Source organism: Centroberyx affinis, unplaced genomic scaffold, assembly GCF_046629955.1.
Source record: "Centroberyx affinis isolate AG114_WGS23_722 - 3 ecotype Tasmania unplaced genomic scaffold, CSIRO-AGI_Caff_v1 ptg002853l_1, whole genome shotgun sequence".
Classification (NCBI taxonomy): Eukaryota; Metazoa; Chordata; class Actinopteri; order Beryciformes; family Berycidae; genus Centroberyx; species Centroberyx affinis.
The window spans coordinates 457063-526018 of record NW_027280989.1 but is presented as its reverse complement, the minus strand read 5'-3'; the positions used below and the strand labels follow the sequence as shown (position 1 = coordinate 526018).

General features: G+C 44.1%; 1 protein-coding gene across 1 annotated transcript; it reads right to left on the bottom strand.

The window, feature by feature from the left end:
- Nucleotides 1–12561: 12561 nt before the first annotated feature.
- Nucleotides 12562–33534, bottom strand: smad6b (SMAD family member 6b). The gene is made up of 4 exons (XM_071536310.1): nt 32082–33534; nt 28728–28784; nt 27811–27888; nt 12562–13452 (listed from the first exon to the last, which is right to left on the bottom strand). The coding sequence occupies exons 1-4, from the start codon at nt 32878–32880 to the stop codon at nt 12911–12913; spliced, it is 1476 nt and encodes a 491-aa protein (XP_071392411.1). The 5' UTR covers nt 32881–33534; the 3' UTR covers nt 12562–12910.
- Between the last annotated feature and the right edge of the window lie 35422 nt (nt 33535–68956).

Sequence of the window (68956 nt, the reverse complement as noted above, 5' to 3'; positions counted from 1 at the left end):
TTCCACTTTTATTCAATCTACGTGTATCCATTTACATACTGCTTATGCATATGTCACTGTGTAATCACTCTGTGTGGCTAGCACATATTCATAGAGTTAATTGAGTGTATACTCAATGTATGTGTACTCAATAGTGGATACATTTGATATGGGACTGTGTGTAATAGCAGTTATTGCAATATGATTGCAACTCACTGTTAACTGACACAATTTTGCTACACTACTGACACAATGTTTACATTATACATATAAAAGTGTACAAGGAATAAGTTAGGTTCTAATTAAACTGCAACAACATGCAAAGAGTGTTGATTATGGCATACTGAGCAGGGTCAAACAAGTCAAATGTTGGCCTCTTCTCTGAGTAAGAGAAGGAGAATGAGGTCAGTGACTGCAAGGAAGAATGACAATGCAAACAGACACAGACAACACAAACAAGAGATTGACATGGTTGCCTAAGGTACGAAATAAAGTAAGGTATCTGAGTGTGTTCAAATGTGCATGTGTGTGTGAGGATGGGAGAGTGCGTGTGCACATGGCTGTGTTTAGGGCCTAGAGGCTTGTTTAGCTGACCTCAGTGAAAGCAAACCTCATGACAGAAGGTCTGGCATTGTCTTGTGTGCCCGGGCTGCGCTGAGCCCAGACGGTCTGCCGGCCGCCAGCTTTGCTTGCTTATAACGGCTGAGAACATCCGATCCCCTTGGGGAGGACAGGAGGGGGGCGGGGGGGTGGGGGGGTCTACTGCACCACTCGCCACTTTCCTCTCTGTCTTTATCTCTGCTCTTTAGACAAGGAACAAGCATTAGCCAGGTCATCAGCCAGCATGTTTATTATGTATTTGTGTGTGTGTGTGTGTGTGTGTGTGTGTGTGTGAAAGAAAACAACAGTGGGGTAGAACAAGAAGAGGACACGCTTGAAATACAAGAAGTTGAAATACAAATGGAAGATTCTCTCTCCATGACAACACAGAACACACACAAGGAAATAAAACTAATGGAAGTAATTTCTCTTGTATTTAATCTGGCCCATTTTAGAGCAGCATTCCAATGCAGGTAATCACAGGGAGTCTAAGTATTTCATTGATGAGTGCGAGTCCCTTTTATCCCGTCCAGTTCACTTCCACTAATTCATCTATCACGCAGAGAGGGGGGCTGAAGCTTTGTGGTCTGACAGAAACAAATGGTCTCTAATCACCACCAGACGCCCATGTTCAACCATGACAGAAGACTTCCACTCCCTCCCAGAGTTGTGTGTGTGTATGCTGTCTGTTCACTGTGCCCATCCAACACACTCTTCACAGACTCCACACATGGCCCTCTAGGAGCATTGGCCATTCTTGAAAAGCCCAGAAAGAAATATGGAACATTTTTTTATGTTTATACATTGCATAACTTTTGGGTGGAGTATTTTCCCCCCGGTGTTTCAAAATAGTAATGGTTCATTCTCTGTGCATAGTGTAAGGTGGAAAGCAAACAAGTGGCGGGAAGGTGGACGAGCGTTACCTCGGCCGGTCAGCTCACTGTTCAGAAGCCAGTGTGGGAACAGACAGCCATCTCCATGACTGCATGGAAAAAGGTAAAGCCAAGGCAAGAGCGAACACCGAGCCTCCCAGAGCACAGATTCATGCGCTGGGAGACAGAAAAGGAAGGACTGACGGAGGTGAAGGACGAGGTAGAGAAACAGAACAAGAGGATTCTGGTTCATTGTAGTGGTCAACATATTACAACGATACATTTCACAATTAAGATGAAAGCCGGGGACAAGAAAGGAATGATGGAAAATGAGAAATTGCTGCCTTTGTTGCTGTCAAAGTGAACTTGGTGGAATGCCAGAGTTAAGCACAGCTGGGGAGGTGATGAATGATCTTGATTTACCATGGGACTGCTCAGAGCCAGAACTAACTATAATCTGACAATCATATGTTACTGATGGGAATGGCCATCTTTAACATGAAATCACCCCCCTGCATGAATATAGACCTACTGTAGAAACTGTTGAGGAATACTGCATTCCCCTTGAAGGATTTCTTTCATTTACAAATAATCGATGACTGCAACTGTCAATCAAAATGAGAGCAGTTAATGATTCTATTTTAATACTCAATTGTATATTTCTTTTACACTGCCCATCTTCCTTTCGCACTGAACAAGAATTTCTTTTCTTGACCTTTTTTTTTTTACAATGTAAATCCTTAATAGCCGACAGTTTATCTTACGTGCTGGGAACAGTGAGCAGTCATCTGCTGCCCAGATTCCTGAGCCTGTGTCCGGTAGCCGGCTCCTCAGTACACACTTACAACACAGGACAAGGCCCAAACAATGCTGCACATCTGGGGCCTCAGCTGGCCAACAGCCACAAGCACTCCCCTCTCCTTCTCCCCTGGTGTACATTACAGCTCACTGTAAATGTACAGTTTCATACCTACAGCCTGAACCACAACTCACAGGGACTTTCTATGTGGGCAGAGGTCAAATCAAGTTTACACATAGCATGGGAAGAAAATCTTGCCTCAGTGCAAATCCTGGTTTGCTTGAAGATGTATCACAAGTATAAAATACCACTGATTTCCAGCACATCCTGACTGTCACATGCACCATGTAGCCAACGTGAAGATTGTAAATCCTCAAGATGAAATGTTCAGACTCTCAGCCTCGACTTCATCCGTGCCTCCTTGATCTGTGGGAACGAGCAAATATCAGTCTCCAAATCAGCATGACGATCTTTGTTAACGGGCACATCAAAGCTATCTGGTTGTTCACATCGCAGACAGAAACATAAAAGGGCTGTGGTATGTCACAAGAGTTGGAGGTATTTCATTTGCCATTGTAAGAGGAAGGAAGTGTTTGGAAGAGGTTTGTAATATTAATTCATAATGTCTATGTTTTATCTATATTTGTTGACAGAACATATTTAAAGTAATAAGATCAAAACATTCCACAATATATGGATATGTGTAATAATCTCATCTGACACTCGCATCTGATGACAAGACTCGTGAAATATTGGTGCAAATTGCTAGGAAACATACAGTATTATATTTCCCTGGGTAAGGTTGTCATTAAGGTCTACAAAGGTGAAAATCTGTTCTCTGGCATATAGTCACGACAGTCTTCTCCCTCGCCCAGAGATGTAGAGAGAAAGAGATGGTGTCTCTATTATAGGTGATGATATTAAATATATGGAGGATCTAGAAAAATGAATAGCTTTTTCATATCTACAATATGCCTGTGCCTTGATAAGCTGAAATTAAGTTATCCAATTTCATACCCATTGCCAGACACCTAAATAATCTCTTTTGTATGTGTAGAAGAGTCAATTCTATCCTGACCTTTTTTTTTTCTCTTCATCTTCCTTTCTCACTGAACAAGGGTTGACAAGTTCTTGTCGTTCCTGGCCGGTTGGAGAGAGACCCAACAAAAGAGCCCTTGTTTGAGACTTACCCCTGTCAGACAGCGCACTTTGATATTAAAAACTCTGGCGAGGGGGGAGGAGAGTTAGAGGAGGGAGGGAGGAGGGGAGCAGTGGGGGAAAGATGAAAAGGATGAAAACAAACTCCTACTGTCTCCTAAGCCCATGTCTGTAGGTGTAACCTCATAATGGACGCACAAATATTTGTCCAGTCAAAACAAAATAAAACAGCTCTTTGACTCTGTATGTAGTAAGTCTGATCAGTCTCCACCAATGTGTCTCTAGCTTGTCCTGCTGTAACAACCACCTGCCTATTCTCTCGTATTCTCAAACAGTGATCACATTGACACACGGGGCCTCTCTTCAGACATGAGTGCTGAACAGGCCTCTTAGGCTGGACTGGAGCCATTGCCAGAGGGAAGAAATCCCCTGATACTGTACCTCACTGACTGAGGCTGTGCCAGCGACCTGAAATACTAGCAGATGCCTGGTTGTGCCCAAAAACGTGTGTGTGCCAGCAAAAATAAACCAACATTGAGGACCAAATTTACCTTGCCCTCAGTTTAAACCTATACCCAAGAGTGAGAGCTGGCATGAGAGTTCAAGACTGCAGTGTGGATTCCTGGAGGAAAATTGAACTTTCACACTGGTGGACCATGGGACATAAAACACATTACAAAAATATGAATTTCATTACATCTCTCACAAACACATAATTCAACCAGAATCAGCAGAGCCCAGTAAAGGCCTCTTTTCAATTTGCAGCTTGCTCTGGGGCAACGGAGGAACGAACAGCAGCAACACACACAGATAAGTCTGTACACTTTCCAAGCAGGAGTGACAAGCTACAGCATGTCAGCCATTCAGGAAGAATGCAGAAGCAAGTGTAATGAGGATTTTCTCTTTTTTTTTCTTGCAAGGCGCCTGCTATCCTGCTTATCCTGATTTTGAGGAGCCCTGAGGGCAGTTATTACAGCATTTATATTAATTCCCCTGAATTGCTTCATTTTGTTCATACAGGCCAGAGAAAAATCTCAAGCAATTAGAGGAATGCTAGCGGAGAGAGATGTACTCTGCAAAAACATTTGCTCAGTGATGGCGTATGCATACAGACCACATTGATCTGCGTGCTACTGGAAGGGTTTTATATTGTACATGGGCAGGGCATTGTTGTCCTAATGATGATGAGATCCCAGGTTGTCTGCTGTATGGAGGCCCAGTGTGCTGCTACTCTCGTGGAGGCTGACCTGGCTCCAGTAGCTGGGGGCTCATTCCTATTAGGGATTGTTGGCCATGTTAATGGCTGTAAGAACATCATCAGACCCGTCAGCTCTGACAGGCTGCCGCCACTCGTACCTGCTGCCACAGGCGAGGCGATGGGCGCTCACATAAATCTGCCCAGGAATCCGTGAGAACCAAACCATCGCGCGCAGCTAACTGACAAGAGCAGCACAGACAACAAAGCAAGTGTACCTGGCTCACCTCCTGCCACTCTTCACCTCAACAAGCATAAGCTGGTGTAGAATGAAAACCTATCTGAAACTGAACACATGTAACACATCCAGGTATTCTGTATTGATCTACATGATGGATTACAGCAGCGGGAACATCCATCCATGCAGTGGTGGTGGAGGGCCAGTCAAATGAAGCTTTGACAGAAGAGGCAGCTTAAGACCTGCTGCATTAGTTTTAATATCGGGAATCCCCCCTTCTTTTCTGAAATTCTCTGCTCTCTACCTTTTTTGCCTGTTTAAGCTCTTCTCTGCCCTTCAGTTTCTCTCCCACCTGCATTTTCTGTAATTTTCTACAGAAAATGTGCTCTCCCTCCACCCTATCTGCTTCTCTCGATCTTCCATCCCCTGTCTTTCTCCCGTCTGCTCCTCTCCCTCTCTCCGCCTCTCCCCTGCTCTCTTACAGCGAGGTGCTGACAGAAGTTAGCATTCACAATCTTTCTGTTAAGGCTTTAACAGGAGCCAGATGAAAGACAGCAGCAGATTAAGATGTTAAACAGCCTCATATGGGATGGCACGGGACAAGTGAGGCAGTTGGGCCTGGAGTGCTATGGAAATGGAGACAAACAAAGGCCCAGGAATGTCAGATGGAGATCATGTTGCACGGCCCTCAAGGAATAAGACGTGTTATTAACACTGGCTGCTCTCGTTGGCTGGGAAGCCCTCAGGGGACGCTTATGTTCTCAAGGGACCCCCTGGCCCCACAAAAGCACTGAGCTTAGGGACAGCACATCACACCATTCCCCTGTTCTGGACACTCATAGACATTCACTACCTAACCGCTATCGAGCCGCCTGCAGAATGGACTAGGTCCCGAGCTTCTGTAGTTTGGTGAAGTTTGATGCAGTGTAGTTTGCTGTTTGATAAACTTTTATGGGTTTTTTTTAGATGCTTTTTTGGGCTTTTCGCCTTTATTGTATAGTTCAAGGTAGAGAAAGACAGGGAAGATTAGGAGATAGAGGGGGATGACATGCGACAAAGCTCTTTGGACCCCAACCTAAGCAAATGCAAAGATGCTAAAACCATTTAGCTGCGTTACCAAATTGTCAATTGATTGTTACTTATATGAAACAAGTGATAAATCACTGCTGGAAGGTATTGTGTTGCTGATCCATAGTATTGAGCAGAGGAGCCAACAATTCCTGGTCATAGGCCACTCCTCTGCTGCAACACTGTTGGCAAAGAGGTGAGTATTGGATGTACAGTTACACTGGGCTGGGCTGCCAAGTCTGACGTATACTTGCATTGCCTAATACTCTGTTGTTCCATAAACCTTATAAAGTAACTGTCGGGAGATAACATCCTGAATATGGATTTTAACATCCAAGCTAATCTCATAGCCCATAAAATATCCTATGTAGGGTTGTAGGGTTGTAAATGTGTTGCACATTATTAGTATTTTCACATTGTTCACAAAAGTGTCCCTAAGACTAAAGTGTGATGAAGCAGAAACAATACATCCACAGTACTGAACTTAGAGACATAATTCAAGTTAATAAATTTGTACTGCAACCAGTGTTTGAAACAAAGGAAGCATCACTTAAATCTAATTAGTGATTTACTTTCGCCTCATTTTACTTGTACAGCCAAGTTCAAACACAGTGAAATAAACACTATTGTTAAAATAATGAAAACCACTGTGTGGCTGGACTGGTATCCATATCCCTCTTCCCATTAAAATCACAACAGAATAACTGAACAATTACACAGACAAGTCAGTTTTGTTTAGTAAGGCTTTAACATTGAAATAAAATGCCCCGGCACAACAGTCCTGCAGGCACCAGGAGCAGTTAAAAGCTGCAGTGGTTTCCCTCACTGGATTCCATAGCATTTCAAGGGCACCAGCTCTCCTCCAGTGAGACAAGAAGGAGCCCTGCTTTTTGCTCTTTTGGACTCCCACCCACCCTCTGAGCTGATTGTGAACGGCATGCACAGAGTAATGAGCACTCGGTTTGATTTGGAGAGCCAACTGCTTTCTACATCTGTGTGTGTTTTTCCCTGCATCTCGGGCGTGAATATGAAACATTAACTGTTTTTACTGTTCACTCCTGTGTTTAGTTTGATCGGTGGCTGTATGACACGTTAGATGTGTGATGGAATGTAATGTGTTCATTTTGACACGTCGTTTTGAGCTGCTCAGGTTGAATGAAACAAACACGCACTCAGAGGCTCACACACAAACACATGCACGTGTACACGCATGCGCATACACATACAAACATGCACACATGCATATGCACACTTATGCACGTGTACAAACACACACACATACACACACACACACACGCACACACACATTCCAGGCCCCCACTGGCACTCATACGCTCAGCAGGTATGTCAGTGTGGAGACAGGCTGTGGTGTGTGCCCCTGGAATGCGAAACCTGACCTCTGGGCTGGAATTTGAGCCTCCTCACTCATCTCCACTCTTCTTAGAGATACGCTCCAAAAGCCCTCTCATAACTGGGCCTTGCACTGCCCAGCAGAGTACTTAAACAGCTAAATAAAGTCATCTTCAACAACTGATGATTCCATTTATCTCTTGCATCTGCTAAATGGCTAAATGAAGATAAGAAATCTTAGAGCGCACTCAAAACAAAACAACCATGAAGAGGACCGCATTTCTGATTCAAACCATCTACCGGGAAAAGGAAAGATGAATTCTATGAGGAAGCAGGAAGAATGAAGCAGCTTTTAAGTAAACTGCAGCCAGCAAAGAGAGTGTGAGCGGACCTGAGCAGGGAGTCATCAGACCTTCAAACATGCCGTCTGAAAGAGACGGGGCTCCAGCGCAGGCAGAGACAACAGAACAGAACCAGCGACGTGGACATCTCAGCTCCTGAGGAGAGGAGGAAGAAAGCCCACATGGTTGAGCCTAACCGCCCCAGCAGCTCCAGCCGCCCCATCAGCCCCAGTCCACAGAACCACCAGCATCGCAGGCCAAACCTCAGACTGGAAGCTTGGAAGGCAAAGCAGTGTGACTGCATTTCCTGAGTCCACCCCATTTAAACTCACAATATGGAACATATTAGGAGCCCTGCAGAAAAAAAGGGGGGCCGCGTTCCTAGATCTTCTCTTTTACAGCCCTTTTGGAAAAAAAAAAAAAAACTCAGTCAGACTTCTAAAAGAACAAACTGGGCCTATGGAAAAAAAGTTGTTGAGTTCTTGGCTAGATCAATGAGCATGACATACTTTAATACATAGGATTACTTTTCAAAACATATGTGAGACTCAGTGTTAAGTGGATGTATTTGGTATTACTTAGTAGAAAGTATAAAACTGATCGTAAAGTATGAAACTGATCCATAATAGGTTCTCTCAAAGGGTCAAAAGTGCCAAATATCTACAAGCAGACACAACCATGTAGGTATACAAGCATCTGTCATCACCAGTGCAAAACTACATTCATGTGCTATTGCCTCACAATTTAGCTAGATATGTCTGATGGGATTTGATTATAGCACATAAGGCAACTCTATTAAAGGCTGGTATAATTTATAGGGATCTTTGACACAATATCACACAGAACACTACAAACACAGCTTTCCTTCTTATCAATAAAGCTCCCCGTACAGAGAGAAAAGGAGAATACTCTAGAATGTCCAGGAATGTAATTCTAGCTGTGTCTGCAGTGAATGGAGTCTTGTCCCCTGGTAGGGGTTAATTGAAAGAGGAATGCCTTTCCGATTTTAAGTGAGAAAGCCGTCCTTGGTTAGATTTCGGGCAGAGAAACGCAGAGCAGCGTTCTGCCTGTTTGCAGTTAAAAGAGAAGCCTGTGTTGAGTCAGGTTGAGTGTGTCATAGTAAAGTTAGAGTGTGACTTCACTCTGCCAGCCTCGGCCTCTGCCTTGTAACAACAGCCTGCAAACAAATGACACTCCACAGCACAGGGTTTACAGAAAACCTTTTGCAGCGACATACATCGGTTGGGAAAAGGAATGTAAAACACGCTTATTCTTTTCTAAATGGATTAAACATTTGACAAAACACCTTCGATATACCTGAACGCCATAACAAGGACCATTGTGCTCCCTTCACCCAAAGAGACATAGGAGTTGGACAAGGGGAGGTGGAGATAGGCTGTTGATAAATGCTGTCAGAATTGAGCCTAAGGTTGTATGCGTGTGTGTGTGTGTGTGTGTGTGTGTGTGTGTGTGTGTGTGTGTCCATGTGCGTGTGCTCACACTGTGGCATTCTTTTAACCTCTGTGGAAACTCACTAAAATAAATCCTTTTCGTACGTCAGAGAGGCCCCTGTGCACCCTGTAATTACTGAAGGGAGGGTGGGATCTGTAGAGGAGCATCAGGACTGGGCTGCTTTTGGCTTCTGAAAAACCACCTAAATGCTTACTCAATGGTCTGTTACAGGCTCAGTTAGAGGCTTGCAGTACAGTAGCAGAATCATGGTAGGTCATTGAAAACATACAAAACAAAAATGCAGCGCTGCTTTGCGGACTGTAACACACAAGATGGCCTGCCTGATAATGAAAGAAATCACTAATAAACAAAGCCGCAGGAGAAGCATTTTGAAAAAAGAAAAAATCATCTTTCTTCTCAGCCTTACCTCCCCCTGTGATCTCTGCAAAATGTACTAGAGGAATAACAAAGCTGTCAATCAGTCATTATCCAAACACCTTGCGCATACACACAAACACACACCTACGCAGACAAAGACACGCACAAGCCACACCAAAGCACATCAATAGGCACATCAATCACACCACTTCTGATTCACAGCGCTAAATTCAGCCTATTAGGTGGAAAAACACCCAAAAGGAAAAAGACTCCCTTCCCAGCCTGCCCTGCGTGCTGGCCCATAATCCCCCCTGAGAGCGTGGATCCCCTGTGCGCTGGCATGTGTCAGCACGCCCAGTAAGTGGCGAGCATGGCGGCTGCGAGGAGCCGTAATTAACACCCTCAGCCAAGGTGAGAAGACTTCCGTGGGCCTACGCTCATGAGAGAGAGAGAGCAGGAAGTGTTTCAGGCGCTCTGTGTAATCTCTCTACGTTCAAAGGTGCTATTACTTCACTGTGTTTTTACTGGGGCCAGATGTGCGGGATGGGGTCATCAAATGGAGTGAGTAGTAGCAAGCTGCAGTAGTCCCACAGCTGCCTGTTTGAAACCACCTAATAGCTCTTCAATACTGATTCTGTCTCTCTCTCTTGCCTCATCCCTCATTAGCATAGTCTTGTGAACAACCAAGTTGAAATGGGTTTTGTTTGTGATTATTTTCTGTCAGTCTTATGGTTACTAGGAGCGGTTTATTTGCAAGGTGTCAAAGGAACCCAAAATTAAAGAGGGCACGCCTCCTTGTATGTTTTGCCTGTGCACACCTTCCGTCGAGGAGAAAGAGATGAATTTAGTGACTTGATGTTGATCATTAGAGAGACCAAAAATCTGCTGTTGCCAATTGTGAACACGGAGAACTAGGCCTTAGGAGAGAGAGGCTTACAGACAAGAATCTACAGTCTATGGAATGTACTGAGGCTTTGGCAGGACAGAAGCCATAATAACAGGGTTTCGAAACTCTGAGCTTTAAAAAGCAGTTGTCCACATACAGACTCACAGAGAGACTCGACACACAGAAATGCTCACAAATGCAGATATACCCACATGCAACATTTCTGTATCACACACACACAGCGCTTCATGTTTGTCTTGTGAAAAGTAGCTACTGCGTTGTTTTCTCTCTTCCATCCGTTTCCAATCACTGCAGCTCTGCAACTACAGCACAGTATGTCATAAACAGTGGAACAAAATGGCGGCTTGGTTTTTTGGGCACAGAGCGACAGACTTTTTCAGAAATGATTGAGGGCTGCAGCCTGCTAATCAATACCATTCCTGTGCTCATGGAGCACACAAAGCTGCTTACATGGCTTTTCCCTTCTCTCCTCCATCTTGCCCAGAGTTACAGTACCGCTGCCACAACTATTCCAACTGTGGAGCAGAGCAGAGCAGGCGCCTTCCCAGAGATGCAGCTAGATGTGTAGTGTCGCTTGGTCTCTACCCAGCCCCGTCTAATTAGGCCCCCTCTCATACCCTCTGTGGTGGCTTGTGTAATCTGCCCACTATGTGTCTTAGCTCCTCACCACCCCATATAATTGTCTGCCAGTTCCTCTCCAGTGGTGATGTGGGCCCTTTTCCCATAACAGAGACACAAAGGAGAGGGATAATGGCCCCCAGTTGCAGGGAAGAGAGCAGAGGCAGAGACAGAGGCGGAGTGGAGCCACTCCTCTCTGCTGTTTGAACTCCACACAGTCTTGGCTCCAGACAGACAGCAGGCCTGGAGGAGGCTGTCTGAGCCTTTATGGAGGAGGGGAAGGACAGAGACGCTGCACTCAGCAGCCAGACCTCCTCTAAGATGATGCACTCCCAATAGGAAAATAGTCTTTTCTACAGAAAATATGACTACTTATCATAAAAGAGGCCTCTATTCATTGTGCCTTTCAGCTCAAAGCACATTGCTAACATACATCTTTAAAAGCTCATCCAACAGTTTTATTACTTCTAATAAAAAGCTTGATGATCTCTTAGAGAAGAACTCCTTTTAAAACACATCATATCCTTGTAACTGTACAGTTCAGCACTCATTAGACTAGAATCAGAGTGTTACTGAATGACTCTATTGCTGAATGTTGGCAGAGACCTATATGCCCCCCCCTCACTACCACCACCACCAATCTGACAACCCAACACCAGCAATTATGAAGGAAGCCAGCTAAACCACATCCACCTTGGCTGTAGTTTTTAAGATTCCAGTAGGCTTGTAAAACTTCTTGGTTTCTGTGCATACATTCCAATATCACTGTGGCGGCTTCAGGCTGCCGCATCCCTGGTCAATTATAACAACGTCCATTGTGAGAGGAGCCGGCAGTGGAGACGAGACCTGCGACCACTGGCCAAGGATGTTGTGCTGGAGTAGGACCTCCTGACTGCTGAGCCAGTTCCCTAAAGACCCTGGAAAGTAGTTTCATCAATTCCTCCTACACTGTCCTCCACTGTGTCCTCTCAACCCTTACCACCGGGGCTCCTTAGGACCTCAAGGACATCTGGTTCAGTTGAGCTAGCTTGTCTGATAACAGCTTTCATAAAGGAGATTTGGTAATGACCTGTGCCTGACATTGAAGATGTCAATAAAGTATCAATATCATCCTTGTTATAATGGCCAGTAGTATCTGCTGAGCATGTTCTTTAGCTCTTAAATGGCTGCCACTACTGCAGAGCTTATTCTACTCTTTAATGACACGTTGTTAACATCCAGCCATTCCTGGCCAACAACAGTGAAGTGGTCCCTCGTGCCATTTCCTGCTTGGAAGAAGTGAGTAGGACAAGTTCATCTCTGATCTTTCTGTCGTCTGTGCCCCAGATTGTTGACTGGGAGAACACCTGGAGCATCTCCACCCTTGGCATGAACACCAAATGCAACACAAGGACATATACTGTTACTATAATGTACTGCGATGTGCTGTGACTTGTGCCAGTTTGAAATTGCACATTATCCTTTCAGAATAATAAAAACAGGTAGGGCAAGGAATATTGGTGTCTGGTTGGTACAGGCAAAGGTGTCAAGCTGTGATAGTGAATGTGTTGCAATGGTAAACAAAGAGCTAATGATACAGACCAAGCAAAGAGAAATATTATGCGAATACTTTATTATCAATGTGTGAATGGTGTTAGCTTTTTGTCTGGATATTAATAGTATATGAAAACTATACACCAAATCCAGGCTCATCCTAATTTTGCTGTATAATTTCTCAAATTGGTATTGAAAGATTCTTTATCTTTATATATATTTATATATATAATATATATAAGCCAAAGTGCATTTTCCGTTTTTTTCCTCTTGTCCATATACACATTGCACCATACATAAATAATTACATTGTAAAAATGACTCCGTATTTACAAGTATAATATATATTTCATATAATATATAAAACTTTATATTAAATCTAGGTAGATGATATTTGGGATAGTTTGTGGGGTCCATCTGTGTTATCTATGGTTGTTGAGGAGGATCTCCAGCCAGCAGGGGCAGGAGGTGATGAACTGTCTTGAGTAGCAGGGGCCCCAGCCCTTAGCGAAGCTGATGCGCACACTGTTGGGGTCATAGGGTCCGTCCAGGAGGTCAGCCTCTGTGGTGTGCCTCAGGAGGCACGAACGCTCATAGTCAAACACCTTGATGGAGTAGCCTGGCATCACCTTGCGCACCACCAGCGTCCTGCTGCTGGGCACGTCTAGGGTGGGGGAGTTGACGAAGATGGGATGCTCACTGCGGTTATAAGCCCAAACGCCGTCGGGCTCTTTGCTCAGGAGGATGCCGTAGCCGATTTTGCCTCGCGTGCGCTGAACGGTGCTGCTGCGGTGTTCCAGGTTGAGCTGGCCCAGGCAGAAGCCCGTGCCCTGAGGTAGATCATAGAAGATGCTGACGGAGTGCTCGTACACTGTGTAGAGGCGGCCCACACGCGTGCGGTGCTCCCAGTACGCCACGTTACACCAGTGGCTCTGCTTAGGGGCATCAGGCGACATACTGGCATCTGGGAGAGACACAGAAAGAGAGAGGGGGATGCTCATTAAACAAAACATAAACAAAAGCAAACAGGCCTAGTAAAAAGGAAGGCTTAAGTTTAAAGGGATTAGCTATCTCTTTTTATTGTTCGGAGCAGATGGCCACACTATAAATACTGAAGGAGGCATTGTATTGAAATCTAAGCCTTGTATAAATACCACTGCGCGCACATCCATCCAACACACACACAGACACACTGGCTACTATAGATATCCTGGGGGTGGAGGGTGTTGTGAGGCCAAACTGAAGACCTGCACTTCCTCCCTCTGCCTCAGGAGGGCACCACAGTGATCAAACAACACTGACCACCCTGTAGAGAACTAGTCACTGCTGCTCACACACACACTTTCAAAACAGATCCTGTTTACTAAAATTAATTTAGGATTACATTCAGTGATTCCATTGAAAATAGGCAAGTATGTCCTTGATGCAGTAGGTCAGGGCTAGATTGAGAATATACAGGCAGTTCTAACAACTTTCTGAAACGATCAGGCTTTAGTTTACTTACATTTTACACAAGTGACAGTGAGCAGTGCTTAAGCGGAAAAACTTTTTCACAGTGAAACAAAGTTGCCATCTCATTCCCAACCATCTCTCTCCAGTAAATCAGCTTGTTAATTCAGTTTTCATGGCTGCAGTCTGTGAACTCTTTTCAGTGACAGCCCTCAGCACTCCAAAGTGAGTTACTGCTCCCTAGGTAGACTTCTATCTTCACCATACTAAACAGACACGCAGCTCTGCCGACTACTTTTAGAGGCTGCTCCAGTCCACACTGCTCACAGCCCTCGCACATTTATATTTCTCATAAAAACTGCGGTGAGGATGAGGAGAGCAGAGTGGCACAGAGAATTCCATGAGCTCACATCCTTCTCTTCACCCCTCACTCCTGGAGAATGGGGGTGCCTCTTTCCCCTCTTCCCTCGTCTTCCTCGCATTCCAGAAGAGTGGGGGTGCAGGGAGAGGGCCAGGCAGGGGGTCCCCCTCCCCCCTCCTCCCCCTGCTGTGGGCCCAGGGACGGCATTCAGCTCCCTGACAACTTAGCACAAGCCCGTGACCCGCTGACCCCCCAGCCTTCATGCTATCAGCTCCCATTAACTCACACACAGAGTGATGCCATTATTTTGCTTCAGAGAGTCTATTGGCACAGAGGATTTAAAGCCTGGGCCTGTGGCCCCATTCCTTTCAGTCTCTCTGCTCTCAGGGCTTAATGACCGCCCGCCCCATTAACAAACGCCTTTAAGGTGGAGCATCGCAGATCCACACAGCAACAAAATGCCTCACTCACCTCCCATGCAACTAAACCTTTCTGCTGAGTGACCCATACTAGTAAAGTTTATACAAAGATTAGCAAAAACGTTGACCAGACTTGCACAGACAAAACGCCTGCTGGTTCAAGGCTCTCTGTGTTGTGGAGATAGAGGGAGGGGGAGAGAGAGGCGGGAGTGAGAGAGTGAGTGAGTGGGGGGTGGGGGGGAGCTGCAGACAGGCTCTCTGTGTGTTTGCGCACACACTGATGGCTGAAATGACCCCCTCTCTTCAGGGGCCCCAACATGCATGTGCCATTAGTGAATTCCACACTCCAGCTCCTCCACTCTGAGCTCAGCTTTTACTGCAGCGCGGCTCGGCCACACAAAGAACTCAGCCCCAACTTGTTTATGGCCCTCTATTGTCTCAAATCAAATGGAGCCCACACATCAAGGTAAACTCACTTTGAAACTGTGCACACAAACACAAAAGACCAAATGGCTACCATCCCCTCCTTTTTAGATGGGAAGAATAAAGCAAAAACAATTTGGTCAATGGTATCTAGTTTTCACACGTAGCCTGGAAAGAAGGGAGCCAGTAAGACTGCCAGGACCAGGAAGAGGAATGAGCAGGACAAAGGTTAGAAATGTATCTAATGTTAAGCCTGAGCCTGAGGGAAGACAATGTGCGCACCATGAGCCAGGCCTTTTCCTGTCGCTCTGTTGTGTTAAGAGTCTACGTGTGCCTGTGCGCACATGTGTCTGTTTGGACTGGGAAGAATATCAGCCAGTGTGTTTGTGTTTCTGTACTGAACTTGTGTGTTTTGGCTAGGGAGGGGGGGCACTGAGGCAAGGGCTCTGAGAGAAGAACTCATTAGGATCTCTTTAACAAAACAGAGCTATCACCAATCGGCAGACTGTTTGGACACAATCACCACAGCAACTATGGCCCTCCACTCCCTCCTTCTTTCTCTCTTTTATGAGAGCCATGTTTCCTCAGCCAAGTTTGTATTTTCTGCTAATGCTGACCTTTTTAAAAAATTAGATAAAAGAAAGTTAAGTCAAATTTAATCAATAGATTGGAGGCAGACCCAGGTAGGGGCCTTGAGCCAGGCTGAGGCTCAGACCAGAACCCAGAGTCAGATTGAGGTGGTGAAGGGAGGGCGTATAAGACCCTCCCTTCTGACCACAGCACAGACACCCGTCTCTCTCCTACTCCATGTTGGGCTTTCAGAGGGTCTGCTGAGGGCGGAGCCGTGAGGGGCTGGGAGCAATTACTGTGCTCTGCATCCATTTAACCCTGCCACCTTTTAACAGCTCCGTTTACCCATTAGAAAAGTAGCGCATGTTATTATTGTTATTTTATTCTCAAAAGCCTCTCCTCTTAGTGTCAGTCTCAGACCGGATGGACGCAGCCACAATATGGCCTCTACACTTCCTATTCTATGGCCAGAGACACTGATCTAAATAACACATGAAGGAGTTAATCAACTCTACATCCTTACATAACCAGGCTCAAAGTACTAGTATCAAACAGTTGGAGATAACTGTACCTTAGTTACCTTAGGTTATCTAGTCTAGAGCGTTCCATGGCCAACAGGAAATATGTGGAATAAAGCAGCTACCAGCGATCTAACTATGTGATAAGGCTAATCTCTATTTGGCTTTCCCTAAGCTTCAAGAAACAGGTAAACAGAGTTCCACACTAAAAACATAAAAACCCACTCGCACACATTTCAGTTAAATAGAAGTAGCCTTACACATCTGTAGCTGCACGTACTGCATGTCGAAGTACAATCACACGGTAAACAAAAGATATTTAACAAGGCTTTCTCCAACAGGGAGCATTTGGTGTGCAAAGTTTGATTTCCACAACAAGGCGTGCGCTCCATGGAAACCATGTGAAAATGCTGATTTTTCTATTTCCCGGTGGGCTGTCTGATTGGAGGAATTCAAAGTACCAAAAGCAGGACATCAGATCTGACAACAAACACAGACTTGTATCAGTTTGTTGGAACTCAGAGAGCAAACAATGACACACGCTCAAGTATCTGAGCAAAGGATTAAAATGTCAGCCACAAACTTTGCTGCTTAACACAAATGATTGTTTTGCATGAAAAGGTGAATGCATAGAGGGTTGGAGGTGTCGACAGAAACAAGTCACATAGGCTACTGTGACTGTCACAGTCATTGTCACAGACAAAACATACAACAAATACTGACCACGATTCTATTACAGCTATAAAATTATGTTTCCACAAACATGGCTGTAGAACAAAATGCCATTAACACAGCCCTTCAATAGGCCCAAGCCTTTTCCGTGGGTTTACCTATGGAAAAATGCAGATCCCTCTGCTATGAGTTCCTTGCACTCGAGGGCGAGTTGGGATAATTACTACTAAGTACACAAAAATGGGGGCTTGAAAGTTTCAATGGCAATCCTTGATGATCATCCAGTAATGCTTTTAAAGGCAGCATGAAAAGGAGAAAAAAAAAAGGGCAGAGGGAGCAGCAGAAAAGAGCTGCCCCGGGGTAAACACGGCTCCACAGCCTTGGAGTGAGATGAATGGGAGGCCGAGTGTCAGGGACAGGCAGACAAACAACAGCTTCCCCTCAGTGCTAACATCTCCCCACCAAGCTCCGGGGCCACCTCCATTATACTTCATCTCCCCTAATCCAGAGCGGAGAGCAGAGATGAACTCATTCCTCCACAACTTTGCTGTGGAGAAAACACTGTTGCCAGTCCCTTTAAGCAGCCCAGTCAAGGGGAGGAGAGCAGCAGGGAGAGGAGGGGGAGCAGCAGTCTCTTATCCTGTGCCAAGGATTAGATTCCCCTCCAGCTATTAGACTCTACCAATGAACTGATAGGCAGAGGGGGGAGTTGGTAGGAGGACTCTGTGGGTTTGTGTGTATGTGTATGTGTGTGTGTGTGTGAGAGGGAGAGAGAGAGAGAGAGAGAGATTATGTGTGCATGTGCGTGCATGTGTACGTTTGTGTGCATGCATGCTCAGGAGTGTGTCTGTGTGTGTTTCTGTGTGGAGATTTAGAACTAATTCATCTTTTTCAAAACAGACCTGTGCATTCCTGAGGCTCCATGTTTTGTTGGATTAAACTTTCTTTAATAATTTAAGCAACAAAGTGGCACAAAACCAAAAGCCAGCCCCCCCCCCTCTCCCCTGTGTCAGAGTATGGTATGGCTTTAATTCTGTAGACAATGGTTCCTACAAGCTGACTTATAACTCCCCAACAGGCCACATTTAGGCTGGCGTCTGGGCTATCACTGCCATCAAAGTCGGCTTTATCAGACAGACACGCTAACTGGAGCTGCTCTTATATGTCTATGGATTTTTCTCCCTGAGGTCTGGCCTTCCTCTGCTGAGAGAGAGAGAGAGAGGGGGAGAGAGAGAGAGAGAGAGAGAGAGAGAGAGAGAGACGTGCTGGGAGCAAACACTGTGGGAGCATAGGCCAGAGAAACTGAATCCAGTCACCAAGCCTGGCTGGTCACAATGGGAATGCTTTACATTGTCATCCACTTCCTCTCCACTTTCCCTCTGTTTCTGTTTTGGGATGACCCCTTGAGGGAGGAAAAGTGCTGTACCCTTGATAGCAGATAACTAACAGAATCCATAAATTAAATCAATAAACAAGAGAGGGTGTAAAAAGCACAGGAAGCTAAGGAGGCTAATACGGAGGAGCCGTCTGGGCGTGCGAGCAAGAGGCCACTGGTTTGAGGGAGAAGGCTCTTTTTTCAAGGGGAAGAGAATGTGCTGCTCATTTCCTCCAAGTTTCCTCCAAAGCTCCGCGATGTGTCGGAGACATTGAACACAAGCGAACAGGAACGCAGCAGAGGGGATTATGGGACAGCGGAGATGCTAGCTAGGCCTTCGAGAGTCCTTCAGGCCAAGCGAAAGCTCCGTCAAAACTGCAGGAGACGTTTGCGAAATGTCAGATCTACAGGCACCGTTAAAGGCCAGTGATGTCTGAGAGAGCGAGCAGCGGAGCACCTAAAGCAAAACACTCAATGAACATCCTGCTGGGTGGCGGTGCCCTTTCACCTCCTCATACAACCTATCCGTTTGTGTGTGTGTACGTGTGTGTGTATGTGTGTGTGTGTGTGTGTGAGGGAGGTTTGAGCCAAGTAGGTTGGAGTGTTTCAGTAGAGGAGACCCCGCACATTCCTGAACTCCCCCCTCCTCTCTCAGTGCCTCCTAACTTCCTACTCTGGTTAGGACTGGAGGGGGGGAGGTGCAGCAAGAAGGTTGCTTTCTTCCTTGTCCTTTAAACTCGCCAAGGTCTGGTCACAGCACATAATTCAACAGTTTTTTTTTCCTTTGCTTTTAACAGTTTGCTAAGAATCTTGTTTGGTTAAAAATTCTCGCCAAGTCATGCGGGTAATGTGAGAATGGCGGCAAAGAGTTGACTGTGTGACACAAAAACCTCTGCGGACATCTTTGAAGATATATTGAGAAGTGTTCTTTTATTTAATTCATACTTTTCCACCCCATAGCACACAGCAAAATCGACATGTTTCTCTTCTGGGACAAGTAAGACTCTTTACACTGAGGGAGGAAACCAACTTTGGTTGGCGTATATACTCAAGCTATGTTGAAGGCTTGGTTTCAAATGAACAATAACAAGGAACTCTATTATTACGAGTTATATTAGTCTGACTAATTTAAGGCGAAAGGCAGGTATTTGGTTACCACCGGGCTGGGAGGTGGAGCAGCTATGATGGACACAGTTGCCGTTCAAACAATGGTTTCCTATTGATCGGCCCAGTGGATCAGAGTCTGTGAGGAGAATGTGTTCTGTCAGGATAATGTGGCACCAGAGTTTCTGTTTCAATCACAACACTTGCCGGGCTGTAACCCACACTGCTCCACCACGGGCATCCAGACACCAGCTCCCCAAACAAAGACAACTGTTTCCCCCCACTCCGACAAGTCTGCCCGTTCACAACAAGCAAGACATTCATTAAAAATGCAGGAGTGAACATTTCCAATAATTCACAAAGTCCTTCCCTGTCAACATCTGCAAAAAATCTTGAAGCTAAAGGGAATGGCAGGATTTCATTAAGTAAATTACGTGCTGGCAGTCACTGAGAGGGGAAGAGGGGGAAGCTACAGCCAGACCTCTAATCTAAACCGTACCCTGAAATGCGACAGCCTGACTGCACGTACTGAGCCGCACAGCCAAGACCTTAGAAATGCACACAAATAGAAGATAAGTAAAACACACACGACAAAAGTAAATATCATCTTCCCCGGGGAACATAATCAATGAGAATTTTCACATAAGCCTGTTTACAAACTTGCAACAACTTTATCCCAGAGTACAGTTTGCTTTGTAGGGTTGTACATTCTATAGAGCCTGAGAACATACACTTGGCATACATGCACATACCGAGCTCAGTTACAAAACAAAATACCTGTGTGTGCAGTGCCTGGTCAGACCAGTGAGCTAAGCCATTGAAAAAGATACATTATCAGGGGATGTTTCCCTAGAACATCAGTCAAAATAAAGGTTTTCTGGTCAGATTTGAAAGGCATCAGCTCTCTGGAACAAGATCAAAGGCTCCAAATTATGTCTACCATGCTTGGCCCCATGTTAGGACAAGGGAGTGGAATGAAGATAGCTCCAGTAGATCAAGTTCAAGATAGTGAAAGAGAGAAAATCAAGTCCCTGTCTCTGTGTTAACATGGGTACAGTAGGGGGAAAATGAACCATGCCTAGATACACTGGGAGCTTACATCCATCCACAATGAGTTCCTATCCTTTCCCTGTGGCTGCAAAAGGCTTGTGTAGAGATGTCGAATGACATGGGCCCCTACAGTTAATCCACACACAGCATTCTGGAGGCTCAAAGAATGCGCTGGCTATTCTGAGTTTTAAAAATACTGACAGCCATAGGTTCAGGCACAACTGTCAATGCTCCTCTGGGGAGGAAGGGAAAAAACATTCTTAAATCTATTTTAGCCAGCAATCAGACCACAGGCCTAAATCATAGCTGGCCTAGGCCGGTCTCTGGATTTATAATTGTGGGTAAAATGGTCAGAAAATAAAAACAGCATCCACAACTGGCACCTCTTCCGCTGCTCGTTCCCTTCTTGCCAGGCGATGCAAGGCTAGCACATTTACAGTGGCCAGCTCAAATGGAGTATTGTTCCCCCTCTCAGCCTTGAGAGGAGGCGCGCTAAAACACTAAACTAACAGTTGGACATTCCATACATTTTTAATGGCATTGCGCGCTCTTTATTTGTTGCTGTAACCCTGTGCCCTGAGCTGAATGAATGGTGCTATTGGTGGAGGCTAGTGCTGTGCTGCGGTGTGAAGGGAGAGGAGATGGCAACAGCGGCCCTCCTAGAGCACACGACAAGATTAGCTCACTCACTTTGTTTGCTAAGGTAGAATATGGGACGAAAATTATAGCCTGAGCACACCTCCTGTTATTTCTTCTAACTGTAGTTCTGTGTTGTTAGGCTTAAAATGAACACTGTCCACCTTATCCTAGGTGAGCACAGTACACCATCAGAGTTGACTTTACTCTGTGAATTCAAATGAGAAGCACAGCACTGTAAGCATTCTCTCATAGTCATGTATGAGGCTGTAGATTAATCTTTATCAGTGAACCCTTCAGAAGTTAGCCAAACACCCAGCAGCACTGGCACCACATTGGCTTGCCAAGAGGAGACAGATAAATACTAAGCTCAGCAGGCCAGTTTCTGTTGACATGTAAGGGGTTTCAGGCCTCTCCAAGGACTGCTTTAGATTAGCATGGCTTTCACTCTGCAGGTAGAGGTCACATTACCTCACCACTCCTAGGACCTCTGTTGCCAGTACAGACTGAAAATCAACTCTAAGAGCACATGACAACTGCACTCCCTCCTGACAAATATAAGATGATACAATAGTGTGCTAGCTACTAACATTTCCGCTACATGAAACATATAGCCCACACCAAGGAGGCAGTTCTACTACAAAACCAAACCTTCCTGCCTCACATCTTGAAGTCTTTACAAAACTCAAGCAAGCTGGAGAGAAAACAAAAGATCCTAATCTAATGGCCACAAGACTTCATTGCAGTTCGACTGAGAGGGACCAATCTACATTGCAATGAGTGTACTGTACTCATGAACTCATGTAACAATCACACACGTATACACACGCACCCACCCACCCACACACACTATATTAATGAACCCACAGGTCATGCAGACTATGGAGGGCCGTACTGAAGATCTTCCAAGTCCTAACCCCTGACAGAAAAACTGGATGTCTGACGCACCACGCTCTAACAATGCTGAGAAAGGGAAAATGAAAAATGGCCTTATCGCTCTTATCAATGGCTCTCTTTTTCTGTGTGTGTGTGTGTGTTACGTAAGGGGAAACGGAAGCCAGCCTCCCAGGACAGGAACAGATACTTGAGACGAGGACTCTGGGTACAGGCCCTACACCACTATGGAGAGAATGGAGCACAAGACCCCTCAGGATGTATTGCTCCAACCCTCCGCCCCCAGCTTAAAATGGACTCTGCAAACTGGACACGACAAACGGGTGAGGAGAGCCCCTCACATCCCCCGAGACGCTGGCCTTCTCTTCAACATTCCTCGGCCTCCCCCCGCTGTCAAAGGGGCAATTCACCGCCCTGCGCTGCTACAAAACCCAGGCAGCTTTTTAAAACAGGATGTTTGTCTGAGGCCTCCTTCCCCTCAAATAAACAATCCGCAAAACCTGATTTCTGGAGGCAGGGTGGAAGCACTCGAGTCACATTATTTCCACATCCCGTATCCTGGAGCATTGGGGCTCCTGAGGGAGTGTGGGCGGCCAGGCGCTGGGCAGGCTCAGGGCTGCGGTGGAAACCTGAGGCCATGTGCCAGGCTGCAGGGGGAGATGAGCCCAGGCTGCACCACTCTGGGGTCTGGGCTGGAGGAGGGGGATCATGGCCTGATAGGCTTGGGGAGGGGAGGGGGACAGGGCCCACACTGATGCAGTTGTCACTCCATCAGACCATACGTCTGTCTAGGCAGTCTGGAGTCTGGAGTACTGCTGCTAGATCAAGATGGCTGGATGTCTACAGAGCAGGAAACAGGTATACACCGCACACACTACATTTCAAAATTCAGGTCATCCACAAAGGATGGAGCGGCGGGATGGCACTTAAATGTGTTCCACTGCATATGATCGTTCCTGAGTTGTGCGAGACAGCTATAAATTAATCAGCTGGCTGTGGATTTGGGTGTGTTGTAAATGATGTCACCTACATTATGTCACCCTGGCATCCCAGTTTAGCTCAGGAGGGACAAAACAGAGCACGACTTAAAGAGCTATCCATAAAATACCAAGGGCACTGCACTGAACAGATGACCTAATGTGGAAAAACATATCGAGACAGTTGAGAACAAATTAGAGGTGCAATCCAGCCCAAGTCTTTTCAGATGTGTAGATATGCTATTTAATTAGTTCCTAGCAGAAGTGGAATCACATGCCTTCAAAGTCAGATCAACATCTATGGGTCCAATCTAATCCGCTCTAATCAAGAGCAGCATCACATGCCTTGATTAGACTGTCTAATTATTCTGTGCAATTCCACTGTCTCTGACACAGACAGAGGGAATGGGCTGCTGCCTAGTGCTGGCTCCTTCCTGACAGGGACAGGCACGCTGTGATCAGGATTGACTGGGCAATCTTCAATTCTCTTAGCTCTTGCGTGTGTGTATGTGTGCACACATACATGTGGATGTATAGGAAGGATCCTACGAAATGTAGGCTACAAAAATAAAAAAACAAAAGCTTCACCATAAGTACGGATGCCTGTTTGAGGCCTCAGCACCTGCACTCTGTACACTTTAATTTCCCTGAGCGATCTGTTCCGTGACTCACATGAGGCCCTTCCCATCTATCTATTAACTGCCTTGTTCTGCCTGGAAGAACCAGTCAATACCAGAGTGGACCTGACACATTGTCTGCAGGCGAGACATCCAGGGAGACTGCAGTGGCCTTAGCTCCAAAGACAGGCAGGCAGACAGAGAGAGAAAGGTATCATTACTGTGCGGGTGCGCTGACTGCCTGCTGATGCCCTCTTCCCTCCAGTGAGCGCTACAGCACTCTGTGTCCTCCATGTCTGGCAACCTTCAATCTTTCCGCTCCTTCTGTCCAATTTTCCTACGTTCTCAGGACGGGGAGTTAAGGAGGGAAATAAAAGAGGACACTAACTCAGGTCACTCTGCATGTCCTCTGGCCACTCCTTCAGGTTGCTGGGTTCAGCCTGACCACGCTCCCCGGCTCCTTGCACTTGCAATTACTCCCAGTGAAATCTGCGGGAGCCCCTCCGTTCACACCAGTGATCTCAACTCACACCAACGTGAGCGTGTACACACAGTGTTCTGCTGACAAATTCCACTGGGTTGATTGAGGACGCAACCTCTGATGAGTGGAGAATGTGGGCACACTGGTCTAAACTGGGTTCAGGGGAAGGCCTGCATCAGACTTCACTGTACACATTGTTATTGTGGTAACCCCTGAGCAGAATGACACCGATCCCTCTCAGAAAGAGAATACATTTATCCTACAATGACTGAAATCTTAACTGTAGTGAAACTAAACATCTTAAGTGCTTACTTTTGGCATGCCTCCTCAAATTGAGAGCAAGAGCTGGCCAGAGAAGCATTATAATGAAGAAGTGACAAACATAAAGAGCCCCTAAAGTCAGAGACAATGTGATTGACATAATAAAGTCAATGTGTAGGGGGAAAACACCCCCTCAGACAGTCATACAGGAAGCAATGAGACCTGCTTCAAAGGGCTTCACTCTGATGTCCACACGACGAGGCCCAGACAGTGAGGAAACAGGTGTGCAGGCAGCATAGGCACAGGCACATTCCCTCACACACACAGTACTATGGTATACTACGCACAGACTCGAAAGCCGGGCCAGCTCATGACGTAAACAGACATCAAAGTGTCCCTGGTGGGGGTGTCTTTCTCCCACATTGTGATACAGCCGTGTTTAAATAAATCACTGGGAATGTTCCAAATGTGTATGTCGAAGAATTCCACACAATAACTCAAGGTACGGATGCTACACTCGCACATTAAAGGAATAATTTGTACATGAGTGAGCTTTTTAAAAATGCATAGAGAAGTGCATAGAGAAATACATAGGTAAGAACATATACTGTAGTTAAAGGAGTGTTTAATAAGATTCCACCCATAATCAATTTTCAGCGGGTTAAGCAACTGCAAGAATCAATCAACCAGTGGGATCAGTTATGAGTGCTAATTAACTGTATCTAATCTGTAATACAATTCTGTAATTTCACAGTATTAACTTAACAACATAGAGTGGATGGATTTTAAGACATTTACCATCGTGACATGGCACCAAATAATCTAATGCCGAAATGGAACTTTTTCCTTTTCCATTGAATATATTCTGAATATTACTTTAAGTGGTGGAACAAACTTATCTACCAAACCAACCAGTTCCGATCTGTTTCTCTGCCATTGTTTGACAGAGAAGAATGTTTAGACTGGGTATTTCTGTAGCCCTGGGCTGCAAACTGTGGTTGCATATTTGACTACCCCCCCCACCCTCCCTCCACCCCACTCAGTGCCCCCCAGACTTGCTTTTAAGAGGTTTACTTGTTCCTGCATGAGGGGCGGAGTTAGGATCACATACAACTCCAGTTACACACAGACATTGTCTCTATCTAAGCTGCAGACGTGGGAATGGGAAGGGGGATCCACAGGCAGTGTCATCTCTGGGTCAGCCACAAAGTCTAAACAGGATAACCTGACCAATTGCATTATTGGCCTATATGTTAAAGCTGAGCTGAACAGGTTGTATAAGGAGGTCTTATGATGGCATGTTATTCTGACAAACTAGGGCAAACGCTCGCTGGAGAGTGTGTACTGCTGACCAGATGTTGCCGGCTTGTTTCATTCAGTGTGGGCTCTCGGTATCTAAAACATTTGACTTGAACCTCCACACACAATCCTACTGTCCAAATGCATAATAACATCAGAGGCAAACTGGCTACACAAATTAGCTCACAACAGGCAAAACTGCCACCCTGCAGTGCATTGGTCATTGTCTTTCCCAAGTCCAAGTTGTTGAGACTGTCAGAGCCAATGGAGTGTGATCTGGCCCGGCCTATACAAGCAGCAACACAGTTGGAAGAAACCAAAGCCTAGCATGTCTAGATCCTCCCTCCTCACCACAGTCTCTGAGGAATTGTGGTGCGCGCTCTGACAAGCCCCTCATTTGTTGACTCAGGGAGTGTCGCCGGGCCATGCTGAGGTGGTGACAGCATGTGTACTGGGGAGGAGGGGGCCTTCGCTGACTGAATACTTCACTGCCAGGTAGCCATGTCAACTGTTCAATGTCCAGGCGTCTGAGCCATGGCAGACCCCTGAACAGGAAATGCTGTTCCTGCAAGCCCCAAAATGAGGGCTCTGAATCCCCGTCCACATGAATCTGATACTATGCATGCAGACTGTGGTCCTAGCTTGAAGGGGGAGGCATGCTGACTCTATGCCATGAGAAAGGAGTGTTTCATTTCAAATCAGAGGACAGGACTGTTTCTACTCGCTTCCTTTGGTGTGGCCCCATTCACAGGAGCAACTCCATTTCCCTGAACCCACCCCTCCCTGCAGCCCACTTACAGCCAAGCTAGATAGAGCTGTGTGTGTGTGAGTGCCTGTGCACATGCGTGTGCACAAGTATGTGTGCTTGTGTGTGTTTCTGAGCGAGCTTGGATCTTATTACAGTTTGATCCCACTCAAATATTTCTGAAAGAAAAACAGAGGAGGGGAGGCCGGCTCTGTGGCCAATGCACACGCCCCGCTGAACCTCTGCACCGCTCACAATGAAACCTTTATCTCTAAAGCTTGCACTGCTCATAATGGCCTTTAATGAGAAGGAATAAAGCACAACATCAAAACGAAATTACCTTGCTAAGTTTGTGCATTTACCCAGACAGACTCAACAGCTATAAAGACTACAGTACTGAACTGTAAAAAAAATACTAGTTAAAATACTTTCTGAAAGAATTATACTTCTCCTTTCACTGTTAGATGCTAGGTCTGATTTAACTATTTCAAAGCCAAACAAATAGGACAATGCAACACTGAACAGAGGGTTAGATCTGTGATTTATTACCACCTACTTCTAAATATGTGTGACCTGTGCCATCAGGAGAATAACAGGAGAACTCTGATAAGAAACTGATTCATACTACCTATTATTCCAGTTTAAAGCTGTAAGCACAGATATGGGCGCGCTCACTCAAACACAAACAAACGGACAAAGATACGGAAAAACATATGCAAACCCATATCCAGAGAGACAAAGACACAAATGGCATATAACAACATATTCATGTCATTGTATCTTCTAGGCACAGCAATAGATGTTGTTTCGCCTAATGACCTAATGATCTGTTTTAACCATAATCCAGGGAGGAGGCACAACCCTTGATTCGATCTCCTCTTGATATTCTCTTCATTAAGGTTAAGGTTATGTTTTAACCTCACAATGTACTAAATAAATATGTTTATATGCTGAGCAGAAGTGTCACCCCTTTTCCAAATGATGTTGCTTTAGTAATATGGTTGCACTTTGATTCAAGGTAGTGGACGCGCTGCCATACCAGCGCTACTCTTTCAGTTCACGCTTTCAGTTTCTCACTTCCATTACCCAAAGTCTAGTTAAGAAAGAATGAAAGTTGAGATTCTGATTCTGATATATCTGATATATATCATTAAATGATTAGAAGCAACACAGAGCATTTGAAGATGATTTTTCCAAAACAAGATATCTACTGTCCCATTTGGAAATAAGTGACACCTACTCTTAGTGACCCTACTCTACTCACAAAATTAAAACAAGCAATGTTATCCTTTAAAAGACTTCAAAGGTAACTAAAATCCTAGGTTGACAATAATAGTGCATTTACAGACAGGATCCTCTATGGCTATGGAATGATAAATTTAAGGTAATGATTTTCTAAAATCAATACATAGCATTTCGGACATGAACTCCTTATTTGGAGGCTGAAGACCGTTTTTAGGAACACACCCACCTGAGAATTCCCCCGGTGTGATGTTTGGTGAGCTGGCTGCCTCAGTTTCAGTGTAAGACAATGTGGAGTCTGACAGATCTGCAGTGAACAAAACAGAAATCAGCTTCTGACAGTGACGCCTGCTGCCCTGCCCTCTCACTGACCGTCAGAACAATGAGAGCTGTGGGCTGCTCCTGTGTTAAATCAATATTTCCCAAAAAAAGAAAAGCAAATTTCCTTTCAATTTTGTTTATACCCTAAAAATCATCCCTATTTAATATAAAATTTTGTGGTGAGAACATCTTCCCAATCTCTCAAACACTATAACCTTTGTCCCAGCAATAGTAGATAACATGGCAACTTCACTCACAGGCTTCACCTGATGGTTTACCTTTACTCCACCCCCACCCCCCACCCCCCATCCCCCCAAACGCAGGCCGGAAACCCCAGCTGTACTCAGGCTTGCGGCCCCAGCTAGCAGCCAGGCTCCAGAGTCCCAGCAGCCCACACCACATACTACCCACACTGGCTCCGGCTGGCATGCTGACATTATGCCACTTGCTGGCCTAAGTCTCAGCTCAAAGCTACTGCGCAAATTGCCAGTCACTGGGCCTAATTACAGCCATTAAAATTCTTCACGTTATTTTATTCCTGCTTCTTCCCCCTCATACTCCCTTTAAGCCAAAGATTCAACCAGAGAGTATCCATGCAGACTGCTTTTTATACAACTTGTCTGTTATTATGACTAATGAATAAAACATGATTAATCATGTCACTGCAGTTATAATTTCATCAAAACTACCTGGTTAAATGTGAAAACACTTCAAAGCAGAATAGTTAATTTTGATGGTAGAATTCAGATAAACATCAATAAATGAGGGTGATACAGAGGACGTGCTTCAGGTGCATTATAGTTCATCTCTGTGTTTGTCACTTACCCAGTGGCTTGTGTTCTTCATTAGGGGAAAGCCTCGAATAAGGGGGTGGGGGTGACTCTGTAACACAAAACAGTCATGTCAATAACCTAATAAAGAAGGAAATGGTCTTTAAGAAATAGAAAAAAAAAAACGTAATCCCTGCAGTAGATACCTGTAATTCCCTCAACGTGAGTCATATTCATGTTATTCAAACTTGAATGAAGGCTTTGGAGTCTGAGTACATCTATCTGGCTATCTATCATCTTTAATTAAGCAATGCTTAGATACATTGGAGTTATATAAGGACACAGTATGTTTAGTAGTTAAAAGCCTTAAACAAAGGCATAAATGTTCAGCTGCAGACAAAGATGAGCCATTTAAGTAATTATGTTTTGTTACACATATCCTGTGCTATTACATTTCCTATGCTCTTCTTTGCACATCAAAATAGCCCACTATTTTCTAACTATTGTAATATTAAGTTAATCAAACACTTGATGATTTGGTAATAATGACTTGGATAATGCTATTACAAAATGGCCATAGTTTCCTTCATAAGACTTTAATGAACGCAGCGAGAAAGACATCTATAAACAACACAACATAATACAAGCCACAACAGAAGCTTTGACAAATAACTCAAGTGCTGACATCTATTCAGTTCCATTTGTGAGTAAACAACAAACTACATCCTAACCCTCACTGATTGCTTTATGATTTGACTAAAGTATTAAAACATTTTGTTCAAAGGATCAAAGAAAGCTAGTTACAAAACTATGTATTTGTTGTTGTTGTGGTTAATCATTAAAGGGCTTTGTATCATTTAATGGAAGCAGACATTGCTACGACCACAGAGCCTAACAACAACTTTTAGTTCGTAGTTAAATAGAGTAAATCTCTACTTCTTAACTTTATCGTGTTCAGAAACCTTGATCTTTGCTAATGAAAAGAGGGGAAATGAAGAGAAAACTAGCAAAAAAGCACAAAGGAAAGAAAACTTAGTGAGCACACTGTGACCTCGCCTACAGCGAAAAGGGGAAGGAGAAAAGCATAATAGCAGCGGGTCCTTTAAGAGTGGCGGCAGTAATTGCCAGGATCTGAACTCAGTCACTCAGATACACAGCTAGTCAGTCTGGCGCCAGTAGTATGCAAACTGTATATTATCACCACTCCTTCACCTAAATAGCATGAGGGGACCTCCTTAGGACAAAAGGGCTTTTAAAGCGCAACTTGAAACTGATCTCATTTGAAAAGTATAATGCCTGGCCAAATAAAAGGAAAATGTTTTTGTCCACTTAAATCCAAGTTCTTTTGCCACACATTACAGACTGTGGTATTCTTTACAAACAGACATGAAACCAACATCACCAGTTTATTATCTATTTTTTTTTAATCAAATACAAGTAGATAAAACTACAGTTAAAAATATTACTCAAACATATCGTCATTTTTGGGCATGTTTTGAGTTGTGTTTTTACACAGGAGACACTTTACAACTGACCATGTTATTCTTATGTGTAATAATTACCTATTTCTTACTTCCCCATTTATAAACAATGTCAAAACCAGCGATTAAGGTTTTGATTCAAAGGCCCCTTTCTTGAATAGCATGAAAGAAATACCAATTCTATCGAGCCACGCATGAGCGCATGTGAGCTATGTCTACTACGAGCCTAAGTCCCAATAAGGGGTATGCGCCCCTCTCCCTCCTCTTACAATTCATCTTGCTAGTTTTAAGTGAAAGCAACTTATGCAGCACAGCCTCACATCCACTTCTGCAAGGGAACAACTTTCCTACTCCTTCCGTCTGACACAATCAATTCAAACTTCAAACACCATGCTTTAACAGCAATAGCAAATAGCTATATCATCAGTTCTGATCTGGTAGGACACCATGGTGGGACAGGAGGGCCAAAGCCACATCAGTTTCCCACATTTGCACGCTATGAATTCTGATATTGTTAGACTTATGACTTTGAAGTGCCTGTCACAGCCAGCTGGCTCTAGTAAACGTGGATGTTATGGAAAATCCACCTCCTGTGCCAGTGAGGAGACAGAAATACTGACGCTTGCATCTTTACACACGATACCACACGTTGTCATCGGGTCAGTGGGGTCGAGTGGCCCAGCGTTTAAGGTTTGCCAAATCACAAGCCTGCCCCTGCCAAAATTCACTCTGTATGATATAGGTCAGTGTGGTTCTGGCTTATTGATTGTGAAAATTAAGTCCAAGCGCTCCACCACAACACTAACTAAAGCGACCTTTGCCACTGGGTCCAAATCTCTGAGAAAGGCTATACAGTCATATACATTTCATTACATTCTTGATGGAGCGACCTACCTGGCACTAACCCCAAAGAAACAGGGGCAAGCCCCCAACATAGGCCCGGGTGACTGTTACACTGCGGACATATCATATTTATGAACACTAAAGATGTCATGTATGTTATTAGGTACTACCATGAAGCCTTCACCCCAGAAGAACCGTAACTACTGTAGCAGTCCAAACAAACACACTCCTTCATCATAAGGCCCAGATGTCACAGGCCGGTGTGAGGGATGTTCTGGTGTTGAACTGTAACAAGTTATCTTTGGCATGGGGAAAACTGTTCAAACAGTTTAGGTTACTGTTATTTTCAAAACTGAAGTAGACAAATTGTACTATATGTTTTGTGGGCATTTTGTCAGTATTTCTTCCCAGATATACTGAATATATTCAGAATATAACACCCCACTAGCAAACAGCCAGTGTCTTCCAGACTAATATCCTCTCACATGTATGTTGTCAAATCTACCCCATTCCACATCCTTAGGCCAAAGTGAGATTATAATTGTTCACCTTGTCATAAGGATGACCTTAGTAATCATTAACGATTTAATCAAATGGCCAGCCTTTCTCTATCTCTGTGTATGAAAGTAAACCAAACACCAGGCAAATAAAACAGGCTGATAGGGGGAAGATTTGTCAGAGCATATTTCAAAGCCCTTCAAAGTTTTACAATCTTGAAAACTTTTCTGCCACACAACTATTAATATGGAATTTTTGTTGCATTATCATGTATCCATATGCAGGATTTTACTTGCACGTTTGCAGCATTTGGATTTGTTACGCATAGTAGCATAAGAGTCAAAGAAAAGATTTGAACAGTTTGTTATTGTAAAGGAAAGATGAGGGAATGCAATTTTATAAGGATAGGAGAAATGTATGTTGGAAAAGCATATGCACCCAAAGAAATAGAGATTATTGATGATGTATGATTATCTGGTCTACTTAGTGACTTTTTCCCAAGCAGCACCGTTTGGTTAGGCCTGTATGGTGCTGCCTGCAGTATACCTGAGTAGTTGACACCATTGCTGAGCACCAGATGCCCTTACCTGGCCCACAGAGCCGGCTGTAGTGATAGGGGTTGCAGCATACTGACGGACTGTCCAGGGCCCCAAAGCTCTTACACTCACAGAGCGGTTTGAGCTGGGCCGAGTGCTGGAGGTCGGACCAGCGGTACAGTTTACACACAAGCAGCTGTGGGGATGCCGTATGGCCGCCCAGCCTCAACTCTGTCCGGGACACCATGACACAGTCGCTGGGCATCCCTCCTCTGGACTCCACTGCCTCCAATAAGGTATCCAGCGTTTTTTCCTTTAGCCTTTTTAAAAGAGAATATGTGGCTGATTTCAGTTCTTGCTCTAATACCGTGCGCGGCATCGCCTCCTGCGCCTCAGGAGAGCCGGTATCCCGTGGTCCAAGGTTCCTCAGCACGAAGTGACACGACCCCGGTTCCCTGGTGCCCTGAGCCGTCTCTGGACCCCTAAGCTCTGAGTGGTCCCGGTCTTTAAATAAACAGCACGTCACTGTCCTGCACTCACTGTCCTGTATGGAGCGGGGGCTTCCCTGCTCCTGGACGCACACCGCACCCCCATCTTGGTCCGAGGTGACCCCCAAGCCGCTGCTCTCCACGGGACTCCGGGTACACACACCCCCTATGTCCCCTACAAGAGACCCGCTAGGGGTCATCGGTCTGAGCTCCGTTTTGGGAATTTTCTCTGGGTTGTTGCCGAACAGATCGTCCCTACACCCCTCACTAGTTTTGCCATTTCCATCTTCCCCTTCTTTATCTGGGATCAAACGGCTTCTCCAGAGTCGCCGCACAAGACCTGAGCGTTTCGTCCTGAACATACGACAACTTGAAAATCTATATGGGGTTTTTATTCTTGTACAGATATCCGAGTATTACAGGTACTTTTGTGGTCGTCGCACAACATTAATGTCTGTTAAATGCCGTGCAACGCATGCACAGCCAATTGATGAGCATTGGTGGCAAAACCGCAACATTAGAGTCAAGGCTATATTGTTGCATCTATAACAATAAAACCGCGCAATAAATGCACTGCAGCATTATAATCAAAATGCATTCATTTAGCCTATTATATTGTAAATAGGCAAGCGGGCGAAACTGGTGTTATCCAGGATCGTTGCGGAATGAATTCTTTATATGTTTGCTACGAACGGATAACAAATGTAGAGTACATGATAACATAACATAATAAACTAAGTAATATAATCCAAAACCAGTAGCCTTCAACGAAAGACAACAACTCTATACTACTTTCTATACCGGCACGGGGAGCATGAGGTACTTCGAAGCGATTTAATCCCAAGCAAATGCACTAGAAGTCCGGATCCTTGTCGTCTTCTAGAGATCTCAGCGCACTTCTTTTACAATCCCAAAAAATATCCATGCGAGCTGAAACTATAGAAAAGGATCAATCCGGGGGCTGAATCGCGCTCCTGCTTCCCTACTCAGATCTAACCAAACTGCAGCCCAGATCCCTTTCTTTCTCCGTTTCTCTCTCTTTTTTCTTTTTTTCTCTCTTCCTCACACACACACACACACACACACACACACACACACACACACACACACACACACACACACACACACACACACGCACGGGGCCCCCGAGGAGAGCGGTGGAGCCATTGGCTGACTACCATCATGTGCTAGTCTAGACACTTTGGCGGCTGTGAGCTGCACTGATTGTTGCGCAAACAAGGTTTCAAGTTTCTTAACTCTTAAAGGCGTAACATCCACCTCTCGTTTTTAAGTTAAAGTTACTAAAACTTCTTTACATACACGCTGCCTTTAGGAGTTAAGTGTTTTGAATATAAAAACAAGCAACCGAGGAACTTTCACTGTGTAGAGCAGAGAGAGTATATTTATTTTTTCCCCAAAGAAGTCAGCATGCATGATGAAGTGAATAATGTTTTTTTTTTGATGGGGACACTTAAACATGGGCGTCAGTTGGGTATGGCAAGGCATGGGCACTCGTCAGATCTTTGCCTAAGTGAATCCAAATTTGATCTTGTACTTTTTATGATTATAATGGAGAGTAAAGATGAGGCCAAAAATCCTCATAAATTTACTATGTAAACTTACAATGTCTAAAAAATTACATTAGGGGAGCATTCAGCACTAATGTTTCCTCTAGACTGTGTGTCTGTGGAAGATAGTTTGGTGACCTACATGTAAAAATCTATCACATGAACCACATAATAATAAAATCTTGTCAGTCATCAGTCATTGCCCAACTTGTCCCCATAAATCTATTCCATATAAGCAGGTTACAAAGTTTTGGTGGCACTGACGTTAGATGCAGAAACTTTGCCAGACCTTAGCCTTTAGTGAACTTAAATGCACTTAAGCATAACAAGGGACAGCAGTGACCATTGCATGCAGTTTGGCATTTCCAAGTTACCTGCACACAAGGAATTTGCACTGGAGTGGGAAGCCACAAATTCCATGCACTGACCTCATGATGGGCAGGGGCTTCATTTAGGTGCCAAATCCATCCACTTACAGCCACCAGCAAGGCCGGGTTAAATATCCCTCCATCCTTACAATATAATTAGCACTTAATAGACTAAACAGGGCTTTGATAGCAGGAAGACGTACCACAGCAAGAACTATAGTAATCTTATAACAAATTAACAGAAGAATGTCAAGCAAATGTCAGGTATATTATAGAGATACCATTGGAGATTAAAAAAAATATATATATTAAGTAAGAACACAGTACATTAAGTAAGTATAAGATCACTATGAGTTCATTATGACTACAGCAGATAGGGACTTAAGTCCCTAAGGTTTAATTATAAGAATATTATAGTGACTTATAGCTTATGAAGCCTACATCAAAGTTGGATAAAGGGGAATAAATAGACAATGAAAAATAAAATAGAAAATGTCTCAGATGTGTTATCTCCATTTAACACAAAACTATCTATCTGAAAGGAGTCATTCTTTTTTAAGTATGTCTTTGAAGTAAATTGTAATTTAATGACTTTAAATCAGTGTCATGAAGTTGTGAAAAATGTAGAACAGGAGGGAGAAAGTAAAACCTGTAAGTGTGGCTGTCAGGACCTTTCAAATCGTCTACATTTGGAACAAAAGAACATGAAGAGGACAGCGCTGGGTGTATGGTAAAATAGTGACAGAATGAGGACACAGGTTGCTTGCACTATTTAAAACAACATAAACATATTTTCATAGTTAATTAAGAGTGGAGTCTATGTTCTATAGTAGCTTTTAGCAGTTGAACTTTATAGCAGCTTTAAGTGAGACAAGAAAGAAATGAAGATTCTGACATTTTTCACCCTGAGTTACTTCAGCACGGTTTGGGAGACAAGGGTCTTCATGAGGGCCGGAGTCACAACAGGTGAATTCCTGTTTGGTGACGTCTTTACAAGTCTGCCTCCACCTTATCTCATGTTTCTTGTCTTGTCAGGGCTAACAGTAAATAAGTGGGAGCTCCTATTTCTTGTTTGATTGTTGCTGTTGTTAATAATACTTGACTACTATGGCAGGCACACATCTAGTCATTGCTAATTATAATAAAATAAGATTTTGTAGGAGATAGGCAAAAGGGTATATCATTAATATTCTTAACTCTCTATCATGGGCATAGAGGCCACTGAGTACTATACAGTTATTACAGTTTCTTTGTATCTGGCCTTTTAAGAGTTAAACTATACTTGCTCTGAAATCAGCAAGGCAAAGCCACACCCCCAGATGTATTAACTTGTTCCAAGAAGCAAAAGTTCAAGAATAAGCACTGCTGATTGGTTCAGAAACATTCAAGGCTTGCCCCCTAGTGAAATAAGTTGCTCCCGCTATTGAGTTTATAATTGGCAGTGAATAAAATACAATTCTTTAACTTGGCGGCATGCCAAAAACATGGCTCTACATAAGCAAATCTGTCATAAATCATTATTTTATGCTGATAATTCTTCAAATGTAAAGTTACTTTAAAATCACACATCACATCTGAAACTTTAATTGTAAAGGGGCTTGTGCTTGGGTTAAGGATAAATTATAGTAAGTTATATGCATTATTATTTTGCATGTGTGACATACTAGGGCATGACTGAGGGCACAATTTTGTATATAAATAAAAACTGTTTTGTTTAGTTTTGATTTTTAAAGCAGGGTGAAGAATATGGGCTATAGGTTTTGTATTAAAAATGTGTACCTTAAGGCATGTACTACTACACACTTATATTAAAACGCATACACAGACACACGCACGCACAGACACCTTTATGCCCATACACACGTTTGTGCCCCCCCCCAACACACACACACACACACACACACACACACACACACACACACACACACACACAGGACATCTCTGAGGCTCTGGGTTGCACCAGTAGGGACGCCGAAGGCTGCAGCAGTAGAGTGTGCCAGTGTCTGAACTGGAGTCAGGTTTCCCTGGCAGGCTTAGGGCTTTAGGGCACAGGGAGGTTACTGAGGGTGGACATGGAGGCCCTCATGCCTGTACTGTGTTAGTGGCACCTGTTGCAAATACATTCCCCTTTGTAACTCAATCACATGTCAGACAAGGAAAAGAAAACTGTTATTGCAAAGTACTGCTTCATTTAAATCAGTGTCATGCAATTTTCAATTAAGTCAAAAGAAAACATAATTGGCCAATAAGTCATTGTGGCTGAGCGCTCTACCGACCCTGCTGCTGGAATTCATTCTTATGAGACAAATTTCCTAAAGCATTAGGAGCATGTAACCATATTAGATGCTTTGATTCTGCTTTGGTGTAACATGGGTTAACATACCGATGTTCCAGTGGCCCTATAACCCTAGAAGAAGGTAAGGTTCTTCACTCGGTCACAGATACAATGGGTTAACTGCAGACCCTGCAAATGAATGCCTATGGTAGGTTGATGAAAGGTCAAAACAGGTACTCTCAAAAGCAAAGGTGTTAACCAGTACCGACTTATGATTCCCTCTGAATCACATCCACCACTCACATACTGTATCTCCCTCCTCTACTTGCTCTAATGTGCTCCTCTCTTGAAATAAATCTACTTTTTCTTCTTAACTCTTATGTTTTTGCCTAGCAAATCTCTATCATACATGAGCATCCTAGGGACACAGGAATATTTGTACTTGTCCTTTGTACTTCCTACTAATTCTACTGTTGCACTCATAAGCGTTGCACTAAATACGAGCATCAGCTCTACACCTGAAACAGAAAATATAAAAGTAGTGGCTTTTTGGCTGGTTGTCACTGGAGAACCACTTCCATTGCTATATAAACATCGAACAAAAAGTTCGGAAATTTGTGTTTGGTAGATTATTTCTCTGTTGTAACAATGCTTCTTGGCAATACATTTTATACCGTTGGAAAGCCTGTTTATTTCCCTTTTAAATGGTGCCTCATTTGTAAGGAACATGCATTTGTGGGATGAGCAGCACAGCTGAGTATGTGGGTTGCGCTCATGTAAAATTTGCCAAATCTTCTCTGCCAATGCCAAACAGCTTATTCTGCTGTTGCTATTGACTCTTGTTTGGTAGATTGGATGATTGAAGTCTATCAGTAACAAGGAAGAAACAAGACATATTGGCAATTTTACAATTTATTCATTTAACAAACAGTCAGGAGCCTCAGTAGCGTGTGGAAGAACCATACACAGCCACAACAGTCTGGCACCTCCTCCTCATGCTGGTCACCAGCCTGGTCACACACTGCTGTGGGATGGCATTCCACTCCTCAACCAGGATTTGTCGCAAGTCAGCCAATGTGGTTGTGTTGGTCACTCTAGCATGAACAGCACGCCCAAGCTGATCCCATAAGTGTTCAATTGGGTTGAGGTCAGGACTGTTGGCAGGCCATTCCATTCTCTCTACTCCCAAATTCTGGAGGTAGTCTCTGATAAACCCCGCTCTGTGGGGGCGAGCGTTGTCATCTTGGAGGATGGAGTTCGGTCCCAGACTGTGGAGATATGGGATTGCCACTGGTTGCAGAATCTCATCTCGATATCTCTCTGCATTGAGATTGCCTCCAATGATGACAAGCCTTGTTTTTCCAGTGATGGAGATGCCGCCCCACACCATCACACTGCCTCCACCAAAAGGTGTTACTCTATTGGTGCAGCAATCAGCATAGCGTTCTCCCCGTCTTCTCCACACTTTGACCCTACGATCCAACTTCCGTAGGCAGAATCTGGACTCATCGCTGAACATAACGTTCCTCAACATGTTCAGGTTCCAGTGCAGGTGTTGCCGACACCAGCTTGAAGTCGCCCCATCGCACAGGCCTTATCGAGATCAGACAAACGTGGCATGCTGATTCTTGGAGCAGACACCAATTGACCACTGTAGCAGGGCCCATGCTCACAGGTGCTGCCAATCAGGTGCCAATCAGGTACCTGATTGTCAGCACCTGGGGGTACCGGAAGCTCAAAACAAGAGTCAATAGCAACAGCAGAATAAGCTGTTTGGCATTGGCAGAGAAGATTTGGCAAATTTTTCATGAGCGCAACCCACATACTCAGCTGTGCTGCTCATCCCACAAATGCATGTTCCTTACAAATGAGGCACCATTTAAAAGGGAAATAAACAGGCTTTCCAACGGTATAAAATGTATTGCCAAGAAGCATTGTTACAACAGAGAAATAATCTACCAAACACAAATTTCCGAACTTTTTGTTCGATGTTTAGAACCTAACATTCAGTGATACATAGCCCTATTTTATTTCTCTTTTGTTATATAAAACCATCCTCACATGTACTAGATTGCACAATGTCAGAATTGAATATATCTTTATTTCCTATTCATTGAAAAATGTTCAACAGTGTGAGTTCAAGCAAGGTTTGAACCTAGATCTTCAGTGGACTTTAATCCGAAGGCAGACACTTAGGTTACTGAAAGTGATAATCCACAAGATTCTTTATCCTTTTTAATTACTTTGTACTGACGTCTACACATGAAAATTGGAATTTATCAAAGTTGTTCAGATGTCTGAAGGAAATTTAGGAAAACCTGAGACCACACACAGGATGTGTGTGGTCTTTTTCGTCAAGTCTTTCCACTTTTATTGATGAATTTTGATGTTAAATAGGCTGCTTTGAATGTATGCCTACTTTTTCTCAATGTTTTGCAGCATGAAGAATGCAATATTTTAAAGAAGATTATTTGATGTAGATGCTATTTCAATTAATGACTGATCAATGTACCTTTACTCTGTTATTAGAGACTAAAGGGCTAAAACGCTGCAAAGTCCCAAATAATTTGGACTCAGAGGGAAGGTAAAAGAGGGGTAGAGACATTTTCCTACAGGTCAACCCACAGTTGGCCTTCATGTTCCTTTGGTTGGCTACGCTATTTGTTTTTTTCAATGGTGGTGAGTATTACCACAATTTATTGTTACTGAGGTTCTTCTTTGTCACTTTCTTCAGTGCCATTTTGGTCCGGAAGATTATGAATGTGGGTGTTCTCCTTTGCCTAATATGGCATTTTCAAGGCGGTGCCATTATGTTAATTAATGATAATTAATGTCCTGTGAATGCGCTTCCAGTTTAGGAATAATTGCGATTCATCAACATACGCACGTGGATGCGATGGAAAGCACGTACTTCCGAACATTTGATAAATACAGCGGCAGTTGTTAGTCTGTAAAATTGTACAAGGAAACGTACACACATATTTACGAAATTATTGATAAATGAGGCCCATTGTGTGGAAAGCACACAGAGCTGATGTTTTTATGCATTTGAATTCCATTGTTGCGTAGTTACTACAGAACTGTCAAGGAACCATTGCTTAAAATAGGATTCAGGCCATAGAGATAATTCAGGCTATCTCTCTGAAATGTTGCTGTGGCAGCTCACTGGAATTGCATTCTGGTTTTTACAACGTGATGGCCATGTGCTCCAGCGCTACAGTGTTATGAAAAATCACTCTAGGTACTACACAATTTGTGGTTCTACAAAGAACATTTTGTTTTAAATGGGACGACTACTATATCACAAGTGGTCCTGGTAGCAGCAATGAACCAAAGTTTCAAGAGCTTCTTCAAATACTAATGCTAATTCTATAAAGTTCCATTTGGAGAACTGTTGAAGAACCATCTTTTTTAGAGCGCAATTTAAAAACAAAGGCCAAAATACCATCTGGCCATTTTTTAAATTGAGAAATCAAAGTTTAGGCATTTGAACTTTTCGTCCTGCGGTCATATCCAAGTCCTACTGCCCTAATGTGTGCTGCATGTGTGAAAGTGTGTAAGGAAAGACTTCTTCAAAGAGTAGGAGGTAATTGAGTCGGAGGGTCTAAAACAGGGCACAGCTGTTCACACAGGCCTGTCCCCTGGCCTGCCCCTCTCCCTGTGAAGGCCCAGGCCCATGCACCCCTGGAGACCTCTGGGTAATAATGCAGTGGTCACGCCAGCCCGGCTCACCACTGACACTTCAGAGGAAGAGGAGAGCAAATCAAATTAAACATGGCTGAGAGATAGGGATGACAAAGCTGTGGCGCTTACTCACAAATCCAGCTGAAAAAAGCATTATAAACAATTAAGTATTTTTTTCCATTGTGTCTTATTCCAGTGTAAACCTTCTTTTGTCAGATTCAAGAACCTAAACACAGAAGACATCAAGGGCTTTGACAAACCAGATGTGTGTATTCTGTTGTTTGTACTTGTTCATAACCTGAAGGGGCAATAAATTATGACACATCAGCATACTGAATTCATGTCCAGGACAAACTATATTAAAATCATTGTTTACAATCAAAAATAAACCTGTTAAGGTGTTACAATAAACTGTAGCTTACGAGAAAAATATTATACAGTACTGTTGGACAATTTTTATGACAAGCCACACATTTTGGCATTGGGAGACGCTGCACAGTCACAGCAGAGATACCAGAGGAGCCAAACAGCCGAACCCAACAGTCAACACTGTCATAAAATGCATTAACCTGTGATGGCAGCTGCATATTCAAACCACACAGAGCATTCACTCAATTTGGTTAGGAGAACCGGTTTGGAAGATAACAAATACACATTCTCTACAGTCCCAGGGCAAATTCGTGGCTATGACATGTGGACCTAATTAATTTGAAGTTCATTTGAATGTGATCTAAGCTCCCAAGTTGATCATCTGCTTTAATCTCCTCTTTGGAGATTAAAGTACCATTGGGCTACCTGGCTTGCTGGTTGATGTAAACAACTGAACCATTAGCAAACCTAGCCTCTATCAAATTACTTATTGTACATACATAGAAGCACTGCTTAGACAGTTGCTTGCCAGTAGCGCTGTCGTCCATCTTTGGAGGACGGGCATGAAAGTGAGTTTTTGAAAGCCAGATATCGTAGCACCGTAATATGTCACTGGTCCTGAACAACATCTCTATGAAATCCAGCAGTTATAGTATTTATCTCTGCCAAGGAGGTTGTGTTTTCACCCGTTAGTTTGTTTGTCCATTTGTGTTTCAGCAGGATATCTCAAAACTTATGAACAGATTTCCATGAAATTTGGTGGTCAGATAGGTGTTGGGCCAAGGAACAGTTGATTCAATTTTGGCAGTGATCCAGATGTGGGATTTTCACTATTATCATTTTTTGCCATAACTATGAAATAAACACAGACTTGATTCCAAATCCTAAGGGTATGTTTGCATTGTCACAAAATCAATTTGCCTTTCAATCAAATTGCCTTTGGGTGTTACAGCAAGGCAGAGAATTGCTTGTCGTTGGTGAAAGTCTGCATTCTCAGCCGAGTCTTCTACGTTTGTGCTATGGGATAGTAAAAATCTGAATACACCATTTATGAGATACTAATCAATAAGATAGGATTTGATTTGTACAAAAAGATTTTACCTCATCGTGATGAAGTTTGATAGCATCCAGTTATAGAGGAGTGAAGTATCTTTCCCTGACTGACCTGAATTTGGCTCTTGAAGATCAAGGCACTGTGGAGATTGCAATATGGTTAAAATTTCAAAGGAGAAACACCCAAACTATGGACCTTAGGCACTTAGGAGTTAAGGGCACTTAGCTGTCTAAATACATCATGCACATGCAGCTAACAGGCTTAGCTATCTTTTAGCCCAAAATTGAACAATTATATTTGAAGATTATAATATATCTTACATCCAGATTTACAATGAACAGTCAATGCAACGCCCTGTTGCATTGACTGTTCATTGTAAAACACTGAATTTCTGCAACACACATGAAAAAACAGAATCTCTATATCTTAGTGATTCAAGATATATAGCCATTTCTTTGCACAAAAAACAAGGAATAAATAAATGCTTTGCATACCATAACACTTAGGTAAACTTTGCAAAACTCACCTATTGTCTGACTTTTACCACAATGATGCAGTGAAAAGTGTTTTTGTATCATGAAACTGGAGGGAGAAAAAATGGAACAGCCATGGGCAAAGAAGCATGGTTAAATTTTTAATTGGAGGCAATTTGATTCATTTAGTTGTGTTGGAGACGGAGAGTCCGGGGAGACAGTGCCTGAGGCAGTGTTTTTGTCATCTTCTTTTTGTATCAGTGGGAGTAATTCATGTCCCCAGGGGCCGGCTGTCAGTAGCAAGGCTCCATGATCACATTCCTTCTGATCCAGGCCATTATTGGCCCATTCAGCAGCACTGGAGCCTGCTTACGTGGGCCTCTCTCTGGGCTGACCTCCTGGGCCCTCGCCTGGGCCTGACTCAACACTCCCACTAATCCACACCTCAAAGACTACAAACACAGACTTAGATTAAAGTCTGGGGATGGAGTCACACAACCATCCACATGAGCATAACATGATCAGCACACATACGCTTTTAACACAGCACACAACCCTGCCCAGAGTCCGCAGTCCACACACACACTAGTACATACATGCACACACATGCATGCACGTTAACACAGACACACACACACACACACACACACACACACACACATTATGCTGTTAACAACACGGTGTTATGAACTGTAATGACTATATAGACTGTGTGAGACTGTATAGAATGTGCCATAAAGAACAGAAGAGAAGATGCCTACAGAACATAATAATCTGTAGGCACCCATCTTGTAATGATGGATCAATAGTGAGGTTATCTGCATTATCTGTGTTTCTGACCTCTCTTCCTGAAAGACAAAGCCAGTAGAGCTTTGGAAACACAGTAAAGACATACAGTACGCAGAGCCAGCCATTGTGAAGAATAATATTTTCCCTTTCTATCAGCATTTGTTCAGAGACAGACTGCCTTTTACATACAGATAACAAAGTTACACTTCTAATTGCGCTGTCTCTGCCAGTGTGATTTCAGCTTAATCACCGAGGCATTCCTCTTGGCTGCAAATTAGAGGCGTGTCTAAAGGCAAAGGTAACAAGCCCTGTGGTGGGAGCCACACCCTGTCTCGGCCTCAAATGCCCCCACCCCTCATTATTATTGTTTGGAACGTCTCCATTTGGTTTGGACGCTTTTATGTCAATAAGCAACATAATCATTGGCTGTCATATCCAAGTGGTGCCACAGGTTCTCTTGTGTGGGCGCCATCTTGCCCCAGGGGTCCTAACTATCCACGGGGGACTTTCCTATTGCAAGCTGCCTCCATCATGCCCATACTTAACAGCACATTTATTGAAAGGTATTAAACCATAGCTGATGTTATGTATTTTTAATATGCTGCTGTGCTTTGCCAACTGTAGAAAAGAGCTGAGTGCAATTATAGAATTATAACTACCATAGAATTATAATTGGCTGCATATTTGTGCTCAGTTCATTTGAACTGTCTAAATGTGACTAATGCATTCATAAAGTTTTGTTTTGGATTGCCCATGGCTCCTCATATGTGAAGTGTAAAAATGAAAATACTGTTTCTGCGGAGGAGCACACTAGCCAAAACCAACTGGCACTAAGCTGATTTTCACACCTCAGGAAGATATCATCCACCCACATTGGCATAACGTTCACATGCAAATGCTCTGTAAAGTTTATGTTCCCTCTATCCAGATTATTCACAACTCATTATTTCCATGTTAAAGCTCAACAAAAGTAAACAAATCCCTTTTGGAAAATGAAGTTGTCATGAGCAGAGTGTGTGCTGTTTTGAGAACAAGGAATTTCAATCCTGCTTGAACACACTGTTCTATGGCTGGAACTGGTTTCTGTGTAAATTTTGAGAGGTTTTCTGGTGTATCTGTTTTTTACTGCTCTGCATCCACAGTGGCAGTATATTGGGTGAAGCAGAGAGGGGGGGGGGGCTGGGGAAAGACTACAGAGAGTACAGGCACTTAGTGTGAACCACTGTACTTTTTAATGTTTCCCGAATGCTAGTAAATCTAACCCTCCTAAAATCCACAGTGAAACATAACGCCAAGTATGACATCATCCCTGCACAGACACTTTTTATGATTTTTAACTTCATTTACAAAGAGCAGGGCTGGGCAGGCCACAGAGTCCAGCTTGGAACCCAGTCGCCACGCTGAACCGGCCAGAGACTGGATTGGCAAGTCAAGTCATTCACTCCTGATCCGATTGGCAAACTATGGGGCTCCAGAGCAGAGCGCAGACATGGGAGAAATCAGTAGCTGTTTTCTCCTGATTGTTTGTTGTGTAAATATAAAACATCTGCTGACGTGGCAACTTGATAATGTGACCTTGATGAAGACAAGTTGCTTAAACTGACTTGTTACTTTTGAAATTTAGTGACTTCATAGCCACTGAATAGCAGCAATAATCTGATATTAACCCGATTAAGACAATAGTCTGAATAAGAAATTGCCATGTAAACAGCATTTTCTTATTATCTTAACCTGAATAAGGACATAGTTGGAGTAAGCATAATCGCATTACGACATGTGGAGTATTCCGATTTTAGACATGTATACACCTTGAACTATGACTTTCGGCTTTTTGCGACACAATCGTCAATCCAACTGCTGATGACGCATGCTCTATCTTCCAGCGGTTGCAAACTTGTTTACAGAGGAAAAAAATGATTGACACCAGAAAAAAGAAGTCCCAACATTTTTGGGGTGAGGTTTAAACTGTCGCCATTATCCAGGATTTTGAGGGAAATGAATATCATGAAGCTTTTGGATGGGTACAAACATCGCAATGGGGATATTTTCAAAAGGGTTGCTGACCGAAAGAGGGAAGAGGGTTATGTGCGCTTGTCTGAACAAGTTTGCAACCGCTGGAAGATGTTAAAAAGCAGCTACTATGCTGCAAAGAAGCAGAACAACACTAGTGGTCATAATCCTTGTCCTATTAATCGGACTATGCTCCGTAGCATGTAAATGGGAATATGAATGGGATAGTTCTATAAGCAACCCATGTAAACCGCTTAATCGGAATATTGTCTTATTTAGAATAAGACCAATAGCTAAGGCCATAGTCATTGACTATGCAGATTGTGGAAGTCTATTTGGGTTGTAGTATGATCCAGGACAATATTGCTCCACTCTGTCAAAAGAGTCCTATATGATATAATATTTGAAAAATGAATAGTACTTCCGCACTGTTAAGGGTATAGACAGCACTGAAAATGAGATAGCGTCCTACAAATGGCTTTCTGTGGATCCCTAAGGTCATTGCACATCACTGAACTTGAGAAATAAATGGCATTTTTCTCTTAGACGGTGCATTTTGTGGAGTATTTCCTGTTCTGACAGAGCCATGGATAATAGTGTTATTGTTGTGCTCTGAGAATTTCCCCCATTTCCCTGTCCAAGGATGCTCATTAGAAGAGCTACCAGCTAATCTGGTGTTGGGGTCCTGATAACTGGCTTGCTTGGCGTCACTCTAGTAAATTGCCGTGGCTCCCTGTTAAAAGCCGGCAGTTGATAGCAGTATCAGGAGACAGGCTGCATTGGGGAGACAGAGTGTCCGGCTCCAAATGACCTCCCAAAATAGACAAGTGCTCCAAGACCCAGGGCCTCGGGCACCTCCAGTCGGAGCAGAGGCGCTCAGACGGGGCCAGCTCAGGAAGAGCATATCATCAGAGTCATTGCTGTTAATGGCATGCAGATATTCAAGGGAGGCGGCAGACACTGAATGACCCCAACCCTCAGCCTGTGACTCTCCCACTGAGCAGAGCCTTGCCACACCACAGACAGGTCAGACAGGGAGCCGCCTGAACAGAGTGGGAGCCACTCAGTACCACAGAGCTGATAATGATTATGGCCCATTCACAATCACTAACAGTATAAGGCCTGCTCTGTCTCTCTGGCTGCGGTCACAGGACAAGCACACCATGTAGCTCCCACGCAGATATGACTGTATGCTATGCTGAGGCAACGAAATACATCTTTAGGCAGTTCTGTATATCCACCTGATTATCCACATTTAGGTCAAATATATGTGAGCCTGTTTAAACAGACTTACCCTATATGCAAAGTTGAGACAGCAGCCATGTCCAATGGAACATGCTGTTTTCATTACGTAGCTTGTGCTGTCTCTCTCCACCCAGGGAAATGGTGTGATTTAAGCCCTGCTGGTGCGGCAGGGTCAGCTCTGTGACCCTGTCTTTCCCCAATGATGATTTAGTCGTATACAGAGGGCACACTTTCCACTCTGCCCAGGCACTACCCTAGCTCAGGTCCTCCCCGAAGAGTCACTTGTAAGAGTCACTTGTTTGGTCCTGCACAGGAAAGCTAATAATTACCATCCCCGATGCTACACTTCCACTCCCGGCCCCATGAAGTAAATCACCAATAGGAGAGAGGAGAACAGGAGGCATTGAATCATGGAGTGAAAACAAGGCAGCTCCAGTGTGTCCTAGCTGGTCCTGTGCAGGCTGAGAGCAAGGCAGAGTGGGAGGAAGTGAGGGAATGATCCCTGGGAGTCCCTCAAGCTGGAGAAGGAACTCATTGTTGAAAAAGTGTTACTTTATAACAGTGGGTTTGAAAATTCCTGAGGTACCTGTAGCTCAGTTAGACATTACAGACATGTGAAAGTAAATGTGCCATCACACATGACTAACCCTAGCATATCCAGCAAGATTATACTGTGGAATATTTCCAATGATGAAACATATCTCATAATAATGCATATGGGATTGATTCATCTACATTAAGTGTTATGTTTAGAGAAAAAGGACTTACACCTGAGCTTAGTCTCATTTGGTGCAATGCGCATCACTGTAAAACCATGCAGTTTTCTCCTTAGGCAGGACAGGTAGTCTTATGCATTGATATGGATAGTGATATACCATGTGGTCTAAAACGAGCAGAGTCTTACTGTCCCAGCAGCAGCTCTGTCCTGATCAGCTAGCTTGTCAATACTGGTGCTTTGGGAAATGAATCTCCATGTGTCTATTCCAACAGGCTCCCCTGACACCACCAACGGATTCAAATCAATTGGTTTGTCTCTTGTCTTTATAGCCCTGGGCAGCCTGTGAAAAATGGATCCTCTTAAGAGGTAACACAGTATCCATGTGGGGCAGAAGTCCAGAGCATGACTAATGGAGCTCCAGTCTATATGCTAATGCTACATAACACAACACTAATACTGGCTGCATTAAGTTAGCCATGATACTAGGATGATATCATGTTTGCTGAAAGGAGAGCCAGTCGATGAAAAACGGATGATGGCAGAAAATACCATCTTCATAATGCTCTGCATCTCAGACGCAGCTGTGTGCTGGAGGAAAGCAGCAGTGGTCATTAGGACTCTTAAAGGGTAACGGCTCCTAACTCTGATTTACTTGATCTCCTATCTTAGAGGAAACTGTGGAGTGCCTGCCAGTCTGGCGCTCACAGGCTCCCTGTGTGACCTCAGCAAACAAGCCCGCTCAGCGCTCACAATGGGGCGGCCCACTGTGGCCCATGTCCCTGGTGCTTCAGTAGCTGTGGGCCTGAAGAAGGGAAGGAAATCCTGGTAGAGAGCACAGCCGGAAAGAGCGTGGCCATTTCAGTTTGCAGGTCTATCCTTAGAGGTCAAACTGAACCTTTTCCCCCTGGGGGCCTCCACGCTCTTTCTCCCCTCACCTCCCCTCCTCCTTAAGGACATTCCATTGTCTAAACCTTGCCTCCAAAACAGCTCAGATCAATCAACATCTCAATATTTTCCCCATTTACTTACTAGTTATTTAGAGTTACCATATAACTAGGGTAAGCATGATAGCCCATGTTATTGCCAAAAATGAAACAAATGTGGGGGAAGAAAAGCTGTTATTATGAGGCCCCCTAAGATGGATTTTCCCCAAGTGGGCTTGCTCCTGGTAGAAGCATGGAAATAAATTTGCTATGGTGCAAATACATGATCCCAATCATAGTCAGTCACAAGAAAATGAACTCAAGAACATTTCTAGAGGAGCCAAAACATGATTTAGTATTGTTCTCTTCATAGTTGCGGCCTCTCAGCACTTCTCTATGTAAAAAAAACTATCCAGAATTCATTTGGTCCCATGATGCCAAAGCACTACTGTTAATGTTTGGTGTAAGTCAGGCTGCCAAGCTGTGCCTGATGTAACCAGAGCAGGGCCTCTGGGGAGACCTTCAGAGAGCCAGGATTAAGTTTGGGCACAGGAAAGTGATTGATCAGCAGGATACATGAGAGGGGCACACAGTAGAACGCACACTTTTCCTCCTCTTCAGCTGAACTACTCATTGCAATGTTCTCCTTGAGGGCAACAGTGGAGCCACAACCCAAGGGCTTCCCCAATGTGTTATTCATATGAGGGGTATTAGTGTTTGTGTTTGAGTGTCTCTCTGTCCTATAAACAATGTGTCCCTTGTGACAGTGAATCAGACATGGCCTGTAGACTAGTCTCTCCGGCATCAGGCCTGCTGGCCAGAGATTGGCTGGGGAACTGCTGCAGAGCCATGCCATTTGTCATGCTGTATATTTACAGGCTGTGTCAGCACAGGCCGGGTGGAGCGAGACGTCTCCATTCTGCGCCTGACTCCACGGACGCCAGGCCCAGGACCTCCCCTCATTCATCTGTTTACTTTCTAAATAGGCCTCTGTTTGGACTTACATCAGTAGGGAGAGAATATCTAAGAAAACGAGGAAGGAAATCTGTGGAAAACAAAGGAAAGGGAAAGAAACCCTCTGTGATAGAGGCTGCCCCTCGCTGTTCCTGATTACGGCAGAGTTGCAGAGTGCTTGGCGCCATCGAAATCGGCCATCCAGGCAGCCGGGCAGGCCAGACAGGGGAAAGGAAGACTGGTAGTGACGCTTGCAAATACCAAGTAGAGGAGCCGTCAGGCAGCTCTTTCAGTGTTTATGTATTTTAGATGGCTGTTTTTGATTTCATAAAGAAGGAGAAGAAAGATTGACACCTCCCACAGTCACTGAACTTGTTTTGTACGCAAATTATGCAATATATATCTGTTTCGATGCACTACACACATCATTCTGTAGACAAAAGTTTGATTAATGTATATATTACGTGTCCAGAAACACTTCAAGCATTGTATCTCCACACATGCACCTTAGCGAAAGTAAAGATTTCCTTTTAAAGTGGAGGGACTTAAAACCATGCAGTGGATATAAGCACTACCTGCTAAGTAGATGTCCGTTTTGCTTATTTGCAATATGACACTTGTTGCTGGACCTTTTTTGGGGCACCTGTTATAATGTCACAGGGTCACATCCTATGAGAACATACTGCTATGTCACAATTCCATCATGTACTATTATGACCAAACTTATTAAAGGTTTATGCTAATTTGCTAATAATACATTGAGCATGTTAACCTGGGTTATTAAATAAGTCAGATACATAGTATGCATGTGAACCCAGTTGTTCAAAAGTTGGCCACATACTGTATGCTTATAGCCATTCCCACAGACAATGCAATATTAATGTTCAAAGACATTTGATGGAAGTATTTTACCTATAGCAGCAGCAGCAGCAGCCCTATTGTGTTTTTCTGATCCATGCCTTTCTGTTTATCTAAAATCAATAAGTGTAGAGACCATTAACGATTTTTCCCAGGACTAAAGTCAATTGCAGGTTCCTGATGGTTATATAACCTGTGCATCACAACAGGATAACACTGTATGTCTGACCATAGCTGAAATTTTCCCTGTGTAATTTGAAATTGTGTTACGGCCGTGGCTGTACCCCCAGAAGATTCCCTAATGTTTCCTTGTGTTCCCCCTTCCCTGTGTTCCCAGTGCTCCCCTGTCTGTCTGTCTGTCTGTCTCTCTCTCTTTCTATGTTTTGTTTGTGTGTGTATTGGCGTGGGCGTGGTCTCCCTTCCTCATTCTCCTGGCTCCCGGCTCTGCTCATCCTGCACACCTGTCTGCAATCGGCTCATCACCTCTCCCAGTCTGCTCACCTGCCTCTCATCAGCTCATCTACCTGCAGTATATCTACCCCGGCTCTTCAACCATTCTTTGCCAGATGGTTGTTTCAACCACAGTGATAGTTACGCTTCCAGGCCAAATCTACTTTAAACTCCCAGTGACTTTGTCCCTTTGTGTTTCCTGTGACTAACCAGCCTTTCTTGTATCCCAGGACCATCACCTGCCTGTCCTCCTGCCTGTCTCCCAGCCTGCCTGCTAGCAACCTCCTAGCCTCCATGCTACACCTGCCTGCCACGCTTCCCCTCATCCCACGCTCACGCCAAGCCCCGCTCCTCCTCACCATCACTCACCCTTGCAGCCACCGGGTCCCCGTTCCTTGCCATCAACCCCTCATCCAGATCCTCCCTTACAGTTCCTTCCTTACCAACACCACCCTGTCCGTGTCCTGCATTTGGGTCCCACCTGTGTTCATAACAAATTGTGCTTTATGAGACTGACACAGTGGTCAAAAAATGGTTTGAAATATGTTCAGCCTCACATGAAATATTTCATTTCATTTGTGCAACAATTTTCTTTACATCAAATAAAATAATGTGTGTGTGTGCATGTGTGTAGTCAGGGATATTTCCGGTCTCCTAGACTGGCGTGTCCTGTCTGCCCTATGACTCTGGGGATCTCTAAGCAGTCAATTATGCAAATTGTCTCGGCATCCTTCTTCTTCAAGATGGTTATTTGTTTTGCCTGCTCAGTGTAGCACTTAAAAAAAAACCATAACAAAATAAAAGAATATGTTTTTGCCTATCACATATATGTGTGTTCAAGCCAGGAATGCTTCAGTCTCTTGTGTTACCACAGCAACTCTATCTAATCTCCATTGAAAAGAACAAGAACACCAGAAAAACAACACAAAATGAGTCAGTAGGAACCAGGGAGCCATGGGGGCTGGCTGGGGCTGAGGCAAGAGTGCAGAGAAAATCAGCAGTAAAGATTTGAAACAGGAAGAGTGTGGCGTCAGTACAGGCGGGAGATAAGAGTACCGCGCTCCATACACAAACACAGGGTTTCTGTGGCTGAGTGACTCCCAGCTCTCTGGGCGCCCTCACAGTAGCCGCGTCCTCTCCCCCTGGCTGGCTCCGGACGGCAGCCCGTCACCCAGCCCCGCACACAGCAGATCTGGGGGCCTGATACACCCTCAGTGACTCCAGGGGTTTAAAGGGATTTGTGTGAGTCCGGAGGAGTGAGGGGCAGAGCAGGCCCCCTCAAACAGGCAACCCTGGGAAAAAATGAGGAGACTTCTATCCCATGCTGCATTGCAACCAGCCCCCCAGGTCGTGTAGCCTAAATGTCACTACAGCTCAACTCCGAGGGAACTAATTAACAAGAAAGCCATCCTATTCTTTTATTATTTTACTGTGTCCAGCTGAGAGAGGCATTTTTCAAAATTAATTCTACAAGTCAAAGTTGAAACAAAGCCTGCCCTGTTTCTCTCACACCCCCCCGAAGACTTGTGACCATAATACTTCCACGCTTGTGACACAGTGGCACTGACCACTGCCACTCCGAAAAAATCCCAATTTAAGCAAGTTGGTTCCAGACATGGTATAGAGTTCCAGCCATAATAGAGGACCAGAAGCATCTTGGTATCAGCAGCACGGATACAGATCAACACTGCCGACACAAACTGCCGCTGTATTTACATACAGAAGCAGGATCACATACAGCCTTTCCTCCACCACAAAACCACTATCCGTTGCGAGTACGTTTCAAATCCTATTATCGGAAAATCCTGAGTCAAATATCCTCCCCAGTGAATCTCACAGGGCCATCATTCAACAAGCCTGTGTGTGTTATGACGCATCTCTAAGAGAGACATCCATCCTCAGACAGGCCTCACTCACAGCAGCCAAGACAGCAAGACACACAGAGAGACAGAGAGAGAGAGAGAGAGAGAAAGCAGCAGAGCAGGCAGAAAGACATACAGCTTCTGCACGAGACAGAAACAGTCAACAGCACCAAACCCCATCTCCTACAACAGTTTCATTTCCTCTTAACCTGGCTTGTGAAAAGAGCTTTGCTAATTTTCTCACAGCTGGGACAAAGAGAGAGAGAGAGTCTCCACCGCCACTAGAGGCTAAACCAAACTGCTATAAGTTCCAGGCGCAACATGACAAAGTGTTTACCAGACAGACAGTGTGTGGATGAGAAGTGAGGGAGCCTTTTGGCACAGGGCTGAAGGCTGGGATTCCTAGCCGGGTTAATAAAAGTAGCCCGTGGGGCACTGTTTTTCCAGGCGCTCTCTGTGATGTTTGAATGTGAACTCAAACAAGCCTTCATTATGTGGCCACAGCCCTGGAGCCCCTGGTGCTGGGAGAGAGGCCCTGCCACTGACAGCCATGGCCTGCTTGCGGGTGCAGACGCCTTCCCCTCAGCTACGTCTCTCCCTCTCTCTTTCTCTCTTTTCCCTTTCCCCCCTCTGATCCCTTTCTCCACACTCCTCTCAGCCTCTAATCCTGCATTCCCCCTCTCTTTCCTCTCTCCTGTGATCACTCCACCTCAATCCCTTTTCCCCTCTCTCCCCAACTCTTATTCCTCCTTCACCACTGCTGCTCTAATGTATTCCCTTTCTCTCATTTCTCCAATCATCCTCCATGAAGGACAGCTTTCTAATTGGGCATTGTAGGACCTGAAAGCCTCTCATCCACCATCTTATAGTCTGTAGGCTCAGTTTAGCATCGCCTAACTCTTTCCTGTATAATGACAGCTGGAGGACATACCTGCAGTATATGACTCTGGAGGTACTTCATCATGTTCGGTGGTCCACATAATGCTGACCCTGCATGAAATAACAACATCTAATTTTTCATAACATACAGTAATTTATCATAGTTAAGGTTATGGCGGTAAATCACAATCCCAAATTGACAGTTGTGAAAACAGCCATTATCGCTTAAACACAACATTATCATTGGCCTGGTGTGTTGCTGCAGATGGTGTGTCATGATTAGCTTGGAGCCCAGCGCTGCACAGAACAACAACATCCCCTACACTTCTCTCAATGAGTCTACTTCTCCTAGATCTACCGTACAACATAACAGGAGTCTCTTTCAAATTGCAATGCTCTGTGCCTAAACTCAATACAACAGTCACACATAATGGAGAAAGAACCGCTGACAAAGGAACACTTCAGCTTTTTGAGGAGACAGAGACCGAGAGAGAAACAGAGAGAGAGGCGAGAGGTGGGAAGAAAGAGAGACAGGGAGGGAGAGAGAGAGAGAGAGAGAGAAGGGACAGATCTGTAATTAGAACCATCTTTCTCTCAGTGATTGCACCCCAGTGTTTCCCAAACCAGTGGTAAAAATAAGCCCTCCTCCTCTCTCTGGCCCGATCCAGAGACACCCGCTGTGTCACTCAGGCCACATCCAGACCGAAATGATTAAGAGCACTGGAGATATTGGACTTCTGGGTAGTCAAAAGGTCAGAGATGAGAGTGAGCAAGATTTGGAAAATTCAGCACAGCACGATGCTGGAGAAATATCATCAGAGTGACAATATGTGGAATTCACCTTGGATTTAATATACTACAACATGTATGCTTTTAGTGGACCAAATCTGTGGCATTTAAAAAAAAGTCACATCGGTTTTAAAACCTGTATCTTTTCATGATATAGTCTTGGCCTAGAACCTTTGACTATATTCATTAGGCCTACAAATTCAGAAATATTCATATTTAGGCTATAGTTATTTAAATATTTGCTTGCTTTTGGTAAGCTTTGGTATGCTTTCCAGGGACTATATTGGAGAGGGTTCAAACCCTTTAAGGAGTACACCAGGTTTTTGGGAGATTGGCCCATTGGTCATCGGACACCAAAATCATCTATGTGCCCATGGAAGATAATTTGCTCCGGTGCTCCATGCTAACACAGTATATTGAGTGATAATAGGCGATGAGCATGATCCAAAGTAAGAAGACATACCTTTTAGTAATAAAAAGCTGTTTGAGGTATTTATTGTATGGCCTATATAAATAAATTATAAAAAAGAAATATCACTACCTCAATAGCTGATGCAAGTTCATTTTTGGAACTATTTCAACCATGTATTCATCCACTGCGCAGTGATTTTTAGCTGCACACGGTCCATTGCCCACCACGTTCACTTCCCATATGGAAACAGGTAAAGTAGTCCAGGATAGTTCAAAACAGTGTTGTTGTGTTTTTTCATGTCATATTTCATGTTAATTTTACCAATCTGTAGCTTTATCTACTAAAGCTGAGCTTCTAAATTATAGTGGAAAACTGCATTGACTTAAGTTTGTTTCAATGTCTTCTCGTTTCCTACCAATCTACTACACAAAAGTTAGCCGAATGTAATTTAAGATCACTTGCCATTTAGCTTTAGAGCTGCTAGAATATCTGATTTTCTTACTTTTGAGATAATGTTAGTCGCTTACTATCACTAAACATAGTGTATGCTAAAGTGTTAGCATGGAGCATGATCTACCGGGAATAAATGGATGATTGCAGTGTCAATGTTCTCATCACTTAACGGGTAAGTTGACCAACAGGCAAATCTCCAAAAACTATTCCTTTGAGACAAAGCAATGCAGAGGTTAGATAGTAGAGACAGCTTCGCCATCCAGTCACCAGCGGCCCACCCTGGCCCATGAACTCCTGCCCTGCTCTGGAGTCTGTTTGAGGCCTGTGTGTGCATCTCTGTGTGGGGCTTCTGTAGCTTCTGTCTAGCCAGAGGCAGGGAACAGGCCCGGGCCTAATACTCCGTCTGGCTCCACAAAGACAAAATGATTCATTACCATAGAAACCACTAATGTGAGTCATCTTTTGAATAATCATCAATTATTCATGCAGCCAGGCTCTCAGACTGTTTTGGCCGCTTTGTAAACACAAACTAACTAACTTCCCCTTCATCGTTCCCAAAAGTGAAACAAGTGGCTGGTTCTCATCCTGCCCTATGTTTACTGGTATGACTTTCGTTTAGGAGTTTGTCTAAGTGCTTAATGACTAAGATGTTATGTTCAAACTTTACCAAGTTCCCTAATAAGCCCCTACCCAATTTATTCTGATAAATGTCAAAATTACATCTTTTGAAGTTATTCATTCATTAGTTAAAAAGTTTCATTAGTTAGTTGAAACATACAGTACATTGATAAATCCAAAACACCAACTGATGAACAGTACAGGACAGTATGTCCCCTTCTTCTATCTTGGCCACAAGAATGAGATACAGAAGATTAGTGAGAGGTGTGTTCGATTGGCAGCTAAGCTGGAGCTGTGAGAGCTGTGACACCTCCTACAGTGATGAGGATGACTGACATGGAAACACCAAACACTCTCCAGGAATCCCAAACACGTGTTTCATCAAGTGGTGTTGATAAGTCAGCATATTCTGCCACTGAAGATCCCCGGAGTATCAGTGTCGAAGAACTCCCCCTGTGTTGGATCTCTGGACCATTGGGAGGAATCCGGTCGGGCTCTCCTGTGGTGAGCAGTTGGGACAGGTCAGCTAAAATGGCGGGTGAGAACCACACTGGAGTCTGGGCAATGTTAAGTCAACACCACAGAGCAGTTTGTCCTGTTGAGAGGTCAGCCATCCTCCCTTCCCTTTGACCTCTGACCCCTGACTTCTTCCCTCCAGCACTGTGCTGTCTGCACTGTCCCGTCTGTCAGTCTGCCTGTCTCAACCTCAAACAGCACCACAAACTCACCCATGGAGTCCACTTGTGTCAACCAAAATGTTTTACTATCTAACAAGCTACTACTTACTCTCCCTTAGTCTAGCTAAGGACAGGATAATATATTCATTCAGTCTAACTACAAAATCACAGGGTTTATTTATGCTTCAGGCACAGTAAGCTCGCTCAGTTTACTCAAATGAATATAGATATCTAAACAAACTCAGCACTGACAAAGCATAAGTCTGTTCCTGCACTGCATTTTACTGAGTAGATGCTACCTACCATGACCAGGAAGGAGAGAAAAGCTAGGTGGGGGTTTGGCCTTCGCAGTAACCCAGCTCATCCAGTGGAAAGTCTGAATGAAATGCAACTGCTTGTGTCATGCCTCTTAGATAAATGGCCTGGGACACAGGCCAAGACAGCATAAGCCACAACAAAGACACTGTCCCTGACTCTGACATGCTCAGAGGAAGAAGAGGGATTTGTTCTAATACTTAAAGCCAAGAGTGTTTTTATTGTATTTTCAACGAGGGCCTGTGTGTGACTAGTCTCAAGCTGAATTAGCCTTTCAAAATATCTTTCTGTTTTTTTCTTTTTTTCCAGCTCAGGGGCAGGATGTCTGAAGGCAGCTTTCATTTCTTCATGAGGAGTGGGTGATTTCCTTGTGTATATAGAGACATGGCCCAGTTAGATAGCACTGTCTGCACAGTCTGGAGTCAGGGCTCCTCGGCCCATAGATAAGACAGGGACAGGGAGGAGAGGGGAGGGAGAGAGAGAGAGGGGAGGGATAGAGAGGGGAGGGAGAGAGACAGGGGAGGGAGAGAGGGCTTACAGATCCACCATTTCTGAACAAGCCCTCTGGAGGGGCCTGGGACTCTCAGTTTCGTCAGACTGATGGTTACTGAAAAGATATGTATAGAACATAAGCATATTTGCGTTGTACTCTGCTACAACATCCCTGCTTATGCCTGTTGGCTTTACAAAGTTAGTAAATTCTTACTATTTTACTGTATAGTGACATGGTTAACACCATGACAAGCTAATAAAAAAATACAAAATACATCTTTAGATTCAGTTCACTAACAATCACACTATATGGATCAGAACAGCACAGTGTCACTGGAATTGATAGGGATTCAGTGTCTTGATCAATGGCACTTCAGCCAGCCGGATGCTTAACAACATGAGGGCTTGAACCTGGGTCCAACTGAAAAGTAGTCTGTCTAGTCACTGCTGCTACCTAATATGAGCAATATGTGGTGTGGATGGGAATCTACAAACAATGATGTGATGCCAAGTGTTAGATCTCCCTTTACTTTATGCTATGGCAAACCATTTTCATACTTGCTGGATAGTTGTACACTATTAACATGACAACCATTAAGTTTGATTTCAGTGAACATTGATCAAATTGTTGTAATGTAATCTCCTCAGCCCTAGATCAATGGTCTGATGGTCACGTGAAATGTGCTCCCATAGCAATGAATAAGCCACATTTATTTTCACATAAGCTTAAACATTTATTATAAGCACTGCATCAATAGAAAAAGAAAACAACCATAAAGTTTATAATTTGGAGAGACATATAGTGTACTGAATGTGGATAAGACAGGGCTTGGGGGAAGGTGGGGGTGGAGAGGTGGGGTTGTTGGGTCTGCAGCGTCGGACAGAGCTGGGACACTGTCGCCCATTGATCTGCACCCCAGGCACCTCTATGCAGACTGTTGTTGAGAGCAGGTCTGCCGACCCTTTCTTTGCAGAGCCGGGCAGATTTGAGTGGTGCCGCAGCCCGGCGGCCGGGATGTGCAGTGAATACAGTCTGCACAGATAAACAGCGCCTTGTTTAGCCGTGTCTCTGCCGCTGCTGAGCCAGCTGATAACAGCGGCGGGAGGGCAGGCGGCCCTTGGCGGCTGTGGAAAGGCCTGGGGAGGCAGACACTCTGGCAGCAAGCTCCCTTCCCATGTCTCTCACTCCCCCCAGCCAGGCTAATCCCCCCCCTTTTCTTTTCTTTCTCTTTTCACAGGAAAGGACAGTGTCAGTTAATTGCCAAGTGAGAGTGAAAACTATCAGTCAGCATGGGGAGCCAGAGAGAACAGACAGGGATGGACATCCAGGAGACACTCAGTGCTGGAGCAGTTAATACAGACTGACACGTTCACACATTCACTCACACACGCACGCACACTCAGACACATGCATGTGCGCGTGCACACACATACACACACACACACACACACACACACACACACACACACACACACACACACTATATTCACTATTTGTCTCTCTGTAGCAATCTCTTTGTGCATTCTGCAAAACAGACTGCAATGTAATGTAAGCTTTTATTGGGTTATGATGTTTTGAAACCAACTGATTGGAATACCAGGTGGAATTACATTCATTCATTCACAGTAGGCCTACATTCAAAAGGGTGGGTCTGACAAACAATGTTATTGTGAAGATAGTTGTGTAGATAGTTGTGTGTACTGCAGGCCAACAGTGTGTTGTGCAGTACACAGAAGAGCGATGGGAGTTGAACTGCTCTCCCCCTCAACACCACAAGCTGTCGTCTCATTGTCTTGGCCCGGCACCAGGCGCTGGAGTAATTGCAGCAGTGTGGCATTGTGGGGAATACTTTGCATTCCTACTTTCACAAGGAAGTTTTTCTTCTTTCCCTCCCTCACACTGAGACCTGCCACAGATAAAACATGTCTCAAACAGTGTTGTTTCCACTGTCACACCAAGACAATGCGGGTGGGGGGGTGAGGTTGGGGTGTGTGTGTGTGGGGGGGGGGGGGTTAACATATTTTCCTGCAATAATGAATCCCATTCTACAGTTTAGTGAATGGCTAAGGAGGTGGAGGTGGCGTGTGTGTGTTTGTGTGTGTGTGGCAGTGGGGGTTATCAGAAGAGTCACTGCAGATTAATGGAAATCAACCATAAAGTGGTGGGGTGTGGTGGATAAAATCTGACGTGTTGTGTTTGGAGAGCTTAATACAGTCTTGGCCAACAGTTTAAATGGAGCTGGTTTGATATCAAATGCCATAAAAACTAGGAAGTTGAAAACAAGCTGTATGAACTCTAACCTCCCCTATCTCGTTATACATTGAATCCCATGGCATTTTTCTACTCCCCCTAGCCCATCTACAACTTCCCCCTACCACTTCAATTTATCATCTTAGCTCTGGAACCCTGCTGATAGCCCAAACACACCAGAGGATCAGCAATCAATAATGGGGGAATGTTTTTGCCCAGAGCCCACCCCCTCCCCTCAAACCCCCATTCCCAACTTAAGAGGCCACATCTGTTTTCAATATCCCTGCCTCCGTGCTGCACAGTTACACAATCATGATCAAGTGTGCTTTCTGAAAAGCAGAAACACTCACAAATACAGACAAGGACTCATGCCAATACCAACACAAACATACACCCTTTTATGGCACGCCAAAGGAATGAAGAACAAGATGTCACTGTGATCACTGGGCTTGGTGGATACGATTAATAACATGTAGTTGGGCTATATGTATGTGCCTGGGGGACATTCTGGAATCAATACTCCAGCTGAATGAGCGTGCTTTATCGTAGAAATTTGTAGACACTTTAAACATGTAATGGCACTGTCGGCTCACATGAACCCAAGGGTTTGGTTTCCACCACATATCCAGGCTCAAAAGTTTCTCTCTCTCTCTCTCTCTCTCTCTCTCTCTCTCTGACTGCGCACACACATACACACACACACATACACACATACACACATACACACGCACGCATGCACATACACAATCTCTGTGGCAAACGTGGTTGTAAAAAGAACAATAAAGGACAGCAATTCCATTAACAATACCTCTGCCAGAGAAATCTGAGAACTATGAATGAGAGCACACAAACTTGTTGTCATGCCAGAGAAGCCTTTCTCTCTCATTATTGTTGCCCTTGAATTTACAACTGAAGAATGTCTGTGGCTAAAGCTTATTTTTCTCTAGACTGCAAAAAAAGGACAACAGTGTGCTCAGACCTGGGCTATAGCTATAGAGGAAGCTGTGTCTCAGCTGAAATAAGGCCCTTGCATTTTGGGAAGGCGAGGTGGAATAACGGCATCAGGGGTCTCAGATGTCAAGTCATTTGGTATGGGGCTGGGTGCTGATGGCTGTGGCTGAGATAAAAGCACTGGATAGAGGGGATTGGCACAAATGCGAGAGTTCAGTTCTAGGCTCTGAACCACGGGCGCCCTGACGCCATTTGCTCCATGTATCATCGTCATACTTCTTGCATTTTCTCTTCGTTGTGTGCCATAGCGATCGCATTTTGTAAGACGGCCACATTGGAATGGATCTCCCACTGAGAATTTCCTGGTAAGTTACAGTTCTGGAGCCATGCCATCCCAGCTACCAGCTCCTAGTGCAGAGTATGACAACCGTTACGACTCCAGATCGCATTACAGCCAGCATTTCCCAGGTGGCTCTGGGATCCTGCAGTTAGACTTCGATGTCAAAGTCCAGGCACTGTAAGAGTGACAACTAAATCTTACTAGACCTTGTGTAGCTCACTGGGGGGTGCTGGTATGCTTTGGATTACCACACTGTAAAATTGAGGGACTGTAAATGAACCAAGTTGCCTATTTCACAGATACTACAGCAGTTTATTCTGGAAATTCAAGTTTAAAGCTTTGTTATTTACTTGGTGGTGCAAAGGAGGAACTAAGATGCCTATGTGGACTTAAGTCAGAACTTTGTTAATGGAGAAACTAATAGAATACATTGAAATCAGCCATAAGGAGTCTACATGCATATAACCACCACAGGTTTATCCAAGACATGACAAAGAAACTGTTATGACAAAAACACACACGTAAAAGTCAATTTTTTTTTTTTTACAATCCTTGCCACCTCTGCTGACAAAGCCCTGACATGACCAAGTTTTTGTGAGTTTTCCTTTCTTCCATTATGATCCCATGCTGGCATTCCTTTGGCTCTTTTACGAACATGCCAGCTCAGACTGGCTCAACTCTGCCAAGCACCAACACACCGCTGTTGGTTTATGGCATGCTCTGTTCCTGTACTGCAAGCCTTCCATTATAATTATCAGTACAATGAGCTGATTCACAGCATTTTAACACCGTGCCCGAACATACTCAGACATCTCATCAGTGACTTCCCCAGCAGATGAAGCCACAATTTATAGCTCTCCACCTCCATCTCATTTGGAAGCGATTCAGCAAGTATGGGAAAGCTCTCCCCTGTGCCAGGCGTGCGCTGCCACAAAATATGGCATGATTGGCAGATGCAAATTCATAAATTATGCTCAGGGATGGAATGCATCACACCTTTCTATGTTTCATCTGTCTCACTTGAGCCCACATGCTGTGATAGGCAGATGGGCACTCAAAACAGCTGCCTGTGGTCAGGGACTAATGGAGGAGAATGGGAAAAGGTATAGCTCAAAAGATGCCAAGTGAAGATTCCTGCTGTGCTACTTTGCCACATGGGTGTCTTTGAGACAGCCAGCCTCAAAAGACATGTGACTGCACCTCACTCCCTCCTCACCTTGCACCCCTCTGCCCTATCAAATTGAGTCTGTAGTCCATTAAAGGCCTTTTCCTGCAGTCTGAGGTTGATGGAAGTCACAGTTCTCATACTCCACCCAAACCTGCTTGTCCTCTACCCACAAATAGGGCACTGGCCATGACTCAGCCCAGACAAGGAAAAAATGACCTGACAACGATGGTAGAGATAGAGAGTCAGCATGTCACAAGAGGCCGGCTGATAATATTGGTGACCTCTGCCCCCGGACAGCTTTGTGTCTGGCTGGCGCTCTGCTGGTGCCATTCTGTCTTCTGCATACCAGCTGACTGGTTGAATGTTTCTTGTCTGTTTCTCACGGCAGATCGGAAAGTGTCTAGCCTTCCTTAACCCCCCCACCCCCACCCCCCCCAACTCCACCCATAACGCCACGCTCGACTGCACACTGCGAGTCAGAGAGCGCCCGACAGCTATCGGCCAGCCCAGACGCCAGTCTCCACACTATCATCAGGGTCTGATGGAGCAGATAGCGCTGGGAGGGCTCACCACACAATGCTATTGTTCAGAAATAGAGATGTGCAAGAATGGGAAAATACCTCAAACCCAGCCATTCTTTCGTCCCCATCTTTAACGCCGTTGTTGCATCATAACAGCTGGTGTGTGTACACATAACTTGATCCAGGTTTGGCTACCAGATTATCGGTTTGTTTTTTGTGAGATAAAACAGGTACAATACACACATAGGATTTAATCACTATATAATGTCCAGTTATGTATAAAACAATGTGTACAGGAGGACGTGCTTTTCTACATGTGTCCCTCCTCCTGATTTTCCCCTTCAGTTGAAAGGTGAATGCAGTTCAGAGGTTGAGAGCTTGTCTGCTGTCCATGTGTGCTGCTGCTGTTTCCTGTCTACTGTATGTCTACTGGTGTCTGGCGGTGAGGTCACCACACACGGCTTTGTACTACAGGAGGTGAACAAACAGAGGCCTTGACCCTCCAGACCCTACTCCGCTCCCCAGTCTCCCTCCAAATGTTTCCGTCTGAGACACACAAGTGACAAAGCTCACGTTCATACCTTAGTGATGGGTGTGGGGGCAGTGATTGGTATGGGAGATACACACTGCATTTCTAAGTTAAAGTGATGTTGAACTTTGGTAGTACCTTGGGTTGTGTAGCTTCCTGGTCATGATATAACACCAAATTCGGCGATTCTCTGTTATCTGTTGTTCCGGTAGAGACAACTGGATAATTGTGTTTTTTTTCTCTCCATTCACTGCCATTATATGGCAAAACAGGTCTGAAAATCACACTTCTAGCACATAAATGAATGCGAACAAAACAGATTCTGACAATATATAAAAAAACTAGTCATTCTGTTTTTTATTTTCTAAGTGAATCTCTTTCCTTATGTTATTAAACCTTTCAGTTTGAAATGTAACATTAAATTCTTCCGACTGGATTTTGGTGTTACACTTGTTGGTTTAATAACAAAGAAAGTGATTCACTTAAAAAAAAACAGCAGATTGATTTTCTTATATACTGTCAGAATCTGCTTTGTTCTACCAAAGTTCAACATCACTTAAAGCTTTAAGGTCAAAATTCTGAAAGAATTACCCCTCATTCCAATCTTTTCATCAGCAAATTAAAAGAGAAAGCAATATAACATAGCTTTGATTTGAAATGGATCAATAGCGGCATTATAAGGCGATGAATCTTCAGCATTTCCAGCCGACCGGCCGTCTTCTGGCTGTGGCCAGGCTGAGCGGGGTCAGCGGAGACTCTCAGTAAATGGCCGTGTCGCCAGTGCTCTCTGCTGCTGAGTCGACTGACTGAATAATGAACCGCACTGGCTTGTTTGATTTCCTCTGGAGACAGCTGAGAGCGAGTCTGATCCACATGCAGCCCCGGCTCCCACTAACCCAATCTGCTGCACCCCTCTCTCTCTCTCTGTCTCTGGCCGAGAGACGGCGTCTGCGCAGGCCTTTTTAGGGTACATCTATTCACTGTGATTTATCGTAAATTAAAAAGCTGGGAGCTCAGTTGCACGGCTAAAATGCCCTGTCTGACGGCCTGGCCATGCTCCACACTGTCTGAGCGGGATTCCATTTCCTCTCATGTCCATTTTGTTGCTACTGTAGCAGACCAATAATTCACATGAAATAGTGCATGCCAGAGGAAAGATTCATTTAGCCCTGTAGCTGGCGGCATATACTGATCATGCTAAAATTAGTGAGCCAACACATATGAATATTTTATATAACGCAATAAAATGTAGCTGTACATATAGGCTCCTCTGTCAGGTAGAGTGCTTGAATGAAAATAGTGATTTTGGATGGACAGCACTGCACTATGGTAATAACATAATTATGGAGCTATGATATTACAGTGCAGAAGTCAGAAAGAGCGGTAGAGGCAGAGTCATGAGGGAGCTCTCCCAATCCCAGGTTTTTCTGGGAAACAAGGAGTTTGGCTAGCATGCAGGCAGTCAGTGGTGATGGGTCTTGGCAGGCACAGATAGGGGCAGTGTAGTCATGGACCCAGTCATCATCATCTGGCCGCACATTCCTATCCTATCTGTGCAGTAAACTGGATCTCCTTCTCCCTCTTATCAGCTGTCAGGAATTTTCTATCAGAGGCCCTCTTTCTCTCTCTCCCTCTCTATCTCCTTTGCTCTCTTATTCTGTCTCCCTCGCTGTGTTTTTTTCTCTCTTCCTGTCCCTTCCTTGAAGCTGCAGAGCTGACACAGAGCAGAAACGGTTAATGGTCATTAAGATAAGGAAGTAAGGAGACGTCAGGCGGCTCCTAGGACAGGCTGGAACCCAAACAGCTCTGGTGCCTACTGCGTCACCGTGGTGGGAGGCACCCCGCCTGCCCTCTGGGGAGCACCATACATATAGACCAACCATACACAACAGCTAGTCAATACAATTAACATAACAGGCTACCTTGCCCCATTTCTCCAGATATAAGACTATACTTAACCAGAGCAAGTTTTCTGAACAAAAGATAGCCTTGTTTTGTTGTCCTCGATACTCTGCCTCTTCTAAATAACATTTAGTCAACTGTCATTATAGAACAATCAGTCTATTGTTGCCTTGCTGTGCATTCTCAGATCCAGGCATATTCCATCAAAACACTCCTCTTAAGTGGTTAAAATAATGAGCTGTCACACCCATATATCATCTATGAAAAAAAATATTGTGACTTTGGAAAAAATGTGACCTTTTAAAATTGCAGTGTTTAAGTTGAATTTCAGTGCTGAATCCCTCCCTTGCAGTCTGGAGAGATTTTCTGACAGAAGCAAAACAGTGACAGAACGACTTTAAAGAAAATTAAACTGTGCATTGCTTGACTGGAATGTTCCTCTCTGGCAGACAGAAAAGCAGAGGTTGGGCCTAGCATGTCCACAGTGTATGATTATTGACCACTAATAGCCACATAAAATGATAATCATAGATGAACACATTTCAGTCAGCCAACAAGGCTTATTGTTTCAGGATCTGGCGCCCCAGATATGTTCTTTCATAGCAAATTACACAGACATTTCATTTTAGCTGTCTGAGAAAGTGATAACATTTTCCCCCTATAACAAGTTATTTTCTTCATTCAATTGAAAATATGAATTATTTCAACAATACACACTATGTTACACCACACTGCGTCTGTGGTTGTAAACCCAAAACTATTTCACACAACTGCATTTCCCATCAGTCTGGCAGTGCTTCAACTGTGTAACTATGAAGACCAGAAGGGCCAGCCTTTCTTCCTCTTCTTCTGAGAAAGGCATTTGAAATTATTGAATTATGTAGGCCTACAGTCACAATGGTCTTCATTTTCATCCTTCCTTGAAAGATAGGAGACACCATTGACAGCTAAAGAAATTAGTGACTGAAGTGGAAATAATTTAGGCTTGATGTGACATGAAAAAATTATTTAAACAGAGCAAAGTTTTTCTTTGATCGATCCATATCAAATCAAGACATCTAAAAATGTACTGAAAGGTTTCAAAAAGTTTCAGAATGTTTGATTAATGAAGTTATGTTAGCATTTCAGTAAGTGAGTAAAGTTAATTGAGCATGATCTGATTGTCTTTGGAAGAGCAAATAATATATATTGTCTACAGAATTGGCCTGATTTAATCATATAATGAAATGTGTTATTACCAGGTATAAAAAATAATACATGTAGAAATGGTATCAAATTAGAAATATTATAATAGGTATTGGCATAAAGAATAAAGAAAGAAATATGTGCAGATGGTCTCAGAGCCTGACTCTTGAATATGGCGTTAAATTATACAGGAGATATCATGCGCACAGTCTCCTTCACACTTAAATGAAAAGACCTTACGCTGCACCTACTGCTGACACTAAAATATAAACAGTGAGCCCCAATTTGTGATCCTATACATTACATGATTATTCACCAGAAATCCACACCTTGTGAATGGCCCTAAGTGTTGAAATCCAATATCATTTGCTACATGAAAATCAACTGTGCAATCTAGGGGCATAGCGCAACAGGTCCAAACCTGATAATCCATCAATCCTTCTGCCTCATCTCATTTTACCGCTCAGATCACACCAGTACAGTACAGGTTACTCAGTGCAGACAGCCACAGAGAGGACAGCCTGGTGCTGGACCCCAGTGAAACACGAGTGCTTAGCTGGAGAATTATCATCCTTTGTACAGGACGCTTTCTCTTCATAGCCATACTTTTTCCAAGTTTTAAAGATCAACTCATTTTCAGTGATCACCATAACAACCAAAGTCACTCCTAGACGGAGAGGATCTAGTTCCATTTTTGCTTGAGGTCTCAAGATTTACTAGGGAGTTGCAAAGCCAAATGTCTGCTCTGAAATATTTCCCTGTGGGAAGTTTATGGCCTAGCTTGGGGTCTCTGCTGAGATAAGGAGAGTGATTGGAAAGTGCTGTGTGCAGTACCACTCCATTACTACTGTCCTGTCCTGTAATTCAGCTTCACATCTGGTCCCCACACTGCAGGCTGCAATGTGGCTACAATTCAGGCCACTGTGCCCATAATCCCCCAGTATCAAAGCAGAGGCAGAGGTCTCTCTTTCCTCGCTCCTCCCCTCCTCTCTCCCTCCCATTCACCCCCTGTGTGATGACAGACCCCTGAGAAGAGCCCTTTGTTGGTAATTGAGCTTACCTCATTTTCAAAATACCAGGAGCCCTGTTGGATAATAAAAATGTGCCTATATTGGGGTGCATATTTCTGGCAGAAGCCAAACAGCTCTATGCACAGCAAACAGAGCTGGACTTGTTGAATTAGACCAGAACTTCGAAAGAAGGAAAAGCCTTTTTTTTTCTTTTCCCTCTGACTTTTCTTTGCTCAAGCCTTTTTTCCCTGCTGCCTTAACTACAGTGGGAAAGTGGCCTTGCGTGGAGTCTGCATCGCTGGGACCTTAGTAATATCCACCAGGGAGCCTGTAATTACTCAGACAGCAGTGCTGCCATCAGGCCACGCCTACAGCACTCTATAAGGCGGCCTGTAAACGTGTCAGTGGCAGGATGTCTCTCTCTCTCTCTCTCACACACACACACACACACATACACACAGGAGGAAGGTTTAATACACTCTCTCAGGGAATAGAGAGTAAAGAAGTGACCCTGCATGTTGTTTTCTAGCCTATTTGCATTCGATGATGGTAAATCACCTGATGATGCTCTTTAGCTCATAAAGTGCATAAGAGCAGTATTGTATCACTCCTTTATGGATTAAATGCCATTTCTCTCTATGTAGTACATGAATGCAGGGTCTGTAGGTCTTTTTGTCACTGAAAGCCAGGGTGACAACTGCTCCCAGGTGTGGTGAGTAATGGAGACTCATGTGAGTAATGTCTCCATTGCTGAATCAGGACACAATGTTGCTCGAGAGCCTCCACCGGCCATCTCCAACGATAATGCAAATCACTGGGAAGTGCTCCAGTTAATGCGCCTCCTATTACACCAAAAGAAATAAAGCAGGAATGTTTAAGATGAACTTCAGATAACAGTGCAGTGCGCACAATGGCTTCCATACTATTGGTGGAACAAGCGACACAGAGTCGCACGCGATCATACACAGGCACACAGGAATGCTTTCTCCTCCTCACTCACGCACGATCTCGAGCACTATTGGCTATCTTACCATCAGTGTGGAGGCTGGCAGACACGAGTCTTTGAAATGTGATCCTTGTCCCAGCCAAGGCCTGCCTCTCTCACCCTAATTGGATGATTATATCCAGAACAACATTATTTTAACTCGGAGAGAGAGGGGGGACTCCTTTAATACTCAGTAAATTCCTCTTGACTTGCTATTTGTACCCGTGGCAAAGAGTTACCAGCTTCAGGCTGTCAAATGAGTGCCAGATTGTTTGATTGTGTTCAACAGTGAGTGAGGCATAAAGTTTCTCCAGATCCATGTTGAATACAGCTACTCGACTAGAGCCAACAATGTGACGTCAGTATCAGCACATCAAAACACTGTGGATCTGCACAACTGAGATGAGGAAAACTATTCCATACACAGTGTTCTTTTGACAAATTATTTGGTTCACAAAATAAACATCCATTGCCCACAGAAACTGTGGGAGGTGATTTCTGTCCAGTCATAAAAAGTACATAGATAATGCTCTCCTACTGGTTTGCAGAACCCAACATAACAGTCTAAATCTTAAAGCTTGAAGCCATAATAAAAGATCTGCTTTGTGAGTAGCCTATCTATATTACCAGAGGTCAATCTAATAGTCAAGAGTAAAGAAAACAAAATGGACAAATCCGAACCAGCTGACCAGTTCCTCTTGCATCTCTCAGCAATTGTCAACTGGCTGATGACATCTAAAAAAAGGCGAAACAAATACTGGTCCGACTGACATAATGTTATTGTGACAACGCATGCAGAAGGGTGTTTGCTGTGCAATTATTCCTGACTTAGTCTAAATAACTGAAATGTTGTCAATGTGGGACAAAGTGCACTCTGTCTCCACAACATGAGAAGGCTTGTTAGTGGTCTGGGGGGATGTCAGATTGCATGTCCTCTTGGCTACTTTAACATCCATTTGGAGGCTAGGGCAGGACTGGGAACAAAGCAGGGCCTGGCTTGGTCTGGTCGATGCTTCAGCTATTTTAGTGGTCATCCATGTATCAAGAAATCCTAAAAACAGACAAAGCCTCTCGAATATTTGCTTAAACTTTCAATGCCCCATAATCATGCCAGTAATGATAGTGTGTTTGCTTTGTCCAAACACCAGGGTCCTGTTCTAAACACACAGAAACACACACACACACACACACACACACACACACACACACACAGACACACAGACACACACATACACATGCCTACACATACACACAGAGTCCTGGGACAATGATGGACCTGAGGAAATTATAGGCCAAGGGCATTGAGTCTCCTTCCAGTCATTTATATACACAAAGTACATAAACACAAGAGGCCTATAAGA

Excerpts from the sequence above, each read along its gene's own strand:
- smad6b (XM_071536310.1), bottom strand. The coding sequence starts at position 32,880 with ATGTTCAGGACGAAACGCTCAGGTCTTGTGCGGCGACTCTGGAGAAGC. Across the intron at positions 27,889-28,727 it reads TGAAGAACACAAGCCACTGG|ATCTGTCAGACTCCACATTG; the intron begins GTAAGTGACAAA and ends TGTTCACTGCAG. Across the intron at positions 13,453-27,810 it reads CACACCGGGGGAATTCTCAG|ATGCCAGTATGTCGCCTGAT; the intron begins GTGGGTGTGTTC and ends TGTCTCTCCCAG.